Raw genomic sequence first — 72,089 nt, forward strand, 5'->3', positions numbered from 1 at the left:
GAAAGAAGTGTCAAGGTATAAGCAGAAGTCACATGGTTCAGGTCAAAAGGGAAAAGGTGGATAATAACTTTATTGAGCACTTATCATGTTTCTCCTTGACACTAAGACTTTATGTCCCACAATACCTTCCAGTAGGGCACATTGTGGCTGTACGCTATAGTAGCCAGGTTTCAAGACCACCTTCAAAGGTTCTATATTCCTTACATTCACACTTTGTCTAGTCTGTCCCACATGAATAGAGTTGACCTGTGAAGTTAATAAGATATTGTGGACATGATGGTGTGTGACTTCTGTAGCTGAGACATAAGACATATGGAGGTTTCCACCTTACTCATTCTTGGATCCCTCACTCTGGGGAAAGCCAGCTGCCGTGTTGTAAGGAAACTCAAGTGGCCACATTGTTACAGGCTCTTAACATCAGCCCTGATATCAGTTCCCCCACATTGAACCCAGGGTATATGGGGTTAAAACTAAAACCCACCACCACTTTCCTGCTTCTCTAGCTCCACTCATATGTAAATACCTGTTTCTTTAAACTTGGACTGCTTGAGCTTTACAACTAAATGGGAGTTACAAATTGTTAAAAGCCCAGGTGGCCTGGAGTTGGAGGCGCACTAAAGTTTAGCTAATCATGTGTCCTTGAGTTTGCCAGGAAAGCCCCTGTCTCAAGAATATCAAGGAGCGAGGCTTCCCAGACCTCAACTCCTCACTCCTGGTGCTCGAACCCGCCTCAAACAGAAAGAGGAGACAATAGACAATGGGAAGGACCCCCACCTGCCATCCTCCTATCTCACCCTCCCCCCTGCCTTGCTGCAAGCAGCCTCTCAAGGCCAAATGCAGGCTGGTGGGAAAAGGCCAGCCTGCACAGCTACATGCGCCCCCTCCCCTACCCAAAACCCCAAATAAAAATCCCTACCCCTTCCTCATTGGGGAGCTAGCAATTTTTGAGGCATGAGCCCTTGCTTTGCTCCCTGTGCCTGGCCTAGTAAAAACCTTTCCTCTTCCACTCAAGACTCTGTTCTCATTATTTGGATTGGCGTCGGGTTCAGAGACCGAACTTTTGGTTACAACGTGGCAAGGAACTGAGATCTCTTGCCACGATTAGTCCTGATGTACCAGTCACGTGAGTGAGTTACCTTTGAAATAAGTTATCTAGCCTAGTCCACCTTTCAAATGACAGCAGTTCCTGCCAAGAGCTTGGCTGCAACCTCTTAAGAGACTCTGAGCTGGGATTACTCAACTAAGCCACTTATGAATTCCTCACCTACAGAATCTGAGATAATAAAATTATTGTTTTATGCCAGTAAGTTTTAAGGTAGTTTATTACAGAGAAAAGAAAACGATAACTAATACAGAGACAGAGGAGCTGAGATATCGTCTTGGATGGCTGAAGCAGAGAACTCTGAAGACTGTTGAGGGGCATGACTGTCAGCTGGACTTGTTTGTAAGGGAGGGAGTTAGTGTTAGTGGTGTATGTGTGTGTGTGTATACAAGGAAGTGTGTACAAACATGTGAAGAAGCAGAGTTCCAGCAATTGTTCTGATGGGAGGATAAACATTATTGCTGACAATAGGGTGCATTAGTTCAGAAGGCAGTCTTTCTCTGGATTCATTAGCCAGCTCCGTCACTTAAAAGCTAGGGGATCTAGTTATTTAACCTTGGTGAGCCTCAGTTTCCTCTTCTGTGAAGCAGCAATGTCAACAACAACTATTGGATGGAGTTATTGGGGAGATTAAGAACATTAATACAGATAAGATTCTGAGAATGATACCAGGCATGTGGTCAACCGCAAACAGTTTTGGCCATTCTTATTAAGATTCATATCTGTGAGCTGCAGAAATGATAGAAACAGCCCAATTTGCAACAGATAAGTTTACTGGACAATCAGATTACTGAATGACTAATTCACTGGGTTTCTGAGAATACTTTCTGACATTTGAGTTCTTTGTCCACCCCAACTTCTGTGATGCTACACTGTGAGGTGAGGAAGTGAGTTTCCTATTAAGACACTTTACTATTACTTTTCTGGACTTATATCCTGACATCTGCCCCATCCTTGGCTTTGTCCATTTCTTAGGTACACTCTGCTACTCCATTTTATGGGCACACTGAATGCACTTGTGTACTTTCCCTCAAACTCACTTTACTGTTTTCTCCATTTTTGTGGGCTTATGTCTCTTTTTTCTGACAGAGAAATTGCAGTGATGAAATATCCTAGTTCTTAATGTCTTAAAGTTTTGTCAGCATACTTATCTTGAATTGATTTCAGCTGATGTGCCAGAAGCAGGCACTGGCTTTAAAGCCAGCTGCTATAGTTGTCAGTCGTTCCATGGCCCTAGTCACATTTGCCCAAAGCTTGACCATCCCTGTACCAGTGATTTGCAAGTGGCTTACATCTTTGAACTCGTGACCCTTGTATTACACCATGAGAATTGTACTAATGGCTAATTAATTGGTCTCTTTACAGAGTGGTGTGACCTGTGCACTCTCCATCTTACTAAAATTTGAAGGTAGTTGTGTAAAATGAAGATGATTCCTTCATTCAGGCATTCATTCAAAATCACCATCCAATGATAGCACTCTTAGGCCCCAGGAATATAGAAATGAATAAATTGATGTTCCTACCCAGGAGGATCTCATAATTTAATTGGAGAGACAGAAACATAATTATTGTAGAGTCAGTGTGCCCCCAGACACACTTGCTCTGGCCTATGACAGGAGAAGTGATCTGTATTAATTTTCTAGGCCTGCCATACCAGAGCCTAACAGACTTTGTGGCCTAATCAACAGAAATTTATTGTCTAACAATTCTGGAGGCTGAAAGTCCAAAATCAAAGTACCTTCTGGGGGCTCTTTCCTTGGCTAGTAGATGGTTGGCTTCTCCCTGAGTTTTCACATAGTCTTCCCTCTGTACTTGTGTGTGTCCTAATCTCCTCTTTTTATAGGGACTCAGGTCAAATTAGATTAGGACCAACACATATAACCTCATTTAACCTTAATTACCTGTTTTAAAATATTTTACTTTCTGCATTTCAGTAATAGTCACACAACAAATATTTATGATTACTTTTACTACAGTTAATAAAATAGTTTATACTGGACACTTAATACCCTAAACAGCAGTTATCTAAGATAAATGGAAGACTAATTTGCTCCTTTTCTTCATAGCCACATCCACAGGTTAAGTCCACAACAGAGTCATATGCACATTTCATGATTTTAAAACTATCGAAAAAGGAAGAACGTGGAAATTCCATCCCCAAATATTCAATGACACATTGGAAATGTTTTAATGCACATAAGTGCATATGCTTTTCTTTTGTTTTTTTGGATTCTCTTAGAAAGGTCATTTTTAAAAATTTACTAAGGTAACGGGTTTATAACATTATACATATTTCAGATGTACGTCCTTATATTTCAACTTCTGTATAGAATGCATGGTGATCATCACCAAAAGTCTAGTTGCTATCTGTCACCGTACACATGTGTGCCTTTACCCTTTCACTCTCCCCTTTTCCCCTATAGTAACCACAAATCTGTTCCCAATATCTATTTGTTTGCTTATCTTCCACATACAAGTAAAATTATACAGTACTTGTCTCTCTACATCTGACTTAATTCACTTGGTCTAATAGTCTGAAGGCCCATATATGTTGCTGCAGATGGTAAGATTTCATTTTTTATGGCTGAGTAGTATTTCACTTTGTATACCATATCTTCTTTATCCATTCATCCCTTGGTGGGCACTTAGATTGCTTCCAAGTCATGGTTATTGTGAATAATGCTGCACTGAACCCAGTGGTGCCTATATCTTCAAATTAGTGTTTTTGTGTTATTTGGATAAATACCACAAAGTGGAATACCTGGATCATATGGCATTTCAATTGTTAATTGTTTGAGGAATCTCCATACTGTTTTCCATAGCTGCTGTACCAATTTACATTTCAACCAGCAGTGTATGAGGGTCCCTTTTTCTCCACACCTCTCTAACACTTGTTATTTCCTGTCTTTTTAACAACAACCATTCTGACAGTTATGGGGTTATAGCTCATTTTAGTTTTGACTTGCATTTCCCTAATTAATGATGATGAACATCTTTTTATATGTCTGTAAGCCATCTTTATATCTTCTTTGGAAAAATGTCTGTTCAGATCCTCTGCCCATTTCTTGATTGGGCAATTTCTTGATTGTATGTGATTTTATTTTCTATAATGATAAATGAAGCTGGAGTTTAGAATGCTGGAGCTCAAACTTCAAACCCAACATTGGCCTCCTGAGGACTGAAGATAATATGTCTATGAAAATAATAACTGACATTTATTAAGTGCTAATTGCCTGTGCCATGATCTGTGTCCTAAACACTGCACAGACGTCATCTGATTTAATTCTCACTTGAGACAGGGGCTGGCATTATCTCACTAATTTGCAGATGGGGCTTCTGAAGCACTAAGTGTGAAATACAAAGGTATTAAGCAACTTCTTCATGGTCCCACTTATAAGTGTCTGTGTTGGAGGAAGATATCAGATTCCTCTCACTGGGTTGTGCACTCATCTGCTAGTTTCTAGTAGTAGTGTCTGTTTATTAACTCACAGCTGCTCCATTCTCTGGAGAATCACTTTTGATCAAACAAAGACACTCTACCTGGGAGTTTGTACTCCTGAGGGTGGGAGGGCCAGTCAATGATTGATGGGCCAAGCTATGCAAAGAGGGTGCCTTGTCTTCATTGTCCCAAAGCCACTAATTTGTCTACACTCAGCCCTGGACCAAGTTTGGGTTCAAACCTCTGGAGCTCCAGCTTCAGACTCCGTATCTCTCAATCACTGTAGGATGTGGCCTCGTATATTAAAATAATACAGGTAGGAGTGATGTCAGCAACAGGGCAGACTGAGCAGTTTTCTTTGTCTCCCCCTTTGAATTATAACTAATTGGACAATTCACCATCAACAAAGGATATCCACACCACTTCTCAGGACACCTGAGAGACCCACAGTGCTATACATCGGAAGGTGGACGGACTTCCCCCTGGGAGGAGGTGGAAATAGGTGAACGCTCTCTGATCCGCTGACAGCCTAGTACCTGCAAGTGACTTTCTACCAGATGACATGCTCATAGCATCACCACGGCACCAAGGGTGGGTGTGCATGTGCATTGGCAGTGCAACGGTGCAAACAGGTGACTGCAGCACTGCCTAAGCCCCCTACAATTGCTCCTTAGCCCAGTGGGAAAATCCACGGTCCCACAGCAGCAACAGGGAAAGCCTCTACTCAGCATTAGCAGAGGCCCCACTCAGCATTCAGAATGCTGGGAAGCCCTGGGGCAAAAGGATCCTGGCCGGCACAGCAACCTGCCATCCACCTCTAACACACAAAGTCTTTCTGTGGACCCGAGAGGGCAAGGGAGACCCAGAGGGATTGTGTGAGTGGGCAGTGGCAAGTTGGATCCCCAGCGAGACTGCTCCATGTTCCAGGGGGAAAATCCATGGTCCCACAGCAGCCACAGGGAAAGCCTCTGTGCAGTGTTAGTGGAGAGACCCTGCCTGGCAATCACCAGTCTGGAAGTCCCTGGGGCAGAAGTAGCACAGCTGGGTGAGCTGGGTGAGCTAACCACAGACTGCAGTAGATACCCATAGCTCTGCTGCAGCCCATAGTGGACTAGTGAGATCTTGTGGGCCGTGACAATGGCAGAGCTGCAAGTCTAGGTGAACCTGCTCCCGGCCACAGTGAAAGCCCACAACACTGCTGCAGACCCTAAGGAGGGAGCGTGTCTAGGCAGTCTGTGACAGTAGGCACCAGCAACTTGAGGGCCCCTTGTGATTGTCCCCACAGCTGATGAGAGACCCCACAGGGCCACTGTGATCAAGAGGAAGGGCCCAGATCCAGTCAGCAACAGCTGACAGGGATGCTGGTTGGTGCAGATTACACAGCTGTCCCCCCTCCAGTTGAAGCAAGTGGAAGCAGTAACTAAACTCTATCTCTATGTAGAGGCACAAGTCCATGCCATCAAGCAGGATGAAAAAAATATATTAAATCTCCAGAACAGAAAGAAAATGCCAACTACCCAGAAAACAATCCCAAAGACACTGACATCTATAACCTAAATGACAATGAATTCAAAATAGCCATCATTAAAAAACTCAATGAGTTAAAAGAGAATACAGATAGACAACTCAATGAGTTCAGGAGCTATGCCACAAAAGAGCTTGATACTATAAAGAAGAACCAATCAGAAATGTTGGAGATTAAGAACACAAAGGAGGAGATTAAGAAAAATCTGGACTCTCTGGACAGTTTGGTCAATAATACAGACGACAGAATTAGCAATTTGGAGGATAGGAATATAGAAATTCTGCAGATAGAGGAGAAGAGAAAATTAAGAATAAAAATAAATGAAGAATTTCTCTGAGAAATATCCGACTCAAGTAGGAAATGCTACACAAGGATTACAGGTATCCCAGCATGAGAAGAGAAGGAGAAGGGGCCAGAAAGCCTGTTCAAAGAAATAATGGCTGAGAATGCCCAAACCTGGGGAGAGAGATGGAACTCCATGTGATAGAAGCTAATAGATCTCCAAACTTCATCAATGTAAGAAGACCAACCACAAGGAATATAGTAGTGAAGCTTGCAAAAGTCAATGACAAAGAGAAAATACTAAGGGCAGCAAGGCAGAAGAAAATAACCCACAAAAGAACCCCCATAAGGCTGTTACCAGATTTCTCAGCAGATACCCTACAGGCTAGAAGAGAGTGGAATGATATTTTCAAAACTCTGAAAGACGAAAACTTGCAGCCAAGAATACTCTATCCAGTGAAAATATACTTCAAATATGATGGAGAAATAAAAACTTTCCCAGATAAACAAAAGTTAAGGGAGTTCATCACCACAAAACGTCCCCTACAAGAAATGCTCAGGAAGACCCTCATGCCTGAAAAAACAAAAAAAAAGGAAAGGGGTTACAAAACCCAGAGCAAAGGAGATAAGTAGAAAGACAAAATCAGAAAGTTGCAGCTCTCCATCAGAACAGGTTAGCATAGGCTAAGTATAACATTAAAGATAAAAGGAAGGGAAACACTAAGAAGAAATATAATCTTGTTATTTTAACCACAAACTCACAACACAAGAAGGAAGAAAAAAAGAAAAAGAAAATCTGACAATAACAACCTAGAAGGGGAAAAGGAAAGGGATGTAACGGCTTAATCTAAGAAAATAAGAATCTATCAGAAAATGGACTATCTCATCTATGAGATGTTTTATACAAACCACGTGGTAACCACTAAACAAATAACAAGAATAAAGACACAAATTAAAAATAAGAAGAAAGCCAATATAGAAAACAACCTACCTGAATTGGTATTCCAAAAATCATGGGACGAGAAACAAAGGTAAGGCAAGAGAACCAGAAAACAAGCAATAAAATGGCAGCATTAGGCCCTCACATTTCAATAATCACTCTAAATGGAAATGGATTGAACTCTCCAATCAAAAAGACATAGAGTTGCAGGATGGATTAAAGAACAAGACCCAACAATATGCTGCCTGCAGGAAACACACCTCAGCCCCAAAGACAAACACAGACTCAGAGTGAAGGGATGGAAGATGATACTCCAAGCTAATAATGAACATAAGAAAGTACGTGCCGCCATACTTATATCAGACAAAGTAGAATTCAAAGCAAAACAGATAAAGAGGGGCAGTTTATAATGATAAAAGGGACACTCCACCAAGAAGACATAACACTTGTAAATATATACACACCCAACACAGGAGCACCAAAGTATGTAAAGCAACTATATATATATATATATATATATATATATATATATATGTACACACACACACACACACACACACACACACAATGGAATACTACTCAGCCATAAAAAAGGATAAAATTGTCCCATTCACCACAACATGGATGGTCCTTGAGAGTATTATGTTAAGTGAAATAAGCCAGATAGTGAAAGACGAACTCTGCATGACTCCACTCATAGGTGGAAGTTAAACATGTAGACAAAGAGAACTGATTGGTGGTTACCAGGGGAAAGGGGGTTGGGGGATGGGCACAAAGGGTGAAGTGGTGCACCTACAACATGACTGACAATAGTGTACAACTGAAATTTCACAAGATTGTAAACTATCATAATCTTAATAAAAAGTAAAAAAACAAAAAATAAAAATAATACAAGTAAGACAATGATGAGAGAGAGGGAGAGCCATATAAGCCAGAAGGTAACTCTGTTGCCCTTCCTGTTCTGCAAATACTCACAAACTTAAAGAAGAGTCTTCAAAGAACTACTTTCCTGAACCATCCAAGAATAAATTGCAGACCCAATATTTCATAAACCCCTGTGTTTCCTATAAATGAGGACACCCTCCTACATTACCTGGATAAGACCTCAAAATTCAGGAAGGTAACACAGCTACATTACTGCCACCTAACCCTCAGATGACACTGAGTCCCCTCAATTTTCCCAACAATGTCCTTTGGAGCAGAAGGACCCAAACCACGTGTTGTGTTTAGATGTCACCTCTCTTTAGTCTCCTTCAGTCTGGAAGACTTCCTCAGGATTGAGCTTTAATGACCTTGACGTTTTTGAAGATTGCATGCCATTTACAGACTAAGAGTTGAATATTCCTCAGTTTAGATCTGTCTGATTTTTTAGTAATTCTTTCAGGTTTACCTACTAGGCGGGACCATCACAGAGGTGACACCGAGTTCTTCTCACTGCATCCCTTCAGGGATGCTGGATCAGCTCATCCAAATCCTGGTGATATTCTTTATAATCATTTGATTAAAGGGGTGTCCAGCAGGGTTCCCCACTGTAAAGCTACTCTTCCCCTTGTAGTTAATGGTAATTTTGAACAACAAAACTTTTAAACTGTGTAGATATCCTCATCAAATTGCAATTTATCCATTGACTTATATCTATCTGTATGAATTCATGTTCTCCTATTTTATTAAATGGGTTATAATATCCTACTATTGTTCTTTATTATGATGCTCAAATTGTCCCTCATTTGGTCAGTGGAAGCCCCTCAGGATGACTTCTGTGTCCTTTGACATGTCCCCATTGATGTTTAGCATCCTCTTGCTTTCTAGCACAATAAGACGTTCCAGGTTCATCTTCTACTTTCCAAGTCCCAGCCCTGGAATCAGACATTTCTCTGAGGAGCCCTGGTTCTTGTCAGTAGAAAATGATGATTATAAGTCATGATCTGTGCACCATGTGTGCTCATTGATATTAGGGTGCTGCTGATTAAAAACCTTTTCAGTGAAGGGAAGTAAACATGTGTTTTTACATCTACACACACACACACACTTTTCTGCCTATCAAAATCTCTGTCTATCTATCTGCCTATCTAACTATATAAAATACATAAATTTATACCAATACATTTAATTCAAATCTTACCCCACAAGGTTCATTGGTTTTCTCTCTTTCTGAATCAGTGACTCCCTTCTCCAACAGTGAGAAACCTGGCTTCTGTCGCCCTTAATATATTTACTTATTTGATCAATTCCCCTTTATGTGGCAAATCCCCACTCCATCCCTTTCTACTCACAGATACTCTCTTCACCCTACTTGACTTCTCCACACCCAATTTAGGCTCTAGGTGCTATTGTCATGCCACTCCTCCATGTGGATCCCCGCTCATCGCTTGGTCTCCCAAACCCATGACAGGCAGCTTCTTCATGTGGACACCCTCCCCAATCTACCACATCTCTGACTTGTAGACACTGTGACTGCCTTCTCTGCCCCCACACATCACTGTGTGAACACCCACCTTGCTTTGCCCAACATCCTGGCTTTAGGACTGAATTATCCAAGAAGGAAAAAGGAGGGAAGTGAAGAAGAGGAAAGGGAAGTGGAGAGAAGGGGCAGAAAATGAAAAGGAAGAACGTGTGCATCTTCTGACAGCAACTGAATCTGGTGAATAATTTTAGCCTTTCTCTCCAATCAATTGATCTATCAATCACTTTTTACTTGATTTCCATTGTGTTAACACAGTTGGGAGTTGAAAATAGAGTAGAAAGAATTATAAGAAAACATGTTTTGTGCCTTTCAGAAATATCAGGGAGATAAGATGAAAACATTGAATCAAAGCTAATAATATAATACTAAATGCTCAGCTGAGTGGTACAAAAATATTTGTTCCCCAAAAGGAACAAGTAAAATATGAATATACTTTTTAAGCAACACTCAAACTCACAGTGGATTAACTTTCAGCTATCTTAATATATCTACTGGGAGCTCTGAAATATTCCAACCCAACCTGTGATTGTGATGGTGAAAAACTTTTAAGTCACTGGCTCTCACTGATTCACTTCTATAGATTCCCCCTAACGTACATGAAGCCATCAAATAATACTTTTGTGAAGAGATGTTTAATGACATGCTCAGTATAATAGTTTATAGAGGATACAAAACGAACACATAAATGTCTCTACTGCAGTTAGCACAATAATTCTCATTTTCATTAAAGTTTGTTAAAATAGTGGAGAAACTTTTATTCCTGATCAGTGCTCAGGGAAAGTATGTGGTACTAACTAGGGCTGGGTGTAGATCATCCTGTGAGAACCAGATAAGGTGAGTTCACATATATGGCAATTACTCAGCCTCTTCATTTATATCACACAACAAATAACACTCTACTTAGACACCGAGGAAGCTCAATGAGTGTAAGGATACCCAGGCATCCATCAAGGGCAGTAGTAAGCCCATCTTTATACTGGGGTTTATTCACAAAGTAAATTGAGGTCTCTGGTGTTCTGGGACACAGCTTCCTTGAAGAACAAAATGGAAGTCCTTAGGAAAATCAGGGGCCACTCACGGTTCTGTCTCTGAATTCAACCTTTAGAACAATGGGTTTTTGTGGTTCCATTAGCCCTTGATTGCATAATTTCAGGGGGATCTGCAACAGTTAAACAAGCATATGAGAACCTATTATTGAAGCTCCATCAATGACAGAAACAAAGCAGACAAGATACATTAAGGGCAATAATGATTTACATACATACAAAAAGGAGTGTAGCATTATATAACTTTGATTCTTTTTCTTTTTTTAATACCAATTCAATGTCTTTAATAAATATAGGGAGAGTCAAGTTATCTATTCTTTTCTTTGCGCGCATTTTAACCCCCTGCATCTTTCAAGGAATTACTCTCTTTTATTTTGTTCTTAATTATATAAGCATAAAGTTGTTTCCAGTATTCCCTTATTTTACTTTTTAAATAAAAAATGACAGTATGTTGTATATTTCCAGTAAATATTTGAGACAAAATTGACATATCACAGTGTGTAAGTTTAAGCTGTACAGCATAATAATTTGACTTATATATATCATAAAATTATCATAATAAGTTTAGTTAACATTCCTCCCACATATAGATTAAAAAAAATAAAGAGAAAAAATATTTCTCCATCATGATGAGAACCCTTAGGGTATACTCTCTTAACAAAATTCATATACACCATACAGCAGTGTTACTCACAGTTAGCATGCTAGATATTACATCCCCAGTAGTTATTTGTCTTACACCTGGAAGTTTGACCTTCTTGACCATCTTTATCTATTTTCCCTTCCCTCTTCTGATTCCTTGTATTTATTCTATAAGCTGTGTCAACACTGGATAGTGAAAGCATTCGTTCACCCATTAATTGAATACAATATCTATTGAGCACTTATTCTCCACCAGGAAGGAGACAAAGTCACGTTGGGTTGTCTTCCTTGTAGATTTAAATTTTTGGTAAAACATATGAGGTTTTAAAATTTAAACCAAGTTTTTAGACATTATGGCAAACTATTTCAAACAGCTATATATAGTTAATTTTGTCTGTTGAAAATTGCAAGATAATCCTGAGTGGGTATTATACATTTTAATTGTATGAATCATCCTTGACTTCTAGTGTTCAGTCACGACTCCCAGTGGAAGCCATCCAGTTTCACGAAGGGAAGAGGTTTTTGTGAAGCATTATGTTTGTTTTCTACCATATCCTTGCTCCTACATGTAGTTCATATGGTGACCTTCTGAAGACATGTAGTGATTTGACTGATATTTTTAGCCCCATTCTCCCTAGCCACTCATTCTGTGTTGAGGGAGTGAGCAGCAGATTAACCTTCTAGACTCAGTTGACTGATGGACAAGCAAGTTGTGATGGAAGGTGAGAGGCGCCAGCCGGTGGATGACTGGGAGCTTTCAGGGAGAGTCTGTGGATCCCAGGAGTGCCAGAGACCTGCTTTCTCTCAGGGTTGAGTCCCCTGTTTGTACACTAACGGAACTCCCACACAACTTCCCCAAAGCCACAAATAAGATAAAAGCCATCGCTGTCCTCTTCTCCCCTGTGCAGAGCCTGCTAAAGGGGAGTAGCTGCATATTAAATGCATGAGTTCTAGAAATAAGTCTATTATGGGGCCTGGCTTAATATGAATCAATGGCTACTCTTCTTTAGGTTCTTCAGAGGAGAGAGTCCAGGTCTTCCTATAAATGCAAAATCTTATTTCATAATTTCAAGTGACATGCATATATATATGTATATATACATCCCCTGCAGACACACACACACACACATGCACACACACACGATATTAATATACACAAATGTCATTTGCTAAATTATTAAAGTTAAATTTTTTACAATTTGTATCCACAAGCTCTAAATCAAATGCAAATCACTCCATACGCACTTATTGGATGACTGAAAGACACTATTGAGAGTTTAGGAAAGGAATAAATGAGGTGCTAGCATTAAAGACAATCGTAGATACAAAGAAAATGTAGAGAACCAAACTGGATGGTATAACAAGAAAGTATTATTAGGTGGTCTGACAAATTATACCAGCCTACAGTAACCAATAAGAGAGCAGAGGAGAGAATGGTTTCTAGACTATGTGGGGAAGGCTCCATGGAGGGGCTTGGGGACAGAATGAAGGACTTGAAGGATGAGAACAGGAAGAGGATAGCGGAAAGAATATTCATAGATGAATTATTAGGATGTAAAGGGAGCTAAGCTTGACTAAGCAAGTGAAATCAAACAAGCAGGATGGCCCTAGACTGTGGAGTGCTTCACATCTGGCAGAAATGCTTGAATCAGTGATTCTCAAACTTGGCTGCACATGAGAATAAAAGCGGTGCAGTTTTAAAGCTATACTCTCGGTAAATTATTTTGGAATCTCTAAGAAGTCCCAGGCATGAGGATTTTTTAAAGCTTCTTGGTGTTTTTATTATACTGAGAATGGTTGAGAACCACTGTCCTGAAGCTCAGTAATTTCTGGTGAAGAAGAGCATCCTTCAAATGTCATGACGTGGTAGTCACTGAACTTCACAACTGTGCACACTTGACCTTCCTTCGAGGACTTAAAACCAAACTTAAAACTTTGCTCAACTTCACAGGACTGGGCATAACTACCACACACTAACTGCATTGACTCTAGATGACCCTTACACTTGGGTCTTTATAAAGCCACAGACTTAGCAGTCCAGACCAAAGGACCCTTAAAGCTCACAATTGCCTCTAAATACATTCTCTGGGCTTTAGAACAAACTATACTTTTTTTTTTTTTTTGAGGAAGATTAGCCCTGAGCTAAGTATTGTCAGTCCTCCTCTTTTTGCTGAGGAAGCCTGGCCCTGAGCTAACATCCGTGCCCATCTTCCTCTACTTTATATGTGGGATGCCTCCCACAGCATGGTGTGCCAAGCGGTGCCATGTCTGCACCTGGGATCCGAACCGGCGAACCCCGGGCCACTGAGAAGCGGAATGTGCGCACTTAACCGCTGCACCACTGGGCTGGCCCCCAAACTATTATTTTATAAAATATATTTTATTCTATATTCTATGTATATAGATGCCTCAGATTTAAAAAAAAAAAACTCCCAATAAAATATTATTTATGCAAAAAGTTAACTGTCTGACCTGTGTTTCTTCACAAGGTTTGAAGGAGAAGTTCTGCAGCAACTTGACAACAGCAAGTTTCATGTTCATGATAGCGAATCTCATGGCAATGCAGTTTCTGGGTCCAGTTCCAAAGGGCAAGTATACATAAGGATTTATTCTGTCCTTGTTCTTCTTACTGAACCTGGATCCACAGCAGTAGATGAAAACAAGTTAATGAAACATAAATCCACAAGAGTTACAGTTTTGGGGTTCTCATTGAGACTCCTCAACCGGTAGTACATAGTCATTGAAATCCTGAAATGAGTATTTAGCTGTGAGAATTGTCAGCTACAGATACTTTCCATTATCCTTATCTTCAGGAGCTTTCAGTCTTGTTGGAGACGAGATAGATCTGATTTAAAGAATATATATCTTTAAGCAGGAAAACTGTATTTAGGGTGGTGAGCTGTTCACACTCTGCAAGGCAAGTAAGAAACGAGAGTGATTGAAGGAAAAGTAGGTTCCTGATGACACTCATACTTACGTTGGTCATGTGCTCATGGAGGAAGGAAGCAGGAGAAAGGCCTGCCATTATTTAAATTCTTATTTTGCTTTCTTTTCCCTTCCATTCCCTTTCCTTTGCTCCCCAATCATCTTCTCTCTCTCTCTCCTTCCCTCACACAGAATACCTTATGCAAGATAATTTACATGGGCATATGATGCTACTCCACCATAATCAGGGATTTCCTTGTCTATCTGTTCCTCTAGGCTAAACATTCCTTGAAGATTTGACGTATATTTTATTCACATTTGATTTCTCAATATTTGATTACATAAAAGAAAAAAAACGTAGATTTCAGGAAAGTGATAATATTGCGATTAAGCGTTTTGTTGGGTCCTTATATTTTGGAGAACGTTCTGGAGATTTCCAAATGATATGCCTTAACATAGTATATGAATCAAGAGGAGAGAAGAAGTGTGTGAGATTGGGACAGATGATATGGACTGATGGTTGTTGGACAAGTGATGGACAGGTAGAGACGCATGAAAAGTATTTCATAGACATGTGTCTGTGGAATATGCTTGCGTATATGGAGATACATAGACACTTGCATATATATCAAACATTGTCCATAATATGCATTTTTTAACATTTGTATTTCTCACTACCTGGTTCACTCCCTGATACATGGTAAGAACCTACTCTCTGTTTGATGACTGAGTGAATCAAAGAGAAATTCGGTGAATGGTCTCTTGTTTTATGTTTATGAAGCTACAGGAGAGGGAACTGCTGAGCTTGGAGGAACCACAGAGGTCCTCTGGTCCACAAACAGAAGACTGGGTCAACTCTGACCTCTTCTTTCAACAAGTACTATTTGTAAATGTTATGTCAGCACTAGGAACACCATGGCTGACAAGAAAAGGCCCTACCATCAGAGAGCTTATAGTCAGGGGCTAGTAAAAGTCTAGATCCCAGCTACTGTTCGAAAAATGTTATTGCAAATTATGCTCACCAATATAATAAACGAGAAAGCATCAACTCTTTCCAGAGTTCAAGTTGGACAGAAAGCCAGACTTTTACTCTGAAATCCCAGAAAAGCCTACTCGAGACCCTCCAAAGACATGTCTCAAATATCTAGAGAGCAGATGACTTCGCTTTGGAAAGGTCATCCAATACTGAGTGTACAAGGGAGCTGGCACAGGATTGCAGCCACAGAGAGCGCTGGAGGACCTGTGTTCACTTCCAACCTCAATGAGGCTGCTTAAAACATCAGAGTGGAGGACCTTTCAGGTCATAACCTGCACTCTCACAATAATGCTAGAGGAAACAACAATTTTGAAAACAATGGAATGTGGGAACATTGGTGGTAAATTCAGAGAGGTGAAGAGAACAGCACAAGACAACGTAAAGGAAACAAAAGCCTATATCCCTAAAAAAAATAGTAGCTCAGTAAATTATGGCTAATGCAACAGTCACACACACACACACACACACACACATATAGTATCTTAGGTTGTTGTTTATAGTTTACTGTCAAAAAACTGACGCAGTTCAAAATGAAACAAAATATAATACCACTATTGTTTTTAAAAATATATGTATGCATAAAAAAATGTCCATAAAGATGTACATTACTTTGTCAATGAGGCCCATCTTAAGGTATTTGGGCTGTGGAGAAATATACTTTTCTTTTTTAGAGTATACAGTTCATAAAATTTTAGCAAGAAACAGCGATCATTCTTTTACTAAGAAAAACTTCTCAAAATAAAAAGATGTGTAAACGATTGTACAATCACACGTTTGCCATCTATAATAAGAGACATCAGAATATGCTACAACCAGTCTGATTCAGGGTGGGTTCTCTTTCCCAGGAGCCCTGTACCTTTCAGGATGGAACTCCTCAGGCTCTGGCCAGAACTCCGGGTCTCGGTGAAGGAGAAAGTTTGGCACCATCACCACTGTCCCTTTGGGAATGAACACCCCATTGATCTTCACATTTTTCTTACAGACTCTCTCAAGTCTAACAGCAATTGGGAATAATCTGAGATTTTCATTCAACACCATGTCAAGATAATCCATCTGTAACAGGGCATCATAGGTGGGAGGTGCCTGGAAAGAAACAGATTTTGAAAAATTGAGATTTGGGATCAACTTTCCACTCAGTCCCTGCAGTACTATTGAAGTGTTAGGAGTACAAAAGAATAATTTATTTTGTTAAAAGAACTTAGCATTTTTAGACGTTTTAATGCCTTCCATGACCTTTGACATGGTGAAAGGTACATTGAGATGTGTGGAGTAGTTATGACTATGGGAGACTGTTGGGACTACCCCTTAAACAGATCCTGAAACCTCTCTCATTACCATGTAGTGTTTTTTTCTTTCTCATGTAGATAACTCTGACTTGTAAACTATGACCATTACTCTTAAATGAAACATGCTGAAGCCATCTGTACCAAGGAAAGAGAATGTGCAAAGGAGCAAAGCCATATCGGAAAAGAAGAAGTGAAACTGTCACTCTTTGCAGAAGACATGATTTTATGTATATAAAACCCTAAATAATCCACTAAAACACTTTTGGAAATAATAAATGAATACAGTCAAGTCGCAGGACACAAAATCAACATACAAAAATTGGTTGCGTTTCCATACACTAACAATGAAGTAGCAGCAAGAGAAATTAAGAATAGAATCCCATTTACAATTGTAACGAGAAGAATAAAATATTTAGGAATAAACTTAACCAAAGAGGTGAAAGATCTGTACACTGAAAACTCTAATACATTGTTGACAGAAATCGAAGAAGACACAAAGAAATGGAAAGATATTCCGTGCTCTTGGATTGGAAGAATTAACAGAGTTAAAATGTCTATACTTCCTAAAGCAAGCTATAGATTCAATGCAATCCCTATCAAAGTTCTAAAAATAGTTTTCACAAAAATAGAGCAAAGAATCTTAAAATTTATATGGGACAACAAAAGACCTCAAATAGCCAAAGGATTCCAGAGAAAAAAGAACAAAGCTGGAGGTACCACACTCCTTGATTTCAAAATATACTACAAAGCTATAGTAACCAAAACAGCATGGTACTGGCACAAAAACAGAAACACAGATCAATGGAACAGAATTGAGAGCGCAGAAATAAACCCACACATTTATGGACAGCTAATATTGGACTAAGGGAGCCAAGAGCATGTGATGGAGAAAGGAGAGTCTCTTCAATAAATGGTGTTGGGAAAACTGGACAGCCACATGCAAAAGAATGAAAGTAGACCATTATCTTACACCATGCACAAAACTCAATTCAAAATGGGTTAAAAACTTGAATGTAAAACCCGAAACCATGAAACTTCTAGAAGAAAACATATGCAGTATGCTCTTTGACATCGGTCTGAGCAGCATATTTTCAAGTACCATGTCTGACCAGGCAAGGGAAAGAAAAGAAAAAGTGAACAAATGGCACCACATCAAACTGAAAAGCATCTTCTCAACAAAGGAAACTATCAACAAAACGAAAAGACAGCCTAACAATTGGAAGAAGATATTTGTAAACCATATATCAGATAAGGGGTTAATATCCAAAATATACAAAGAACTCATACATCTCAAAAATAAAAAAACAACAGCCCAATTAAAAAATGAGCAAAAAAGCTGAACAGAGATTTCTCCAACAGGCATATGAAAAGATGTTCAACATCATTAGCTATCAGGGAAATGCAAATCAAATCTACAATAAGGTGTCACCTCACCCTGGTCAGAATGGCTATGATTAACAAGACAGGAAACAACAAATGTTGGAGAGGATGTGGAGAGTAGGGAACCCTTGTTCACTGCTGGTGGGAGTGCAAACTGGTGCAGCCAATATGGAAAGTGGTATGGAGTATCCTCAGAAAATTAAGAATAGATCTAACATATGATCCAGCTATTCCACTGCTGGGTATTTATCCAAAGAACCTGAAAACCCAAATGCATAAAGATGCATGCACCTCTATTTTCATTGCAGCATTATTCACAATAGACAAGACTTAGAAGCAACTTAGGTGGCCCTCAAGGGACGAATGGATAAAGAAGATGTGGTATATATACATAATGGAATACTACAAAGCCATAAGAAATGCTGAAATCCAGCCATTTGAGACAACATGGATGAACATTGAGGGTATTATGCTAAGTGAAATAAGTCAGAGGGAGAAAGTCAAATACTGATGATCTCACTCATAAGTAGAAGATAAAAACAACAAACACATAGCAGAGGAGATTGGATTGGTGGTTACCATAGGGGAAAGGAGCAGGGGGAGGGCAAAAGGGGTGATTAGGCTCACATGTGTAGGGATGGACCATAATTAGTTTTTGGGTGGTGAACATGATGTAATCTACACGGAATTCAAAATATATTACGATGTACATCTGAAAGCTATATAATGTTATAATCCAATGTTACTGCAATGCAAAATAATTAATTAACTAATTAATTAATTTTTAAAAAGAGCAAACCCCCTATTTGGCATAAACTTGTTTATATGAAAAATTCTGCTTGCTAACCCTTTTGATTCCATGTATAAAATTTGCACAAAAACATTATATTATAGAACAACTATATGAATAATTTGGGGAGAAACTAGTTTCATACTAATCCAAATATGGAAAAAAAAAAAAAGGTAAATTTGGATGCTACAAGGGCACACAATTTCAGTTCTAGGGAGAGTTATGAAGATGATCGGAACTCCACTCTCTTGCTGGAGCAGTCTCCTAGTTGTTACTTCAGGATTTGTCTCTAAGCTCTGAGAATCTAAAGAAGTCACTCCAGCCCCAGAGGCCAGTTCTCTACACACCAGGAAAAATTCCACCTTCGGCAGAAATTGGAAAACAGTGTGAACAATATGTATATGGCTATCACTTGGTGTTATATTGAAGAAGCAACACTGTAGGGGTTAAGAATTTGGTTCAGGAGCCAGACACCCAGCTATATGACTAGTCACATGGCTAGTGTATGTAAGTTACTACATTTTGCTGTAGCTCAGTTTTCTGTTATGTTACATGGAGATCATTAGAGTTGATACTTCACAGGGTTGTGTGGCAAATATGTTCACTGCTCACTCAACAGCCATGTACTCTCCTACATTTCCAAGCCCACTTGAATTTAGGGAAAACCAGCTTTCCCAATGGATTGTGAATGAAGGTCATGTATATCAGTTTGGGGACAAAATATTTAAAAAGCCAGTGACCAACACTCTAGTTCTTTATTCCTCAGACAACAGGAAAGCTTCGTGTTCCAGATAACTCATCTGCAAGAAGGTGGAGCCTCATAGGCTGCAACCCCAAGTAATCTTTTGGAGCAAAGACTATCAATCCCATCCTCCACTAACATCCATGTTGGAGATGTGAATGTGAGTTAGAAGTAAACCTATCCTCTTTAAGCCACTGAGATTTGAGGGCTAATCTGTTACTGAGGGATCACATAGCCAATCCTGATTTATAAAGAATTCTATGAAAAGTAAATTCATTGATAAATAGAAAGCATTTAGAACAGACCTATAAAGTAAGGCACAAATGTTAGCTACCAATGGTGGTGTTGTCATTGTAATTACTTTTTATAAAAGTGGAATAACACAATGCTTCAGGTATCTGTCTCTTAGTGATCTTTGCATTTTATTGCAATCAAAATAATCCCAGTATGGCTGTACCAGAGAAGACAGATAATCTCTGATTTAGGTAGACACTAAACTCTCTTCTTATCTTATATCTTAAGGACCTATGACTCAGAAGGTCATAGGACTTGCCCAAACTACTGTTAGAAACAAAGTCATTCATCCATTTCTTGCCATATGCTCTTCTCCTAGCCTGCAAAATTTACCCAGAGTGGTAGATTGCAGTAATGATTCTAATTTTCCACCCCTTCCTGCTTCCATGCCCTTTGCCGTTTAACTTTGTAGTGCCCTCCCATTCTGACTGTAGGGTTCACCATGTAGCTTGTTTCAACCAATGGAATTTTGGCTATGTGTGATGATAGCAGAATTTTGAAAGGCAACATATTATGGGCTTATTGCTCTAGCCTTCTGTCATAGCCCTGAGAAGAGCAAACCCAGGCTAGATTTCTGGACAATGAGAGAAGTGTGAAGCATATGTGGAGCAGAGTCAGCCCATTCAGCTCCAAGGCCAGCCTAGATCAGCCAACAGTAAGACCAAAGCAAGTCCAGCCAATATCAAGAGAGATAACTACCCAGACAGTAGAGCAATAAATTCTTATTGCTAGATGCCACTGAGGTTTTGTAAATTTCATGTGGCAATATTGTGGTAAAAAATAACAGATATGCCAGTACCAGCACTTTTCCAAAGATATTATATTTATATGAGCAGCATAAACTGCCTTTGTTTTTGTCTTTTTAGATCTATCTTAAATAGAGTAGATCAAAGAATTGAAGCTTATGCTTTTTGCAAAAATTCTCGTAGGCAGTGGTGAGGAAATATTCTTGCAAAGACTTCTTCTACCTCCCACTCCAGGTATCATCCACTCACCTTATTGGGGAAAGCCAAATCAATCTCCTCCTGCAGTTTCTCCTGGACTTCAGGGTGAGTGGCCAAGGCATACGTAAGGAAGGAAAGAGAACTGCTAGTAGTCTCATAGCCAGCAAAAATAAAGCTAATAGATTGGACCACCAGCTCCAGATCAGACAGAGCTAAAAGGAGAGGAAAGACATTTTAAGTAAAGCAGGTAAATGTAAAACAGCAAAGTTCAGAGGATGAAAAATCCAAATGAAATTCCCAAATATAGGGAAAAAAATGGAAGGGCAATTCAGTCAAACTGGGGTGGTTTGTACTCTGATTACTTTTCAGAGCCAGGTAAAGGCAAAGGTTGTCTTAATCCAGTTTTTCCAAAGGTCTATACTATTCTTGGCTAAAGTTCCTGGTTATGCCACCCTCCACATCAACATAGTTCACTAATTTCAAGAGATAGCATTTTTGTCTAATATATACAATGTTTTCAGAATGTAACTTGAAGAATACTAAAAGTACGTTAGCTGTACGTAATGGTGGGTAGCATTTTCCCCCACAAAAAGCTAAAATTATCCTAGATAAAAAGCTTAAATTTTTTGGAAGAGTTTTCAATATAAAGGTTTATGTAGGGAAATTTAAAAAGATGTTCCATGTAAAAGTGCCATCAAGAACTTCGAATACTATTGGACTGCAGATAATCCCTTGCTACTCAAAGTGTGGTCCACGGACCAGCAGCATTAGGAGCATCTGAGAGCTCATTATAAATGCAGAATCTCAAGCCCCACCATGGAACTATCTAATCACCTCAGAACATTCATGAGATATAGTGGTTTTTGTGCACAACCTAGCTTGAGACGCATGTATTGTACCTTGAGACGCATCAGGTAATGGAAGACCTGGGGCACAAGTCTTCAAATGAATGATCTCAGATATGTGCAGAAACTACAGAGACAGACAAAATGCTAGAAGAGTGGTGATTGGCCCTAGTCTACCTAACGGCATTAAAATAGGAGAATAAAGAATGTGTCAATAGAGGGCATTGGTCAGCAAGAAATAAAGGAAAATAGGATCCAGTGATTGGAACAGCAGTGCTCATTCAATCATGTCTGAATGTCATTGTTTTCAGCACATGCCTCCTCTCTTTGCTCTACTTTATGCTGAGCAACCTACTCTTGTGATTATAAGTTGGCATCTCATTTGATTTTCTCTTCAAAGAAACTGAGCATGCTCAGGCTATAATCTATAGGACTGAGACTAGATTAGGACATTTAGATTCTTAGAATACTGAAATAAATATGGCATCTGCCTCAATCATGTAATACACAACTAAAACCCACACAAAATGAGTGCAAGAAGGGTCTAGGGAGTTTTGATTTCACAATGATGATTTCTGTGATGCTGTTGTGGGTAAATTCAACTATAAATTATTTTCCATTGTTAGCATGATTCCCAAGATACTCAAAACTTAGAGCTATGTTGTCAGATATGGTAGCCATTAGCAACATGTGACTATTTAATTAATGAAAATTAAATACAATGTAAGATTTAGTTTTTCAATGGTGCTGGCCACATGCCAAGTGTTTCATAGCTATGTGTGCCTAGTGGTTACTTTATTAAACACGACATGTGTAAAGTATTTCTTTCATCAGAAAATACTGTATCAGACCACACAGATAGAGAGATACATAGATAGATAGATGATTGACAGATAGATAGATAGATAGAAGTGTAGACATAGATATAGATATATTTAGAGTTGTATGCTGAAGTCAACTCATTCTTACTCACTAGAATCAAGTGTTAAATACTCAGGAATTACATAAGATGGTTGTTAAACCATTGATATCTTCAAATTAATCTTGGTGGGAGTATTTATGCCTTGGAAATAAACTATAAATCAGTGTCTTTTGTTGTTATTGTTAGAGAGAGAGGACATGTTCACATCACTGATTTGGGTAGATACAGAAATATTTGTGTTTATCTGTCCTGTGTAAATGTATTTTATATTTTTATATTTATTCTTTGAGAAAATCTGGAAGCAAAGGCACTCTAGTAGAAATGAGCACTCAGATCTCCGATTTTTCTTTCTAAATACCATTTATCACTAAAAGGAACCAGAGCTCCCTGGAGATATGGCTGATTCTAGGGCTGGTCAGGAGAAATAGAAGGGAAACTTGGAATGTTTCACATAAGAAAGCAAGAAAGTGTTAAGAAAATGATAAGTGAAAAGCATTCAGGACACTTTGTATACAAAATGGTGGATATGTATCATTACATACTTATCAAAACCCAAAGAATGTATCACAACAAGAGTGAACTCTAATGTACACTGTGGACTTTGGCTGATAATGTGTCAGTACAGGCTCATTAATTGTGACAAGTGTACCACTCTGGCAGGGATTTTGACAGTGGGGAAGGCTGTGTATAGGTAGGGGCATAGGAGTATATGGACATCTCTGTAATGTCTGCTCAATGTTGCAGTGAACATAAAATGGTCTAAAAAATAAAATCCATTACCATAATAAAATTTTAAAAAGGAAAGAAAAAAGGACACAGGAACCCACTTGAACAGGCTTTCAGTGAACAAACCAGAGAGACTGTGAGCATCAAAATAAAGAATGATGTAAGAGAGTGAATTAGTAATCTGTGAGATCATATTGCTATACATACATAAACTAATAAAAGGATGGTAAAACTAGCAGGTGGAATTTGAATAAAACAAGATTGTTTACCTAATCTCAAAGGCTTCCCCCATGCAAGTTACCTAATAATCACAAGAGAAAAATAAAACACAAGTAGGTTAAGCTGGTGAACACAACTTTAACCAAGTGTCCGAGTGAAGGTCACTAACACTGGGCAATGTGTCTCCTGATGTGATGAAGCCTTGATGCAATTTTCCAGGTGGAGGTTCTGATTTGGTAGGTCTGGATGAGGTCTGAGAATCGATATTGTAAACAAGCTCCCCAGAGTTTCTGAGGTGGGCGATCCACAGACCATTGACTGACTTCCGGGCAGTAAATACTTGTTTATGGTTGTCATTCAGGCCTTGAACAATGTTGTGCATTCATGCTTCTAAAAAGTATTTCTGGATACAATTTACATTTGAACATTCAGCTTTCTTCAATTTGGCAGAAATTCTTATTTGCCTGGGAAAATTCCTGCATGTGTTCAGAACCACCCCTTCCCTCTGAGCCTCCCTATCTGTGGTCCTCTGAAGAACTACTTGGTTACCTTTATATCTGCTCATTTCTTTGGAATTCTGGGAGTTAATCATCAATTGAAGAAAATCCACTTGTTGCTGGAAATAGAAAGAGACATTTCAATGACAGAAAGTCAAGTGTGAAGTCAGAAATAAATCAGGAATGCAGTATTTAACATCTTTCCTGAGAATATGGCCTCTTTAAGTCTAGGAGTCTGGCTAGTGTTGTCTGAGTCATCAGTGAAAAGAACACATTTAACTACGAATCTTGGAGAGCAGGATGATTTCCTGAGAAAAATCCAGCCATCATGTCCATCTGCTTTTTGATCCTCATTCTCTCTGATCCTTGGCTTCTCTGCTTTTGGACACAGCTCCTGGCCAAGGACTAGCCTGTTGCTTCTCTTTCATGATTGCCTACTCAGGAGGAAGTTTTTGATTTCTATCCATTTCTTTCTACAGGCTTAATTCTTAATGAATCGCCACATAGATTAATCTCCTGACATTTTTGGAGTTCTTCAGCAGCTTTTGCATAAGCATTCTCAAATGTCCCACCTTCCCCAAACGCTCCATATTCTTCAGTGACATCCTAGGGTACACAGCCCTGTCCCCCTGCCCTATAGACATTTGTGTGCTGGCTTCCAGACCTCAGAAGGTCTTCATGCAGGCAGAGCTTGGCTAGCCAGCTTGCAGCCTCAATACCCAAGAAGACTCCTGCCCACTCCAGACTATCAGAGGGCTCAAATTTAACATAGACTATGTTAAAGCTACCCAACCAGGCAGCTTGATGGGGCCTACTACTGAGGAATGTGTAAAATAAGGGGCTTGGAATTGAAATGATTCTTTACTACTCTAAGATCTGGGGAAATTATAATGCCAGTAAAATAATTTGACAGAGTAATTTTTACCCTTTGATAATTTTTTGAAGAAAATAGGTAAATTTTCGTCTCAACAGTAGTAAAGCAGTGACATACTAATTGTCATGCCTATGATTAAACTTAAACATTCCTCTTTGACTTATTTTGTTATCTCCTTGCTCTATCTCTACTTTCTTCATTCTACCCAAAATGTTAGAAGTCTCCTGCTCTAAACCCTAGACTTCTCTACCACCTGAAAAAGAAAAACACAGTAAAGCATATAAATCGTATGTATACACCACAATAAATTATCAAAAGTGAACACCTTCATGTAACCATCACCAAATTTTACCTTTTGTTTATCTTTGAGGCGACTTTCTTTTATTGTTTTTATAGATTTTGTGAAAAATTTAATAGCACTTACTGGAAACACAAGTATATTCAATACCTCCAAAACTGGGCTAAGGAATGGCAAGAGTGCTGTTAGGAAAAAGAAAAAGGAAAGAACAATGAACATACTAACTTTCCTGGAGCAAATATAATTTGCTCTACTAATCAAAAAAGTAAAAGACATGGGAGGGGTTCCCATTCAGGAGCCAATCCCTCTGTGATCTTTGCTCAGACTTCCAAGCCACTGGCTGTGCAAGGGTGAGTCCACACATAGGGGGCATCACTGTAGCAGTTAGATCTGTGGTCCTTTCCACATGTTTGAGGTGACCAAAAACAGGATTAAATTACTTGACTTTTTAGGTTTTAGTCTATTGAACTAGTGTCACTTTGAATGAACTAGACCATAGTTTGCTTTAATTATCCATGCTGCTCAAGAAATAGTAGCTGAGACAAATAATACAGTATATGCCCTTTGATCACAATGGAATAAAATTAGAAATCAAAGAGACTGAAAATTGGGAAACTCAAAAATACTTGGATACTGAAAAATACACTCTTAAATAACCAATGGGTCCAAGAAGAAATAAAAAGAGCAATTGAAAATTACATTGTGATGAAAAAAAATGAAGACACAATATACAAAAAATAATTGGATATAGCAAAAGCAGTGTTTAGAGAGAAATTTATGGCCATAAGTATCTACATATAAAATGGACAAAAATATCAAATCAAAAACCTAGGTTTCTACTTTAACACTGAACAAGAAAGCAAACTAAAGTTAAGGAAAGTAGAAGAAAGGAAAGAATAAAGATGAGGGTAGAAATTAATGAAACAGTGAATAAAAATAGAGAAAAATAAATAAAATTAAAATCTGATTATTTGAACAAGCTAAAGCTAGATTGACCAAGACAAAAAAGGGAGAAGGTTCAAATTGCAGGCTGTAGAAATGGAAGAGGAGACACTACTACTGAAATTAAAGAAAAAGATAAATAAAAAGGATTATAAATGCATACTATGAAGAATTGTATTCCAACAAATTAGAGAACTTAGATTAAATGGACAAATTCCTATAAAGACCCAAACTATAGAAACTGGTCCAAAAAGAAATAGACAATCTGAATAGACCTATAATAAATAAAAAGCCTGAATTTGTAATTTAGAAACTACCCAAACAGAAAAGCTTAAGTCCAGATTGTTTCAATGATAAATTCTACCAAATATTTAAAGAAGAATGGACTCATGTTTTTCACAAACTCTTCCAAAAAATAGAAGGTGAGGGAACACTTTCAAAGTCATTCTACAAGGCCAGTATTGTCATGATACTAAAATCAGAGAAATATGTCACAGGAAAAGAAAACTACAAGCCATCAATATCTTATGAACATGGATGCATAAGTCCTCAACAAAACACTAATGGCACCTAGGAACACATAAAGTAAGTACAATTGACCTTTGGTACGCACAGGTTATACATCTGCAGATTCAACTAACACAGATGGAACTGCTTACAATGGTTGCATCTGTACTAAACTTGTACAGACTTTTTTCTCCTGTCATTATCCCCTGAGCAATGCAGTATCACAGCTATTTACATAGCATTTATATGGTAGTAGGTATTTTAAGTAATATAGATATGATTTGAAGTATATGGGAGGATGTGTGTAGATTATGTACACATAAGATGCCTTTTTTATATGAGGGTCTTGATAATCTGCGATTTGGTAACTATGATGGTCCTGGAACAAATTCCCTATGAATATTGAGGGATGACAGCATACACCCTAAGCAAGTGGTGTTTATTCCAGGAATGCAAAACTGTACAATACACCATATCAATAGAATTAAAAACTAACCCACATGATTATCTTAATAGATGCACAAAAAGCATTTGAAAACATTCGACATTCTTTTGTGATGAAAATACATATCAAAACAGGAATAGAAGGGAATTTCCCCAACCCGATAGAAGGTGTCTGCCAAAAGCTAATAATTAACAGCGTACTTATTATTGAAAATTGGATACTTTCTCCTAAGATTGAGAACAAGACAAAGATGACTCTCATCACTTTCATTCAACATTGTATTGGAGGTTTTAGCCAGACGAGTCAGACAAGAAAAGGGAATAAAAGTTATCCATTTAGGAAATGAAGGAGTAAAACTACCTCTATTATCAGATAACATGAGCTAGTACATACAATATCCTAAGTAGCCCATTAAAGATCTGTTAGTAGTAGTACACCATTTAAGCAACATTACAGGATACAGGATCAATGTACAAAAATCAATTGTAGTTCTATACACTGCAATAAACAATCCATAAGTAGAATTAAGAAAAGAACTCCATTTACAATAACATCGAAAATAGAGAACACTTAGGAATAAGTTCAACAAAAGAAGTGCAAAATTTATACTCTGAAAACTACAAAACACTGTTGAGATTATTTAAAGATCTAAGATTTACTTTTCCATTTAAGAAAAACCTCTATGTTCATGGATCACAAAACTTAATACTGTTAAGATGGTAATAACCCCCAAATTTATTTACAGATTTCACACGTTCCCTATCATAATCCTAGCTGGCTTTTTTGTAGATATTGACAATAAAATTTAAAAATTGATATCAAACTGCAAGGGATCCAGAAAAGTTAAAAACATCTTGATAAAAAAGTAGGAGCTCTCATACTTCTCAATTACAAAACTTATCACAAAGCTATAAGAATCAAGACAATGTGGTACTGGCATAAGACTAGACATACAGGTCAATGGAATCAAATTTAGAGTCTAGAAACAAACACATGTGTCTATGGTAAACTGAATTTTAAGAAAAATTTAAGGATCATTTAATGGGGAAAAATAGTCTTTTCAACAAATAGTGCTGGGACAATTGGATAACCATATGCCAAGAAGTGAAATTGGATTCTTACATCACACCATATAAAAAAATGCACTCAAAATGGATCAGAGACCTAAACAAAAGAGCAAAAACTATATAACTCTTAGAAGAAAACCAAAGGGTAAATCTTCATGATCTTAGACTTGGCAATGGATTCTTAGATATGACACCAAAAAGCAAAAGCAATAAGAGAAAAACACATAACTTGCACATAATCAAAATTAAAAGTTTTGTGCTTCAAAAGACACTAGCATGAGAGTAAAAAGAAACTTCCAGAAGGAGAGAAAAAAATTGCAAATCAAATATCTGATAAGGGATTCTTCTGCAGAATATATTAAAAAAAAAACTCTTACAACTCAACAACAAAAAGACAAACAATCCAACTATAAATACGCAAAAGATTGAAGACATTTATCTAAAGATATAAAAAGGGCCAACAAGTGGGCCCAGCCTGGTGGCAGAGTGGTTAAGTTTGTACGTTCCACTTCAGTGGCCCAGAGTTTGCTGGTTCAGATGCCTGGTATGGACATGGCACTGCTTGTCAAGCCATGCTGTGGCAGGAACCCCACATATAAAGTAGAGGAAGATGGGCACAGATGTTACCTCAGGGCCAGTCTTCGTCAGCAAAAAGAAGAGGATTGGCAGCAGATGTTAGCTCAGGGTTAATCTTCCTCAAAAATACCAAATGGCCAAGGAGCATATAAAAAGTTGTTGAACATCATTAGCCATTAGGAAAATGCAAATCAAAACCACAACAAGGTATAACATTTGACACTCACTAGGATGACCATAATTAAGAAAATAGATAAGTGTTGACCAAGTGTTGGCAAAGATGTGGAGAAACTGGAACCTTCACCCATTGCTGGTGGGAATGTAAAATGGTGTGGCTATAGTGGAAAACAGTTTGGCAGTTCCTTAATAAGTTAAACACAGAGTTACTACATAACTCAGCAATTCCACCTCTGAGTACATACCCAAAATATTTGAAAACACATATTCAATGGATAAACAAAAGGTAGTATATCCATGCAATGAAATATTATCTGACCATAAAAAGAAATGAAGTACTGATACATGCTACTGCAATAATGAACCTTGAAAACATATGTTAAATGAAAGAAGCCAACTATAAAATACCACGTATTATATGATTCTATTTATATGAACTGTCCAGAATAGGCAAATATGTAAGCGACCAAAAGTAGATTAGTGGTTGCATAGGAGTAAGGGGAGAGGGAGGTGATTGTTAACAGCACAGGGTATTTGTGTTGAGAAAAATGTTCTACAATTGACTATCGTGGCGCTTGCACATATCTTTGAGTGCACTAAAATTTTTTCTTCAGTTTTCTTGAGATATATTTGACATATAACACTGTATAAGTTTAAGGTGTACAGAATAATAACTTGAAATACATATGTTGAAAAATGATTACAACAATAACTTTAGTTAACATCATCACCTAATATATTTACATTATTTTTCCTTTGTTATAAGAACTTTTAGGATTCTCTTTTAAAAATTTACAATTATACCATACAGAAGTGTTAGCTATAGTTATCATGTTGTATTTTATATCCCCAGTACTTATTTATCTCACAACTGAAAATTTGTACCTTTTGACTGCTTTCTTCCAGTTACCCCATCCCTCAACTCCCACCTCTGCAAATCAGAAATTTGAACTTGTTTCTATGAGATTTTTTTATCTTAAATTCCACACATAAGTGGAATACAGTTTTGATCTTTCTCTGTCTGACATTTCACTCATAATGCCCTCCAGGTATATCTATGTTGTAGCAAATAGCAGGATTTCTCTCTTTTTTACAACTGAATGCTATTCCACTATATATTTATACCTTGTTTTCTTTATCCATTCATCTGTTGATGGACATATAATTTGTAAAAAACATTGAAGTGTACATTTTAAATGGGTGAATTATGTGGTATATGAATTAACCATTAATAAAACTGTGAAAGAAAAAAAGAAGGAATGCAAGAAAGAAATGAAGGAAGGAAGGATCAAAAGAAAGAAGGAATAAAGGCAAGAAGGAAGGAAGCAAGGAAAAAAAGGAAAGTAGCAGTCCACATACATAATAAGATAGTGAGTGGATCGAAGAAATGAAATTTTAAGATGTTCTTGCAGTTTTCCACAAAGCGATGTTGTGGGTTGTTGAGGGAATCAATGTTCACTCCAAATGATATGCCAGTAATCACATCCATGCTGTAGGCCCCAAAGAACCTGTGTGGAGAAAGAAGCATAGAAAATTAAAATCAGCACCTCTTTAATATTTAATCCAACATATGATGTGAGAAGTGGATATAAATTCATATGTCCAGGCAAGAAAGAAAAAGAGTTACACACTTCAGAACGTTTGGCTGGATGATCTGAAGAGTCTGTGCTACCACCACACTCATTCATGAGGTGTTTATCAGGTTCCAATCATTCAGCTGGCCCCCTGTGATCGGGACACTAGTGCAAGTTAGACCAACCTCTGAGCTCAGGAGTTCAGACATAGCTGGATAGGTGCCCATAAACTGACAAATTACAGTAGAGTGCTTTGAGTATGGGCAAAAGTAGGTATATACACACTCTGAGCAGGACAGAGGGTAGAATAATTAACTCTTCCTAGAGAAGTCAAGAAAGGTGACATTAATCTGGGGCTTGACTCACCAGAGTGTCTATGCTCAGACCCGATTCCTCTTTAGCACATTACAGAACAGCAGCATCCTGTTCTGAGTTGCCAGGAACATCATCCCTCCTTCTCTACACCCCTGATAAGACTTTTGAAGGATTCGCTCTACCTTAACACCAGTGATCTCAGGTTGCCCCAATTGCAGACTCATTTCCGTAAAATGTAAGAACTGAGGATGCTCCTAGTTTATAGAATATAACGTATCACTTCACAATTGATTTGGCAGATCCCATGGTTAAGTGATCATATGTCCCCAGTCTTCTCACTGCAATCTCAGATTACAACTGTTTCTGCATAATTAAAAAAAATCCCAGTATAGACAATAAATGATATGGTAACGCTACCCATACTCTGTACAGGACTTTCTCTCTTTTGAAACTGAAGGAAGAAGAAGTGGCAGTAAGATTTATTATTTAGTGCTTTCCTGGGATCCTCAGTAAACCTGTGAAGAGGTTTAACTTGTTCCAAGTTCCACATTGGAATTTTCCTGCCCACCGATATGCACCAAGTGCCTGTCCTTCCCACCATTCCTTACCCTCTACACATAAAACATTGGTGTGATTATGTTTCTTCTTTCTAAACTTTGTATTTTTGTCTTCCAGAATATCCAAGGGGATAATTAAGCAGATAAAGTAATCCTGGCTCATGTACACAGGTGAGAAGACCCTTTCTATCCTGGCTGCCCTGCCTTCTTGAGTGAGCCACCTATTCTTGGGTAGCTCATTGAAGTTTTAACATTACACACTTACTTCTGTTTGGTCACTAAATTACCTCAAAAGTGGTAATTTGGGCTGAATGGCAGGCTGCTGGAGGGTCTCATGACAGAGCTCAGAATCCCAGCAGGTGCACTCCTACTTACTCTTTTAAGGTGATGGGCATGCCTTTCTCTGCTTCCTTCCTCAGGTTCCTCACCAACACATCTCCATACTGACTAATGGTGGGGAACATCTAGACAGAAAAGACAGCATCACCTGAGGTTAAATGTGGATACTCAAGTCCTAAAAAGAAGTGGCTTTCACGAGCATGGAGCAGTAAGTGACACTGTGTCATGAATCTTAGAATGTCTCTTCCGAGACATAATAATAAAAGACCATTTTTAGGAAGCTCAAATTTATCAGACTACTCGTCAAAAAGAGGCTCATAAGTAAGGTATTATTTCCTATCTGTCCTCCTATTAATTCTTTAAGAGTCTAATTAAAAGTACTCTTATTTTCTTACCTCCTTGAGCTTTCCACTGGTGAAAGTTGGAGACAGCAACGTTCGCATTCTTTTCCATTGTTCATCCTCAGATAAAGTGATGCTACTTTTCAAAATTCCCACTGGACCAACAGGCTAGAGTTGAAAGTAAAAACATTCTTCCTCAAATAAGTTTTGGTTGTCTCAACAGTTGTAGAAAATCTGTTAAACGGGTGTCTATTACTCAACAATTTTAGTGACTGTCTACTTAGTATCAGACCCTATACTAGATATTCAATAAATATTTATCCCAAATGCCTAAGTTCCTATGAGGATGGAGGAGACATCCAGACACTGATGTGGTTTCGAATCTCTATATTCCAGTCTCTTTTTAAATGCAAGTGACCCATGTGGTAGGGAAAATGTTTTTCCAGGGCCGTAAACAAGAATTAGAGCTACTACATCCTCCAGGACTGTGCAGGGATCAAAGGAATTGGTGACAGATAGTCTTGTCAAAATGTGTGTGGCCTCAGACCAATGCTGTCTTTACCTACCTAGTTCTGAAGAACTAATGAACAGCATGGTGACTATAGTTTTTAACTCTGTATTACATAATTGAAATTTTCCACAAGAGTTCATCTTAAGTGTTCTTACCACAAACACAAAAAAGTAACTATGAGAAGTGATGGATATATTAATTTGTTTGTAGTAATCATTTCACAATGCATACATATTTCAAAACATCACGTATTATGCCTTAAAAATATACTATTTGTTGGAAGTAAATAAATAAAAATTTTAAAATGGTGAGAGATTGAATGTTTCCTCCTAAGATTAGAAAGAGGGCAAAAATTCCGCTTTTGCCACTCTTATTTAAAATCATTGTGGAAGTCCTAGTCATTGTAGTAAGTGAAGAAAAAGAAATAAAAGGCATAGACAGCGGAAAGGGAAAAATATGTGTCCACATTTTGAGGTGGCATAATTGTCAATGTAGAATATCTCAAGGAATGTAAAAAGAAAACCTCTAGAAATAATAAATGAGCTCAACAAGGCTGTGGAATACAGGATCAACACACAAAAATGAACCACAAATCTATATGATAATTAAAATGTGAAAACACAATACCTTTTACAATCACTCCAAAGAAAATGAAATACTTCAGGTGTAAATTTAACAAAACATATACAGGATTTCTCTGCCAAGAACTACAAAATGTTGGTGAAATTAATCAAAGAAATCCTAAATATATGGAGACATACTGTGTTTATAGATTGAAAGCCTTCACCTAGTAAAAATATAGATTTTTTTTCTCCAAATCGATCCATAGGTTTAAATAAATTGTTATCAAAATCTAAACTTTTTTTTGGTAAATATAGATAAGCTTATTGTAAATTAGTATGGAATGACAGAGGACTTAGAATAGCTAAAAAAATTCTGAAGAAAAAGTGGAAGGAATCATTCTAAACATTAAGACTCACTATGTAGCTACAGTAATCAAGATTGTGTGGTACTGGTGTAAAGATAGAAACATAGATCAAGGAACAGAATAGAGAATAAGAAATAGACAAACACAAATAGGCCAAACTGATCTTTTTTCTATTTTATTTTTACTGAGGTTATGATAGTTTACAACCTTGTGAAATTTCTGTCGTACATTATTCTTTGTCAGTCCTATTATAGGTGCACCACTTCACCCTTTGTCCCCACTCCCATGACCCGTTTTGCCTGGTAACAACTAATCTGTTCTCTTTGCCCACATGTTCGTTATCTTCCACATATGAGTGGAGTCATACAGAGATTGCCTTTCTCTATCCCGCTTATTTCACTTAACATAATACCCTCAAGGTCCATCCATGTTGTTGTGAATGGGATGATTTCATATTTTTTATGGCTGAATGGTATTCCGTTGTATATGTATACCACATCTTCTTCATCCAATCATCAGTCGATGGGCACTTGGGTTGCTTCCATGTCTTGGCTACTATGAGTAATGCTGCAATGAACATCGGGGTGCATGGTTCTCTTTGAATTGCTGATTTCAAGTTCTTTGGATAGATACCCAGTAGTGGGATGGCTGGGTCATATGGTATTTCTATTTTTAATTTTATGAGAAATCTCCATACTGTTTTCCATAGTGGCTGCACCAGTTTGCATTCCCACCAGCAGTGTATGAGTGTTCCTTTTTCTCCACAACCTCTGCAACATTTGTTATTTTTTGTTTTGGTCATTTCAGCCATTATAATGGGTGTGAGGTCATATCTTAATACACTTTTGGTTTGCATTTCCTTGATGATCAGTGATGATTAGTGTCTTTTCATGTGCCTATTGGCCATCCACATATATTCTTTGGAGAAATGTCTGTTCACTTCCTCTGCCCGTTTTTTTGATTGGGTTGTTTGAATTTTTGTTGTTGAGTTGTGTGAATTCTTTATATATTATGGAGATTAACCCCTTGTCCGATATATGATTTGCAAATATGTTTTCGCAGTTGATGAGTTGTGTTTTTGTTTCAATTCTGTTTTCCTTTGCCGTGTAGAAGCTCTTTAGTCTGATGAAGTCCCATTTGTTTACTCTTTCTATTGTTTCCTTTATCTGAGAAGATACTGTGTCTGAAAAGACCCTTGTAAGACTGAAGTCAAAGAGTGTACTTAGGACAAACTGATTTTTGATAATGGTTCAAAAGCTATTCAGTGGTGGAAAGACAGTCTTTTCACAAATTGTGCTGGTGCAATTAGACATGTATAGGCGGAAAAAAAAACTGGACTTTGACCTAAACCTCACATATTATACAAAAATTAACACAAGACGGATCAAAGAATTAAATGTAAAACATAAAATAGGCGAAAGTCTTTGGGACTGAAGGCTAGGTGAAGAATGTTGAGACTTGACAACAAACGCATAGCCCATAAAAGGAAAAACTGATAAACTGCCTTCATCAAAATAAAATAAAGGTTGCTCTGTAAAGTTCCTGATAAGAAGAAAAGACAAGCTAAGTATTGTGACTTTAAAAGAATAGTAAGGGGGAGTCTTATGGTGATGGAACAATTAGGTATGTTGAGTGTGGTAGTCTTTACATATCTACATATATAATAAATTTTCATAGAGCAACATACACAGATGAGTGCACATAAAAATGATGAAATCTGATAAAAGTCTGTGGATAGTACCAATGTCAACTTCCTGCTTTCATATTATACTATAGTTATGCATGTTATTACCACTGGGGTAAACAGGATGAAGGGTAAATGTCATGGAACTGCCCTGTACTTCTTTTTGGGACAACTCCCTGTGAATCCATAATCAATTCAAAAAAAAAAAACAATTAATAAATAAATTAACTTTTAAAATAAGTATAAAATGGATGCCTACCCGCCGGTTTGTGAAGAGGGAATAACATTCTTTCACTAATACTGTTTTGATCATCTCTGGATCCGTGATGGCCAACACAGGCTGTCGACCATCGTAAAACCTGTGTTGGGGAAACAGAGCTGATTAAATTTAACACGCTGGTTCCTGCAGCTGAGCTAGGCCTGGAAGTTCAGACTTTCATCCTGAAGTTACATAACCCAAATTCCTAGAGATCATGATTAGAAAAACATTAGAACACTTAAGTGTAGGTAGTGTGTGCATGGGTGTTTTCTATACCACTCTTCATAGATTTCTGTATGTTTGAAGTATTTTATCATCAAAAAGGAATTTAGGTCAGTAAAAATTGAAGGCAAATAAATTATCCAAGAATAAAAAAATAATTAATTAAAGAAAATCCATCCACACAGTCATTCAAAATTATAAGTTTGAGGATACATGAAATACATAAAAAATGCACATGTATGTTAGATGAAAATTGTAGACATACTGATCACATATATGTAAAAATGTTTCTTCAAATGAAAAAGACTTGGAATACTCAAAAAGTGATAGTAGGAGTATGAATTACTTCTTTGCTCTATTTTCTAAAATTTGCTTACCATTTTACAATTTTTTAAAGGAAATATTATTTTTACCTTCAAGGGAGGACCTTGGTAGTATCATGGTTACAAAAATTTGAAAGAAAAGGACAAAGAGAATTTAAAAAAAACCAAAGAGCATGTATAATTCATTTTAAGCATATTTTCTTTTCGTTACTTTATGTTTATCCTAATATGTGGTTTTCAAGTCAGCCTTGGGCTCCATGTAGGTGACATCCCTTAGAAGCAGGGCAAGCCCACTTTGACACATGTACCACACAAACCTGACTTTTTATATGTGATCCATCCCAATTTGGCCAGACCCCCTGACTGTCAGAATACCCATCATGGGAATGGGCCGCCAGCAAGAGGTTTACTATAAGTTTAATTACAGTGTCCTCTGGCATTTATCTTTCCACTATAAATCATTCACATTTTCTGGAACAAAATGGAAGATTGTGCACAAGTCTCGCCTATTCTTTCTTTGACTTCACAGAAGAATTTCAAATGGTTTTGTGATCACATGTAAAAATGGATGAGAAACACTGCATTTAATGCTGCCCATTTCTGAAACATAGTCTTTAACTTTCAGAAGGTTTAAGTGGACACTGAGTATATCTAGTGTTGAAGCAGGGATATAAGTTATTGACTTGAAACTTAGGTCTCCTCTTCCATCAGATTGGTCATATTTCCTGGATGATTTCTCTCTCCCCATTGTATTTTTTCATAAACACCTGGGTGAAGGGCCAGTGGTGAAGTTTTGACAATAATACTGAAAAATTGCTCCCAGCACCTCCTATACCATTTTCCTCTTTGGATTGCTGTGACCCGTCCCTTTATATTCATGATCCCATAACAGCTTTAGTATTCCTTTAACAATGAGTTAGAATTCAGATTCTTGCACCTCACCCCAGATTCTCCAGACTCCATACTGCAGGGGGATGGGCCCCCAAATCTCCATTTTTAACAAGCTCTCCCAGGTGGTTCATATCTACACCCAAGCATGACAAGCATTTCCTAAACAGAGAGAGGTCCACAAGGGAAAAACCACTCCATCCAGAGCTCACAAGTACTAAGAAGTGGAAGGGGAGTTGGAGCTGAGCCAGTGGAGATCGAGCACTGTGTGTTCTTTCCACTCAATCAAGTTGCCTTTCTGGGCCATGCAAAATCAGCAAGGCCCATGGTTTCTGAGGACTTGATGAGAGAAGATGAAGAGATATGAAGAGGCAAAGTCTTCTCCCAATTGCTTTTAGCATACAAACATGACATGTTATGTCTCGCAGAGCTCTCACCAAACCTCCAGCAGCTCTGAAAGGAAACAGTTGCTAAAATAGGCCAAGGACACTCTACAAAATCATCAAATCCATCAGCCCCCTGGGAAACATTACAGTTTAGAACCCTTGTGCATCTGTTCAAGGTGAATAGTCTGGAGTAGATATAGAAGTACTTGTATACATGTCTATTGAAAAGTAAATCTTTGCTAAATTTAAAACAAACTAATGACTCCACAGCTACAGAGAAAGTTAAAAAAGCTGATCATAAATGGGCTCCCATCTTTTTCCCTAAGTCAACCAGCCCTTCTTTCAAAAGGCCATCTTTTTTTTTTATTCTAGTTGTAAGTTCTTCTGGCTCTGTTATGTGGGATGCCACCTGAGAATGGCTTCATGAGCGGTGCTAGGTTCACGCCCAGGATGCAAACCAGCGAAACCCTGGAGTGCCAAAGCTGAGAGTGGGAACTTAACCACTCAGCCATGGGGCCGGCCCCCAAAACAACATCTTAAATTCAAATATTAATAAATAACTTTTGGCTTTTAGTTACAATTAAATCATGTTGGAAAAGAGTAATAACATGCATTTAAAAGCACATATTAGAACAATTTGAGACAATGTACTTTTATGCGATGAAAGGTGTCTTAAAGAATAAAAAATGGAGGTGAATGGGGTAGTGAGATCTTGGACAGAAAGTGATGCTAGCTATCCCTGTGCCATCAAAGTCTTGAGAAAAGCAATAACCTGCAACTTTCCAGCCTGATTCAGAATGTAGACTTTGACCCCTGGGGACATATGGGATCCCTGGGAGGACAAGGCTCCAAAAAGCTTGACAATGATGGCATCATCCCAAGAGGCTCTGGACTAAGATTTCCTTCTAAACCACAGGGCTTCATCATAAAAACAAGTCTATGCAATGGAAATTCCAAGACTACTCACCCCCATATTTTTCCATACTTTTTAAAACATGTCTTGTCAAAATCCCAAAAACCCTGCAAGGAAAAACAAAATTAGATTATTACTCAAAATGTATTGAACCCTATCTCAAATTGGGATCAACGTGACTCGAGTCCCATGAAATCAGGCTTACTATCTTTCATTGGCAGTTAAGAGAGAAGCTCTTACTCAGAGACCTCTTAGGGCAAAGAAGAGAAAATAGAGGAGCTGTTTGAAATGGGAAATTTAAAGGCACTCAAATGTTCTCCAAGTATCATAGATACTAAATGCTTACCCTTGTCTATGAACACTCAGTAACTTCTTGCCTTACTGAAGTGTGTTTGCTCCTGCATATGTCTCTAAAATCTCAGAAACCTCTCAATGATTACCTGCATGGTCACTTGAGAAAACTGAAACTGAGGGAATATGTGAGTGGCCTGCACACTCTTTGATCTCCTAGTAAGCATCCTTTTTCATTTATATCATGAGCCCTCTCTAGAGACGTAGGGGAATTAGGAAGTTAAAGACAACAGTGACCTCTTTTAGTCTAGGAGATTTGAATAAGTCTAAGGCTTGTTTGTTGAGTGAGAAAGTGAGTGAATGAATGACAAAGTGAGCCCGCCTTCTAGTTTTCTAGCTCAACACAGAAAGGACCAGGAGATGCCACCACTCTACAAAAGACTAAACAAATTAAAACAGTTGTTTTGAGTTTTCACTCCTATAACTTAGAAAATATCTCCCCATTGCTAACTTTCAGCTGTAATATTTGATGATCTAAATATGCAAACCAGGATCCTAGAAATGTTTGTCTTGGTGTGCATCTTCTAAAGAACTGATTCAGGAAAGATAGAAAGGAAGTTATTGCTTTTTCAGAGGAAACAAAGTACAGGAATTTCTTAGGTGGTAATCAGGCACTGAAGGCCTCAGTTAAAAGAATCAAGATCTGAGAAACAAGCCTCAGGCCAGTGCAAAAGGGAATACGAGGCAGAGAGGAGCATGTTTGTGAGGCTCTGACTGCTTGCAATCTGGATGTGTGCTCAAAACTCTCCCCAGGGGCAAGGCTCTGGGTAAGGCATCAAAGGTAGATTAACCACTAAGACTTAGCCAAAATTCACAGTCCAGGTGTCACCTATTACATTCCATTTAGTTAAATTAAATTTTTAATAATTTTATCAAATATTCTCCTTTCTAGTGATTAAGTGTAAGTGGGTCTGTCTTTGTTTAAAAATAAAACACAACTCATCTAGAGGTTAAACATTTGAAGTTGATAAACAACTATCCTCCTGTCTTAGTTATACACACTCCCACTTCAGACTCACTATAGATTGCTTCCTTTAGACACATATAAGTAAATTAAAAAGCTTTTGTTCCATCTCTCAAATCTCAAAAGACATCATGAAGAGCAAAAGTTGAAGTAGAGCCATGGAAATAACTGTGAGGAGTTAGAAGTTCTTGAGAGAATTTCAGTGTGTGCAAATTACTCAGTGGTGAATACTAGGACTGCCTGATAAACTGAAGTTTCAAAGCCTTCCAAGAGGAATAAAAAAAGAAAGGCTGCCCAGAACTTACGCTATGTACAGAAAAGTCTGACTCAATTTTACACAGATGAATGAGCCACTATGGGGCGCTCATCTCATTCTTTTCTCTTAATGCTAAGTGTGATAATACCTTCCTGGCAATCTGCACCTGGCAGAAAGAGAATCTTCATAAAGCTCACAAGTTGGAACATCAAATCCTGTGCTGAATCAGCCAGCCAGAGGGCTGCTCTGTCCAACTGAGGCAAAACCTGAGGCTCATAACAGCTGAAACTAGTATCCTGGGATAAACGTTGCCATGTACTAGGTGGGGCATATAACACCATTCTGGAAAGTGTGAAGCCTCATAACTACCTCCTGAGGAGGAGCATTTTTACTATGAAACTCAGCTGAGACTGAAAGCATAAGAAGGAAAATAGGGAGGACAAATGATACTCACCTTACGATAGCTGAGGACATTTCCCAAAAAAGGCAGAGGTGTTGGCCCAGGAATTCCTAGTTTTTTAAAAAGCCCATGTGTATAGGTCCCATATCTGTAAAGTGAAAGAGGAAGCGGAATCACGGGTATTGTGGAATAGATGCTGGGGCTGGCCAGTCACTGACTCAGAACTGGAACAGTCAAGTGAGGAGGTAACATGTAGGCGATGAATAATAACGGCAGCTCCAACAGCAGTAGTCACACTCACTTATCATCTTCTTTCCTACCGCCACTGTGAGACCCACAAAAAGTAACAATGACTAGCTAAAAGCAGCTGAATTCTCCATGGTCCCAATCCTAGAATGAATATGCATTAAATGTTCCCAAATTTGAATGCTCATGAGAGGTTCAAGCTGGAATTCTTCCAGGGAATTCGCTCATGTCTATTTACTGTGCTGCCTTTTCCATGATTTGGAGATGCTAATTGTATGTAGAAAGAGGAAATTTTTTTTCTGCTCCAATAATCAGATCTGTGTAACTGCATCCACTCAATAACATAGAGTTACTGAGAAACTGCCTTGACATTGTTCCTACACTTTGCTCAGCTTCTTTCATGCTTTTCTTTCCCTCTATGCCAAGGCTCCATTTTAGGATCTGGTTCTTCTTAAATCGATCTTCACTGAGAGGCCTTGGAGTAGCCACAGTGTTCTTATTTCTATGCAGTGAAAACTCTCTTCAAGATTCAATTTGGCCTTGTAGAAATGTAAGTTTCTTTCAGCTTCACCCAAGTCTCTGTTGTCAGGCAATTTGGTTGACTTGAGCTAAAGAAAAGGGTGATTGACCCATATGCTCCCTGAATGATACTGTATAAAGGAACCAATGACGAAAGAATCCATTTCTAGACCATTATTCCCCTCGTACCATCTGGTCATTCAACCTGTGATACTTAATTGCTAAGTACAGTGCCAGGAACACTCATTTTTCAAGACAGTCAGTCACAAAGCAGCTAGTTTTCTCTCTCTGTGCATGAATTATCTCGAAAACCCCTTAAGGTTGGTGTGCTCTCTGTCAGGCCTGTCTGCAATTCATCTTTCACGTGTCATGTGTGAAATCCCTCAACTTGGGCTTCTGGATCTTGCAAGACTTCCCACTCCAGTGTTATTCAGAGGCGGCCGAATGGAGGAAGAAAGACACTTACAGAAGAGGCTGCTTGCAAAAGTTTTAAGCAAGAAGTTCCTAGGCCTACACGGCTAACTCTATAGAGGCAAATTAGGAAAGTATGGCTGAAAAGTATGCTATGTAGAAATGATTCAACATGCCCTACAAGTGCTGTCAGCTGAAAGACAGGGGACCTTATAAACTTCAGGTACCTTCCAGTTGAAAGCAAAAGATGTATAATACAACATAATTAGTAGCCATAAAATCTTCCGGAGAGTCAAATGAAGAGCTTGTCGCTTCTTCTTTGGATGTTAGCCTTTAAAAGAGTATAGGCTCCAAATATTCTGTATAAATCAAGCAAACCCTAGAATATGTGATGAAATAAACTGGAAAAATTGCATGAAACTACATGTGTTCAAAGGACCCAGCAGAGGCACCTTGGTCACTCCCAGCAGGGCACTTGGATCCTTCCTCCAGAACAGTTGACAGAAGCATGTGCACTGACTGGCAAAAATGGGGGTGGCCTTGGTTAGTCCCACCCCAGTTGCTTCCCATGCCATTGTAACCATGGCAAATCAATTAAACCAATTTTTAATTCTGAACCTTCAATGTGTTTCTTAAACTCTCAATTGAGGCCAAGGAATTGACTGAAGGTGTCAGCAACATTAGTCCACAAGGTCTTGTGTCTGAGCTCACATGGTTCCATATCAAGGCAGAGGGTGGGCTTGGCGAATTCTTCAGTTTCTTTCCAGCACCCTCTTTTTGGTAGAGTAATGCTGCTTTTGGTACAAATGAAGGGCCTACAATAAAGTCAGTTATTTTAATTGTGTGGTCACAAGGAGAGCACTGTCTACAGCTACTAACTCTTGCCTTCACCAGTGTCTTCTATGGCTACAAGGCTGTTTTCTCAGTGGTGACACTGTGTAGTGACAGTCCTGCTGTCAGACAGACTACACACAGTGACTTATATGGCATCCCTGTTTCCAGGCTTCAAGCAGATGAGATGCTATCCCTGCTGCCCTGTGAGGGACTCCTGTGGCCCTGTGGGACCAAGACTGAGGAGTGTCTCTGGGTCATCTTCTCCTAGGGATGAGGAATATTATTCCACTCCACCCTGACTCTTACCTGGATGTCTTTCATAACACCACTGACTCACAGTCTTGCTTACTCACCTGAACTGAGAGAATAAAACAAAGTGCTGGGCAGGTATATTTAAAAACACATATACTATCTATATCATGTAAGTATATATTTGTACAGTAGTCTTATACTCCTGGAATTATTCTAGAAGGGTGAGGTTATTTATACACCTTTGTAGTCAAAAATAATGAAACAATAGCTCTCTTTTACCCTATAGAAAGAACATGCTGGAAAGAATCTTCTCTCAGTAAAAAGTCTGCAATTAAATAGAAGGAATTATATTGTAACAATTAATTTTAAACTGTCATTAGAAACTACAGTACCACTGTACACAAACTTCCTAATTTTTCTTTCAAAGAATTAAAACCAGATGTATATTTCCTATATTCATATCTGTGTTCAGGATTTCCTACTCTCAAAAAGCGAAATTGAGATAGACGTCAAATGTAACATGGAGGGGGTCACATCTAAAATAACTGGTCTCTCAACCTACTCCATAATGCCAGGAATCCCACCATAAAAGAAATTACTCTGCTGGATGCTTTTGATTCATCCTCCTGTACTATAACATAAAGGGCAAAAATATTTAAAATCCAAATTGGCTTTTGGGGTTCGTGCCTTGGCAGGTGGCTAACAGATATCATACCAGAGGGAAAATAGATCTGTATACTAATGCTAACCCTCCCAGAAACTGGAAGGAAAAGGTGAGAGAAAATAATGCAATTTCAAGATTTCTACCAGGTTTCCTCCACTCTAAAGATTCTTCTTTTAAGGGTAAACAGTTCTGCGTATTCCAGGATGGGCTAATGGAGTGTAAGGAGGTGATTTCCAGGGGAAGGGCACAGCAAAGAAGGAAGGCAATCTGATGAAAAAGGCAGAACAATCTCCAACCCTCAGTGAACACTGAGGTTCACTCTGGTGCCTTGTGGATAGGGCGCTGGGTGGTGCAAGGCAGAGGAGAGGGAACCACCCAAATAACACAAGGGTCAGTCCTTCTGTATGTACCTTGCAGTAGATGCAGCACCTGGAAGGTGAAGATAATGAGACAATAACCCAAGCCACTTCCTCCTGCCTCTGGGATTCCAGGATCTCGAGAAGGGGTTGAAGAACCCACTGTGCTAGGGCCAGTTGTTTTTAATCTTCATCTGTTGAACTTTGGCTCTACGTCCAAAGCGGTAGTCAATCAGATCATTACCAGGAGCAAATAATGTCACAAAATGATCCTACCTACAGAAATTGGGAGTGGTGGTGGTTTACTCCTTCAACGGTTCCAGGTTAGATCAATAATAACCTCTTGCGTGTTTGTAGCTCCCAAAGCTTAAGCAACTTCCCCTCTCTTAACTCTTTTCATCTTCAAAGCACACAAGGGAAAGGGGAGCCAGATTATCTCTCCAAGATGAATGTAACAGGGGACATGAGCCTGGACAGTTACTCACAGATAGAGGAGCCCCAGGATAGTAGCCAGCAGAACCCAGGTGTCTGTGGAGAAGCTTGGAATCAGGTTCATAGTCACTCTCCTTCTGAGATTCTCTCCTATGAATTTTCCTTTCAGCAGTCTGTGCTACTTTTTGCAGGTCTGTAGGTACAGAACTTCCCTTTTAGACCAGTGTAGATTCACTGAGGCTGGAATATTTATGTGCTGGGAGAGGGGGCGGGGCTGAAAATGCAGCCAGTAGAAGGGCCACCTGTGCTTCACCTGCAGGTGTCCTCTCCACCTTGACAGTCAGCAAAACATCACAGACACTCCAAATTTGACCTCCTTTAAGTTCATATCCAGTGGGAAATTAATAAAAAACTCAATCAGTATGACTGGAAAGCCTAAACATTAGATAAACTCACGTAAAGCCACTGGCCTTAAATCTCCTCTAACCTTCCCTTGTCTCCATGACTGCCCACACTCCAAAATACTTGAAATCCTTCAAACAATCTAGGTTACAAATCTTTACCAATGAAGTTTCCTCTGCCTAGAAATGCCCTGTGACCCCTAGAAGGCTCTTACTGATACTTCAAAATCCATCTCAGACAGAACCCCTCCCTTTGAGTCATCAACCATTAGATATAACCATATCCTCCTCTAGGCAACTTCTATCCCTCCAAATTCTATTATTTTCCTCTCTACCCTCCAGCGCTATTGCTTGTTTCCTCCACTTGTTCTCTTATCAGACAGGAAGCTTCTCAAGGTCACAGTGGGGGTATTAATCACCATTAGGTCCCTACTACCTAGAAGAGGCCATCAAGAAGTGTCGATGGAGTTGAGTTGGTAAAGGCGAGATTGCTTGGCCCCTGCCTGTGCTTTTTCTGTGGCTCTTTGGTGATCACAGTATCTTCCTGAATTGTTAATACAAGAGGGCCTGGCTGTACCTTGGCCACCATCAGTGCACATTCAGCCTTATCCACATGGGTTCTGTTGACAAGAGGGCCCCTGAAAGAAAGGCTGGTGGTAGATGAGATATTGATGGCTGCAGCAAAGTGTATCAATACACGCTTCTTCCTGCCCAGTGCCTCAGAGGGTCCTTCAATAGACAGCTAGTTAGACAGACCCTTGACTATAGAATGGTCCTCTCTCTCTGTGAAGACCAATGTCTAAGAACAATAGGTATAAAGGGAGCAGAGGAGAACAACAGCTTGGATTGCCAATGAACTCTGTCCGTCCTAATCACAAATTACATGTCAGATGTCAGTGTGGGAAGAACACAGCACCCCGGTTCCAAGAAAATGACACGAGCTTTTTCTCTGGGGCAAAGGAGATTAGATTCACCCACTTGTCCTGCTTTTTGACACGTGGGTGGATTTTTCACGTGCAATGAGAGGATGGTAAAGAAGAGACTTATAATATCAGCTGGTGTCACCTGCCACTGGAAAGTGTAATGCATGAACACAACTGTTCTTGTAAGCATTGATTCAAAGCCAAATAAGTGAATGTTATGTGTTTGTATCATGCAGTCTATGGGCTAGAAGACATACCATCCCCTTCTCAAATGCCGACTCCCAGTGGAAGGAGAGACACATAACCGTGCTCAGAACATGTTCTACCTCTGGAATCTCTGGGATAATGGAGCCCTACATACAGGCAATTAATAAAGAAATGTCTGCAAGCTTGAATACCAACAAATGCAGACAGGGGAAGCTTGAAAATGATCCCCAGAAAAAGTGAGATAGAAAGTCCCAGGAGTATCAATAAGTTTCTGTCCCCTTTGGGTGCCTTCCCTGGGCAGTGTTAAAAAAGGTCATGCTATATCCCCAGTTTACAGATGTAGAAACCGAGTCTCAGTGACGGCAAATGGCTTCCCAAAAGCTATTGATCAAAAGAACATATTATAAGTAAGCTAATAGGAGGGGAGACTGAAAAGTTGGCTGCTGCCTTGAAATGCCAATATTCAAAATTTGCCATCTTCTCGAAAGGGCCAATATGAGAACTAGTGAGACCTAAGGCTGCAACAGCAAACTGGCTAAAAATTTGGCTCCTCTCTCCACGGCCACCCCCACATAAGGTCCCCAACGTGTCTTCCAGAACAAAGGACTCAACCTCATATCAGCAGGAACGAAGACAGATGCAAGTCAAGAAGATACCAAGTGTATTGTTAGCTAGGATCTCTCTTTAATGCTCCCAACCAGAGGATACACAGAAAATATCCTAACAAGAAAAGTCAAGAATGTCATCTGGTAAGTATTGACAACTTAATTTTCTAACGAAACCCAAAGCCTTCCTTATTCTTCTTGGTAACAATCCCCACTGGAAAGTAAGGTACTGTCATCCAAAATGCATACTCAGCTACGATGACTCCTACCTAAGCCAAATATGGCCATCCCCTGCCCTAGTCACCTCAGGGTCCGTCCAGCTTGTTGGACTCTATCCCAAGGGTGATATGATAATCACTGATTGGGACTAAATTTAGCCAGTACACTGTCCTAACAAATGCAATGGCTTTGTTCTGCAGGGGGGAGTAATATAAGGCTTGATCTTTGTTCCCCTTCGTTCCATAGATGGGAACACCTAACATGAAGAGACTTTCATCCTGAAAGTTGTGCTGAACGTGTGAAGGAAGACTCTGTGCATCAGAAGAACATCTCATACATACCGTGTCTCTCATATTCTCATTTATGTACTAATGAGTTCATCACGTACTTTCAAAGGTCTGTTCTAAAGGCTTAAGGTACAAATATGATTAAGACCCAGATATTATTCAGGTTGAAGATAGAGAGAGATACTTAAAGTACAGACAAGTAAAAGTATACAGGTATGATAAATAGTTTCCTTATCAACAGGGAATGACTTATCTGCTTTCTCAGGCTCCTTAGCATGTCAGTCAAAGATGAATCTCAAATAACATTCAGAGAAGCACTGGACTCAGTTTCAGTGTAAATGGACAGGTGATCAGGGACTCAGTGATGCAGGGAGTACCATCAGTTTGACATGCATGTCCTTTTGTATTGTTAGCCCAAGCAGCACCTGGCTGAGAGAATTACTCCTGGTATGGGGAGGAAGTGTTGCTCTGGAATTATTTGTGCATGAGATTCAATTCTCACAGGTCACAACCTGCAGTGTGGAACAAATGAAAGCATTATGTGTTTCTAACTCAGCTCTCAAGCTCCCACTCTTCTCAGTAGGGAAAAATTTGATCTTGCAAATTCAGGGTAACCAAGTAGTATCTGAATTTGGTGGCTGAGGAAGGGTACTAATCAACTCATCTGGGCCTCATTGTTTCACGGGTGGGGAGAGAGTGGCAGGACATTCTCTCTTGGTATTGGAGGAGGGGTCACTTCACTCCAATATCATTGTATATTGATTGGGGTCTATGACTGCTGTGTTCAGGCCACGTGCCAAGCACTAAATATAAAAAAGTCAAAATCCTTATCCTCATGCAGCGTACCCCACAGGGAGAGAGGCATTAAACAAATAACTATGCAAATCAATATTGAGTTGTAAATTGGGACACATGCTATGGAGTAAAAGAATCCCTTTCTTTAAGCTCCCATAGCATTTGATACAGTTGGCCTGTCTTTCTCTCCTTCTTTGAAAGATATGAAGATATCAGAATCAACAGGACTTGACGCATTGGAAGTGTGTAATCTTGAGCATACCTGCACCTATTTCCTCATCTGTCTGTGAGAGAAATTGACTAGAACTGACCTAGGAAGATTTAACCCAACTGCATGGCACCTTCAGGACTGCCTGCCTCTCTCAACCACTGTGTCCTTTGAGGATTTTCTTTTTCTTTTGCTGAGGAAGATTAGCCCCAAGCTAACATCTGTGCCAATCTTCCCCTATTTTATACGTGGGTCACTATCCCAGCATGGTTGACAGGTAGTGTACATCCATGCCCAGGATCCAAACCTGCGAACCTGGGACGCTGAAATGGAGCACGCCAAACTTAACTAATAAACCATGGTGCCAGCTCCCTTTGAGGATTTTCTAAACCCTTCCCGTTCTTTCAATATCCTTCTTGTCATTTGGGGTCCTACAGATCCATCACCATATCAGGAACAAGGAGTTCCTGAGTATAACATGGAGAAGTGAAGATGAAATAGTATGGGTCTGGGAGAAGAAAACCACGCATTTAGGCCCTGAACTCAAAAATCTGGAGATGATTTTCAACTGGACTGCAGAAAAATGGGCACACAAAATACCACACAAACACACCACGCATGCACAACCTACCAACAGACACACATACACACACACACACACACACACACGACATTAACACACACAACAAGACCTAACATAAGTCAATGAGAGCTAATATTTATTTTTCTGAGTAGTTGGCCTGCGTAAACTGGTTCATTCCACCCCCAAATCCTAAAAGATAGGTATTGTTATGATCCCTATTTTACCAATGATCAAACTCGGGTATCTGTACACCAGGTTCTCATCACTAATTACTAGTAGAATCGAGATTCAGATTTAGATCTTTATCATTGGAGACCAACCTCTTGATTTAACCAGGCTCAACCATGCCCAAGGCTACACAGAATTAGTGGGAGGACTAGTACTAGCGCCCAGGGCTTCTGCGAGGTCAGTGATCAGTGCTGTGCCCCAACATAGAGCCAAGGTGAAGCCCTCTAGGAAGCCTGGTTATGAGGTCTGGAGTGAGTTGGGGAGATGTCCTTTACAACCCACACATTGCACAATGCAGAAAGCCCCCTTGCCCTAATGTAAAATCACTTCTGTGGCCTTTACAGCAGAGAGATAGAGAAGTACTTTCTCATGGTTGCTCACATTCTACTCCATCCAGAGTGTCACTTTCCTGATAAAATAATCGCTAACACCTCTACTGCAATTTAGAGCTTATAAAGTTATTTCACGTCTCTCCTAATTGATCCTCTCAACAAACCTGTCAGGTAAGTTGGGTTGGGAATTATTGTAATGCACTCTTTACAGGGGTGAAAATAGAAGCTCAGGGTGAGGAAGAGTCTTGCCCAAGCAATTATACATGAATCCAGGGCATGGAGCAGATCTTGCGATGCCAAATTGTGCTGGTGGCTGGCTTACTTGGATTTCAAGGGGCCTCCTGAAATAATTTGGCAGGTTGTGTCAGCCTCACTTTGGATACACATTTCCTTCCACACCTGCCAGCACACTTACACTGTGGTTGCAAAAATGCTACAAATTTGGTTGTAATTGCAAAAACGAAATAAACATCCTTCTACCCATTACGAAAATTATGTATTTGCTGAATTTGTGGTGTCAGGAGATAGGCGATGTTGAAAATATTTCTGACATGTTACAATCAGAATCAGTTGGGCTTTTAGGAAATCAGATGGTAAAAGGTGATGAAACCAGGTGATGAGTGAAAGAGGAATCAGAGAATGGCAGGCAAATTTCAGAAAACCACATGCAAGGTAACTAATGAAAAACCTGATGTAAGATGAAGGAAGAGATAAGGATTCAGGTGTATGTTGCTAAAGAGGATCGAAGAGTTGGCAGTCTCTCCTAATTGTTGCAGTAAGCTTCTAAGATGTCTGGCCTGATCTGACCTCAACTGACCACACCCAGGGCATCTCCTACTTGGTCACTAGACACAACGTGGCAAACACAAATCTTGCAACATTCCTCCATTTCTCAAATCCCTGCAACCCTTCCCATCATTGTCAGGATAAAATCTAAATGTCTCAGGTTAGCAATGCAAGTCCACTTACCTTATGTACACATTTTTTAAGCAAATAATATGATTTACCATTCTGCAAGCTTCCCAAATGAGACATGCTTATGGCTCCATGTGTCTGTACACGTTGTTCCTCTGCCTGAAATGGGCCTAAACTTTTTTCATCTGGTGACTTCCTGGACATCCTCCAGGAGTCACCCAGGACAGCACATCCCCATGGAGGTTCATCCACTGCTCAGCAGGTAGGTGGTAAGTAAATTCTCAATTCTTCACACAAACAATTTCTACGAAGGAACACATAGTGACTTTCAGTCCTGGGTACTTATTGTAATCCACGTCCATGGAGAACTTTAAAAAATATAGATGTGTTGGTGCACAGAATATCTGAAAGAAGGAGAAAAGGATAAATATTAAAAAATAAAAGAACCACAAAAAAATTGAAAACTTTCTCCTCCAACAACAGTAACATGCAACCAGAGATAAGACTCAATGATAAGGATCAGTTACACATTGGGTGGATTCTCTTCTTGAGGGTAAGAAGTCTGTCTTGCCAAGCACATTGCTTGGCATTTCAAAGGAATTTAATAAATATTTGCTCAGTAAATGAAAGACTGACTGAATAAATAAAATAGATGAAGTTTATGAGAGTCAAGAGAATAGCAAGAAATAGCCTGGAAATCCCAAACATAAGAAACCATAGCAAGACCCACATTGTGTATCTCTTAAGTTGCTAACTGGTTAGTAAACTAGTAGCCAGGGAAATGAATTTATAAAACAGTCAAGTATTGAGAACAATGACCAAGAAGGATCTGACTGATCACGTGAAGCAGCCAACCAAGTTATAGCAAAATAAATGTAAACACTGCTTAGGAAAGATTGCTTATTTAAGAAGGTTGTTTGTTCAAGAGCTAGGAAAACAAAGCAGTTTGCAATGTAAAATAAACATCATCACTGAAATCTGACAGTCTCTGGACGTGTCTGTTGGCACTGCTCCCCACTGGACCAGACTCAAAGCCTTGTAGAGAAGGTGGAGGGCATAGCTTGTTCCAATCCTGGCCACACAGGGGAAGAAAAAAAGCAGTTATCAAGCCTCATCAAAAGGCAACTGCCTCTAGAAGTCGTGAGTCTATTTCTATGAAATACTGGTATTTTTAATTCTATTGTACCAATTACGGCATATATTACTAAATAAAATGTATAACTATTATGTATGACTTTGAATATAAAATTACATCCACAAGTACATATGTCCATGAGGAAAACAGCATAATTGGCTGTTTCTCAGTGGTTCAATTAATCTTCATTTACTGCTTGTGCATTCAATTTATCAAATGTGAGCACCTACTAGCAGTAAACTAGTAGTACATACTGGTGATTTTTTTACACTTGTGGGATGAAGACGTAAATTTAAGAAAATCTTACCAATTACCTTAATTTTTGCTAAGAATTGTGAAACGCATTAGTTTAAATATTACAAGCAATAGGCTAGGTCTCAGGAAAACATAATTGACAAAAACCAACGCAAGAATAAAAAGGAAGATAAATAGTCCAAAAACTCCCCAAAATATTAAACACAAGTCAAAATCTTCCGGCAAAGGAAGCGTTATGTCCAGAGTACGTTACAGTAAACTTCAAGGAACAAATATGGCTTAGCTTGGTTTCTCAAGTAAGGCAAGCCTGAGAAACACAGTTTTGTGCTACCATCCTTTAAATACAATCCCAAGTGAGAAAGGTTGAAGGAACACAGGAATGAAGCATGGAAGGAAGGAAAACTTACATCTTTCAACCTCACCAACATTTGATATCAAATGTAACCATTGTTTGATCAATAGAGACCATCAAGGATAGCCCATCCAGGGGAAGGAAGGAGGAAGAAAATATCTACTGGTTTCCTTCTCCCACTAGTAAAATGTTCTGCCCTTGGGACATTAACTCTCCAAAATTTCTGTATTACAGATGATTTGGAGATTGGGAGGCACCGTCAGGCTATCCCTACAAATTAAGTTGAAATCAATGCAAATGTGGACCCTGCGATGGTGGCTGGAACCAAACAAGTGGCCAAAGACCTGGATAGGTAAATTAGTTATTACTACTGCCTAACAAATTATCCCAAATGTTAACAGAGATAACAGCTTAAAACAACAAACAGTTATGATGTCACAGTTTCATGGGTTAAGAGTCAAGTGTGGTTTAGTTGGGTACCTCTGGCTCAAGCTCTCTCATGAGGTTACAGTCCTGCTGTCAGCCTAGGCTGCAGTCTCATCCAAAGTCATGACTGAGAGAGGATCCACTTTCAAGTCCACTTTTAGTTGATCGGTGGCAGGTTTCTCACATGGTCATGGACTAGGCTTCTCATTGGCTGTTGGTCAGAGGTACCCCTCAGTTCCTTGCCCCATAAGCCTCTCCATAAGGCAGGTCACAAGATGGCAACTAGCTTCCCTCAGGGTGATTGAGTGAGAGAGGGCATACAAATTGGAAACCACAGTCTTTTTATAACCTAATATCAGATGTGGAATCCCATCTTTTTGCCATAGTCTATTCATTCTAAGCACCTGATCCAGCCCACACCAAGGAGAAGGGATTACACAGAAGCAAAACTACTAGAAGGAAAGGAACCTTGATGGCTGTCTTAGAAGTTGTGACTACAGATATGAAGCCAAGAGAATCTGAAGTGTCACAGAAAATCAATATAGAGAATTGAAATGAACTTTACTCCTCTGTTTTCTTCTACAAGTTTAATGGTTCCAAGTCTTAAATTTAGGTATTCAATCCATTTTGAGTTAATTTTTGTGAGTGCTGCAAGATATGAGTTCTGTTTCATTCTTTTACATGTGAATATCCAAGTATTCCAGTACCATAAATAAACTTTTCGAGGAACTGCTGAACTGTTTTCCACAGTGGCTTCACCATTTTACATTTCTACCAGAAACATCCATGGGTTCCAATTTCTCCACATCCTCACTAAACACTTGTCATTTTTCTTTTTCTATAGTCATCCTAAGGGTTGTGAATTAGTAAATTTCCGGGATTAGGACTTTGTGAAACCATTTGGTTAAGAATTTGTCAGAAAATGCCAGAGGTAAAGAAGGACAAGTAAAAGGTGTGGTTGGGAAGTGGCACCTGAGCTCTGTATGGACTCCAGGGACATCTATGCTTTCTGCTGAGTGGACAGTTGGCTAGTAAAGATCCACAGAATTTGACTGATATGCAAACCCTGTGTGAGTTATATAAACAGTCTCCGGCTCAGCTGCCTAATTTATAAAATGAACATTAATAATCATTTCTTTCCTTCCAAAAGAGCCCAGAACAGACTGTTCTTATCCTATGACCTGCAGGGGCTTGGGGCCTTAATCTGCAAGTCTGGTTCCTAGTGGTTTTGACTAAAGAGAACATGTGACATTGTCCAGCAAGATGCCTGACCCTCAGCAGGCTAACTAGAAATGCTAACCCAATAAAAACTCACAAACAGTTCAACTAGTTGCTGAGAGGAAACAAGTTATAGAGTAACCACAAATCGTGCAATGTCTTTTTTTTTAGCACGAAGAGCAGATATGAGTTCGAGTTTTAGTGGAAAAATAATTAAAAGATTGAGAGTTTTCTGAGTGTGGACTGTTTACTTTTTTCCTTCTTACTAATGGTGTTTACATGGTCTTTTTTATCACCTGCTGTGTAGTAGTCACTGAGGTCACAAATGTGTAGACACTTAATTTCGTGGATCCTAATTGTGGCTATCAGTGTACCAGTGCCTGTCCAACTGTGTGAGCAGAGGGAACAGAACAGGACCGTGGTACTCCCACTTGCCCCACCCTTGTAGGATCTTAAAGCTCACCCATGGTTGTAATCCATCTCACTCTCTTGCTCTTAGACAGGGGAAGAATTTGTTTTCAATAGTTTCCAAATTTCAGTGCCTTAGAGGCAGCGAAAAGGCAAATTTCAAAGGAGCCATAGAGAGGAGTGGGGAGAGCTCATTCCCTCCTTAATGACATGATGTATTTATAAAATTCAGTCAGGACTTTCAGGTAAAGCCAAGACTAGGGTGAGGAGAGAGAGGCATTCAACTTGAGTGCCCAAAATCTCAGTAAACAGGGTGAATTATACGCTTATGCAATATTTTTAAAAGAATCAATGTTAATTAAAAAAATGAGGGACACAATGTCAATATTTTAAATGAAGACAGGATGAATATGTTACCTTTATTTACATAACAAGGTTCATCTAGTTAATGACACATACTACAGTGTTTGGGGGCAAAGTGTTCTTCTTTTGTAACTTACACTGAAATAAATGTAAAAGTGGAATAGGTCAACGGATGGATAGAGAGGTAGATAGATTGGTGATAAAGGACATAAGTTGAATCTAGGGGGTGGGTACATAGGTGTTTACTATATAAATTTTTCTACCTTCCTGTTGAAATTTTCTGTATTTGAATGGTGACATATAAAAATTTTGGAAGAGAGAACTACCTCTTGACTAACCTCCTTTCAGAGGACGACCTTTGCACATCTAACTAGAGGACTCTTGAATATGACCTCTCTCACACTTGGGCGCTGCTTGTTCTTTCTCCAGGTGACAGGTGATCATGTCTGGCTGGGTTCCCTATGTCCCTCATCAGACCTCGTGCTGCTTCAGACTGGAGTCTTTGCAGGTCCCTGCACGCCCAGTGCTACTTCACAACTCTCCACCTTTGCTCATACTAACCCACCTGTTTGATTCTCTTCCAACACAGCCTCATATTTAGTGAAACTCAAACACAGTGGGTTGAACACATGCAGTTACATCAAGCCTCCTAAAGCCCAAGTAAAATGCACTAAAGAATTTTATTAAAAGAGATAAATCCACAGGAAAAAAAACACCAGAGAGGCAACAAGAGTCAAATATTTGAACCTACCAGTAGACGCAGCTGAGAGTCATCATAAGCTCTTCATGCCAGATAACTTTCTAAACACTGTCCTTAGTCTTCAGAACAACCATATGCCATAGGTTTCCTTATTTTCACTCCATATTTCAAATGAGCAAATTGAGGCACAGAGAGGTAAAGTCACTTAAGGAAGATCACACTGTCACAGAGACAGGATGTAAACAAAGGTAGTCTGGCCCCAGAGTCTATGTCTGTGACTACTGTATGTTTGCCATGAAAAATCACTCAGTTGGAAGAGCAGAGAAGCTGAGGCTGAAGCCTGGAGTGCTGCAGAAACCAGAATCAACCAGAACCAGGCTTCTGGAGCCCCGGAAGACACAGAAATGGAATGCACCAGGGACCTATGAAATCAGGAGTAGTGAGACTTAAAACAGAGGATTGTTGAAAGATCTCTGTAATAAAGAGCTAGACTTAAGAATCCCTCCTGTACTGAGTTGAATAGTGTTCGCCCAAAGTCCCTGTCCACAGGTAAACTCAGAATGTGACTCTACTTAGAAATAGAGTTTTTGTAGGTGTAATTAGTTAAGGTGCAGTCATACTGGAGTTGCCGGCCCTATTTCAATGACTGGTGTCCTTATAAGAAGAGACACAGAAACACACACGGAAGGAAGGCAGCTATGTGACGGTGGAGGCAGAGACTGGAGTGACACAGCCACCAGCCAAAGGAACACTAAGGATTGCTGACAACCACCAGAAACTTGGAAGAGACATCTAGAAGATTCTCCCTCAGAGTGTTTATTAGGAACTCATCCTATGACACCTTGATCTCAGACTTGTGGCCTCCAGATCAGTGAGAGAATAAATTTCCGTTGTTTTAAGCAAAATCGTTTTGGCATTTCTTAGGCCACTTCTACTACTCTATAAAAGGGGTCTCTTCTCTGCACACATTTAACTGGACATACTGTAGACTTGGGCACCCTTGGCAGAGAGGAGGGTGGGGATACTGCAGTGAAAGATGGAGGAAACATGAGATTTCCATCACCCTCTGCCTCCTGGGCAGAAGTCCAGAGACTTTCTCCATGGTAAGGTGAGCAGCCCAAAGGATTTAAGGGTCCTGATATTTAAGGGTCCTCCAACCTGATGTCTCTACACTGAAGCCCAACATTAACAAATCCAACATATTCTCAAAAGTAAGAAAACAGGTAAGGACTAGCCAACATTCAAGGGAAAGACCAAAACAATCAGAGAAATGAGCTCAAGGGAGCAGAGACAATGTGGGAGGAGGAAGGGAGCTTTGAAAAGAGTCACAGCATGCTGACAGCTGTTCCATGTGAAATTGGAAACATATATATATATATATATATATATATATATAACATTCTGTAGAAAGTTAGGAAGGTGAAGTTACTTACTCCAAAAGGAAAAATAAAAGATAGAAAAATAAAATATGGAAAAAATAAAGATGGAAAATGGTAGAGATAAACTAAGAAAATTAGTGAATCCTCCCAATAGTTCCATCATCTGTCCAATGGGGGTTTCAAAACAGAACAGAAAAAACTTTAAAAGTAATTTATGAAAATTTCCCAGAACAGGAGGACAATACACTGTGTTGTTCAATACAGAAACTGCTAGACATATGTGGCTATATAAATGTAAATATGAATTTATTGAAATTAAGTAAAATCAGAAAAGCAATTTCTTGGTCACAGCAGCCACCTCCCAAGTGCTCCATAGCTTCATGTGGCTGGAGGTCACCATACTGAACAAGACAGATATAAAGCATTTGCATCATAACAGAAAAGTCTATTGGATACCTCTGGCCTAGAATAATGGATGAAAGCAGATCCACAAAGGCACATCGCCATGAAATTTCAGAACACCAGGGACAACAAGAAGATCCCAAAAGCTTCCAGAAAGGGTGAAGGGAACAAGAAATAGGTCACATACAAAGGATCAGAAACCAGAAGGGAATTAATGTTCTCAACAAAAGTACTAAAAGCAAGTCACCAGAAGGGAATTAATGTTCTCAACAAAAGTACTAAAAGCAAGTCACTGTGTCCTCAAATTCAGAAAGAAAATACTGGCCTGCCTAGAATTCTGTGCCCAAACTACCAATCAAGCATGAAGGAAAAACAGAAATATATTAACATATGAAAATTCTTAAAAAGAAGAAAAAATGAAAAATACTCCAATGCATCATCTCTCAGAAGGGTATTAAAAGATGACCCTTACCAAAAAGAGGGAGAAAGCCAAGAAAGAGAGAACTCTGGGATCCGGGAACAGGTAATTCAGTCAGCAGAAAAGACAGGGCAATACTTGAACCTGTGACCCAGCAGAAGGCAGCAGGAATAAGCAGCCTGGATTAGAGCAAAGAGAAAGCCTCTGAGGGCTTGAATGTGCTAAGTAGGGAATTAAGCTTCTGGCATAAAATGGATGATAGTGACAGAGAAACTCATAAAATTGAAAAAAAAAAAGGTACTATGATTTTCACAAAACAAAGTTGTCAAGAACAGAAGTGGAATATAGATGTGCACGTGGCTAAAATGTAAATAATATCTACGTAAGTCATACTGATGCAAACACTGAATGGGAATCCAATTGCTATCTCTGTTTTGGGAAGGCAGGAAGTAGGTGTAAGGCAAGGAGGATATCAGAAACATAAACTCTCATCTTCCAGAGTAATCACGAAACAGTTGTTTGAGAGAGTGTCATTTAATGACATGTCAGTAAACACCAGAAGAAACTACTAAACAGGTTGAAAGTGGATTCTGAAGGGACAAAACGGGGTGGAGATCAGGTAGAGTAAGGCCACCCTAGTTTTGTTTTATTTTTTATTTTATTTTATTTTTTTAAAGATTGGCACCTGGGCTAACAACTGTTGCCAATCTTTTTTTTTTCTGCTTTATCTCCCCCTGTATATGGTTGTATATCTTAGTTGCATGTCCTTCTACTTGTGGGATGTGGGACACCACCTCAACATGGCCTGACAAGCAGTGCCATGTCCACACGCAGTATCCAAACCCTGGGCCACCGCAGCTGAGCGCAAGAACTTAACCACTTGGCCACGGAGCCAGCCCCTCCTAGTTTTGTTTTAATTCTTGTAGGACAGTTTGACTTTCTCAAGTATTTATATCGACAAATTTTATTTTTAAAAATCCCTCAGATCAAGTGTCAGTTCCTCCCAACCCTCCTTGGGGACAAGTGCTCCTTCTCTGTGTTCCCAGTACACTGAGGATGACCTCCTGCCATATTGAATGGGTCTTTTCATGGGTCTGACTTTTCTCCACCAAATTGGCTGTGTCTCATTATTGACCCAGAATGGTTCCCAGGAAATGTTAGTCAATCTATATAGAAGCCCAAGCAAGAATATTCCTCCTGAACTCTCAGATATGTTTGCAGTTCACATGAACTTCCTGGTAGCAGGTGTTGGGAAATCCCCAAATGCCATAGGATGAGTGGTGCCACTGAGAGTCCATGTGGTGTTTCCAATAAAAATCCCATAAACAGCCATGAGATGTTTTTACTGAAGGCCTACTATGTACTTGGCAGCATGCTAGGCCCTGAGAGGACACCAGTGGGGCAAACACTAGCCTCAAGTCATCTCTGGCCTTTGGGCCCTCCTGAGCTGCATCCCAGCAGTGGGACCAGTGACACTTTTTGGAAACAGCACAACATAATGTTTAAAGCTACAAGTTCGGAAGGCTCAGCCTTTTCAGGCTATCTCATCTTGGACATGTCATTACCTTCTCTGTGCCTCAAACTCCTCAGGTGGCTATTAGGTGGATTAAATGAGAAATCTGTAAAACTAAAGCCTAGGACTTGAACACTGAGGCTCCTTCCACCTCTCTTATTCTTTTATTTCGTCTTTGTTCATCATTCAATCATGGTTTAGTACCAGTTTCAGAAATGAGAGATATAGCACTTTGAAAACATACAAAAATGCTCAAAGAAAATGTAGCTTTCAAAATTTTCTGCTGGACTCGAGATTCATTCTCTTTGTGTTTTGAGCTTTTCAGGCTACATTTTGGACTTTTAAAAGTTTTGTTTTATTTTTATCAAAGTTCTGCCTAAAGGTTTTTGTCCTTTTAGAGAGTACTCATTAGCCTCATTCTTGACTCTTTTGCAATCAGGCCATTGCTGTTGGAACTGTGCCATTTAGTCTTTGGCCTGATTCTTTTCATATCAGATTGCTGAAAATGTACTGGCATTTGGGGTGACGTGTTTGGAGTCAAGCTGTTCCCATTGGAAGGGAGTTACATTAGCCTTTGTCCTGACTCTTTTGGAATTGAGCTGTTCTGTTAGATCTGTGTTGCTGTTTGGGCTGCAAGCTGTTTAGGAATTTTTCTTTTACTGTAGAGAAAATCTCTAAAATGGGATCCCAGTCATCTAAATGCTCTGAGGTCACCACTCCTTCAAGGAGCCCCAATTGGCTTTATGTTCAAAAACTGTCATTCTTCATGTGCACTCTTAACTATATAGACCAACTTAGCCAAAGATAAGATAGCACCTCCAAGACCGTTATAGGGAACTTTCAGTCTGCCCAAACTTGTTTTTCTCAGAACCAGATTGTAAAACCATAGCTCAAAAATTAAACAAACAATTTGGAGAAAAAAGAGAAAAGTTAAAATGGCTTCTGAGGCCTTTTTTTCTCTTCCTGTATTTTCCTTGTCTTGTACTCAAGGCCCACCTCTGGTGCCATCTTCCGCCTTCCTTTCTGCACTACCTCCATCTCCTCTATGTCCTCAGTTTACCCATTCTAATTGTCTTGTTGAACTTACAGGTCTCCAAGAGAGAAACAACTCTCCAGAGTGGGAATGAAACCCCACTGCTATAATACTGCCCTGCCTTGGTGTACTAAAATGGATCAAATCACGCAAATCTCTAATAAACCTAAAATGGCTTGTGCCTTTGAAACTGTCCAGTTTTGTTTATGCCTTTTGAGAGATACCCATTCTTTTCTCCTGAATTCCTTTACTCTATTCATTTATTAGACTGAAATTTTTAGAAAAGAGTCATCTTGGAATTTCTTTCTCCCAAAAAGGGGGAAATACTTTTAGAATTTGACACTAGTTATAAAAATAGTCAACCAGGTGAATTAAATGACTGCTTGATGTATTGTTTTTTTTTATTTATTTATTTGCTCCATCTCTTACAGTGCAATACTGATTCTGGGAACACTGATCATTTGTCCCTATTACTACTCTCCTTATGGGCAAAGTCGTCAACTGATATTGCCAGAATCCACAGTGCAGCTCCTATTTAGATTCAAATAGGTGCCTCAAAACCTCTCCACAGAATTAATCAATACCCTATAAATAAGGAAGCCTTTCAAGGTGAATCTTTTACCTCTTGTGTAAAGAGTTTCCTGGGAGATACTGTAGGCATTTGGTAGGGCACACGACTTGGTCAATGTAGCTCAATCTTGTTCCAAATCAACAAATTCTAAGGGTTATATTAAATTCTGAGAAAATATTTTGCTTTTCTGTGAACATATTGAATTTTCATTAGAAACCTCATTTTCAGAACATTTACATTTGTTGCTTATGACATCAGTACTTGAATTCTGATTACTGCTTGACACATTATTCCCAATTGCTACTATTTTCAGTGTTTCAACATTCTTTGATACAATCAATACATAGATAATAGTCTTCTCTACTCCTTTTTGCAAACTTCTTCACAGGACAAAAGGACTCCAAAAACAGCTCTAAAAGAATCCTTACAGAATGAAAAAAAAATTAAAATTCTGACGCTCTAAGCAGGTAAACGTAGTCTATCTGCTAAAAATACAATTTGGTTGCAATAATTCCTTTGAGTCTTGTAACAGAAACATCACTGAATTTTACTAAATTCATCAGGTGTCTCTGTATGTCTATAAGTTATTTATGTCTAGGCACGCATTTGGTATTTTCCTACCTCCTGTGGGTATTGCCAAATTAGCTTGTAAAAGAACTCTAATTGGCTTAAGAAAAGTTAAGTGCTTGTACAAATCATTTTCTTAAAATGTCCTAGAAATAAAGTTAACTAAAATTATTTTTAATTTCATATGATCCAGAAAAGTATTCAAAATTAAAGCTAATTTAAGTTTGTTGATTCAATGAAACAGGTATGTCTTTAGAGTTATCAACAATAAATATAGTACTTTTATTATACATGGATCTATTGGTCAAATAAATTCATATTGTCTCTGCTGCAGAATTTGCCAGTAAGAAAGTTTGCGTGAGATGATGGCTGACTTTGTCTAACGTCTCATGAAGTTTTATGTGGCTGATTTGATCATAATTGATGGGAACAAAGGATTTAGAAGGATGAAAATGAGATAAAAGTTTTTAGATGAAATAGTTATGTTTTATGGAATGTGCCATTAAGAATATCTTCTGCAAATCTTTTTGAATAACTAAAAACTTTAAGTTTCGTTAAGTTAAATTAAATGATGGAATTTCATTGAATAATTCTTTGAAAATTTCCCAGAATTGAAGGACAATGCACTGCATTGTTCAAAATAGTAGCCCCTAGACATTTGTGGCTAGTTAAATTTAAAATATGAATTTATTAAAAATAGATAAAATCTGAAATGCAGTTCCTCGGTCACACCAGTCACTTTTCAGTGCTCAATAGCCTCATGTGGCTGCTGGTCACCACACTGAGCAATATGGATATAAAGCATTTGTATCATTACAGACAGCTCTATCAGATAGCTCTGGCATAGAATAACGGATGAAAGCAGATCCACAAGGACACATCATCATGAAACTTCAGAACAACAGGGGCAGTGAGAAGCTCCCAAGAGATTCCAGAAAGGGTGAGGGTGACAAGAAAGAGATCACACGCAAAGCATTGGAAATCAGAAGGGCATCAGTCTTCTCAACAACAATACTAAAAGCCACACTCTTTGTCTTCAAATCCAGACAGTAAATTCTGCCTCGAATTCTCTGCCCATATTTTCAATCATGTATTAGGGTCAGACACAGGTATATTTACACATGCAGTCTCTTAAAAAAAAAAAAAAAGATACTTCTATGTATCATACCTCAGAATGTTATAAGAAGATGCCTCTGACCAAAAGGAAAGAGAAAACCAAGAAAGAGAGAACCATGGGTTTTTGGCACAAGTAATTCATCCAGCAGAGAGATGAGAGAAATGCCCAGAACTAAGGCCCTGCACAAGCTGCCAGGAGCAAGCAGCCTGGACTGAAACAAGGAGAACCAGAGGAGGACTTGAACATGTTGAGAAGGGAGTTATGCTTCTGGCAGAAAATGGAAGATAATGACACAGAAAACTTTAAAAAATTGCAAAAAGAAACTATTGATTCAAAGAAAAATTGTCAAGAACAGAAATGGATGCATAGACATGTATATGGCAACTATTAATAACATCTACTAAGTCATATTAATGCAAACATTAAATGGGAATCCAATTTGCATCCCTGTTTTGGGAAAGTAGGATGTGGGTGTGAGGCAAGGAAGATATCAGAAACCTAAATTCTCATCTTCCAGAAAGAAGAGAGTGTATTCTGAACGGAAAGACTGGAGTGGAGATTAGGTAGAGAAAGGCACCCATAGTTTTGTTATAAACATTGTAGGACAGTTTGGCTTTTTAAATCATGTACATGTGTAAATTATATTTTTGAAAACACCTTTTTAAAGGCCTCAAATCAGATGTCACTTTCCCCCAACCCACCTCTGGGACAAATGCTCCTCCTCTGTGCTCCCAAAACACCAAGGCTGATATCCTGCCATATTGAATTGGTCTGTTCACAAGTCTGACATTTTCCCATCAAAGTGGTTGCGTCTCATGCCTGACCCAGAGTGGCGCTCAAGAAATGTTTGTGAATCTAAATAGAAGCCCAAACAAGATTTTCCTGATGACCTCTCAGATGTGTTTGCAGTTCAGATGAACCTCCTCATAGCAGCTGTTGGGAAATGCCCAAATGACATAAAGATGACTTGTGTCAGTGGGAGTCCCGTGTTGTTTCCAATAAACATCCCACAAACAGCCATGGGATGTTTCAGTGAGGGCCTACTGTGTACTTGACAGCATTCTAGGACATCAGAATTTGCCAACGGGGCCAATCTTAGCCTCAAAGCTATCTCTTTCCTTTGTGGGCCCTCCTGAGCTGCATCCCAGCACTGAGACTAATGAGGTTTCTGGAAACAGCACAGGAGAGAAGTTAAAGACATAGGTCTGGAGTGGTTAGCCTATTCAAGCTCTCTCATCTTGGTCAAGGCGTCCCTGTGCCTCAGTTTCCTCAGATGTCTGATGAGAGGATTAAATGGAAAATCCACAAAATTAAAGTCTTGGACTCAGACACTGACTCTCCTTCCTCTCCTTCTTCCAATTCATCTTTTTTCATCAATCTACTGTGTTATGGTACCAATTGCAGAAATGAGAGATATAGCACTTTGAAAATATACACAGAGGCTAAAGGAAATGAGGGTTTTACACTTTCATGAATGAGATTGACACTATGACACCTGTGAAAATCAGTAAAGGGAAACTACATTTAAAATGGAATTGAGGAATGACATCAGCATCACCGTGGAGTGAGTTGTTCCCTTTGTCTCTCCCCTCTATGTTACAAACAGATGGAAATCCATTGATCAACAAAGAACTCCCTGCACTGTGTGCCAGAACACTGGAGAGATCCATGCATCTATACATTTGAAAGTGGGTGAATTGGACCTCTGGGAGACAGTCAAACTGGGGAGCAGCTTCGTCCCCTGGAAACCACAATCTAAAACACGAATCCTCACACTGGCATTGTGTGCCAAAGAACAGAGGCTGCAAGGAAAGAGACAGCACTCACAGCTTAGCTCTTGTCCCCCCCCCCCACAGTGGTGGCATCTGGTGTACAGGTCCTGATTAGTCAGGACACAGAGCTGAGCTTGTGACTCAGCCTACTACCCTGCCACTGGCAGTGGTACCAGTCTTTCTAGCAATGGGAATAGTATCCAAAATATGAATTTTCCCACCTGGGGAGGGGTGCCCTCACCTGAAGTTTCAAAGCAAACTGGCATGTGCCAATGATTAGAGGGTACATGAACAGAAACTCTCATCCCAGCAGTGGTGGGTGGCATCTGTGACTTGAGGTTTCAGAGACCACAGGACAACCTGTGACCCAGCTCCCAGTGGCAGTACCTCCAACACTGGATCTACAAGCAGTGGGTTCTGCATACAAGACCACAGGACTCTATTAGTGCCAGCAAAATGTGCTGTAAACACAGAGCCCCAGGCATCAGCGCTTACCAGCACCACAGACAAACCAGGAGCAGGAGTATAGGTAGTGTACGGAGTAACAGCACCCAAGTCTGTGGAGAGCCTGGGATGAGCCAGTGGGGGAACATGAGACCCAGCCAAACCTGGATGCAGTAGAAGTGGATGCAGTAGAAATGCATGCAGCCTCGTGTCCTCAATGGTGACAGCAGCAACATCATAAGTCGCAAAGCATCAGCACTCTGGAGGCACGAACAGCACAAGGAGGGCACTGACAATACTTCTGGCAGAGGCAATGGAGGGTAAAAAATGCAGGCTCTGAAATACAGCCAAAAGAAGCTCAGAATCAAACTAACTGAAGTATTTCTCAAATAAAAAAGGTGTTTACTACCACAAATAAAAGGCAAAAGATCAACTTATCAAGCTCCATGAAGAACTACAGTAATATGGTAGAAAAGGACAATTCTCCAGAAACAAAACTTGAAGTCACAGAAGATTGCAAATTAACTGATAGAGAATTAAAAATAGCTGTCATGAAAAAATTCAACAAATTACAAGAAAACTAATAAAGACGCTTCAGTGAAACATTGAACACATTGAAACACAACCAAGAGGAAAAAAATTAATGAGTAGCAGGAGTAAATCACCAAAGAGATTGAAGCTCTAAAAAGAAAATAAGAAAAGAAACAGAAATTCTGCAGATGAACAAAATTAATAGCATGAAAAATAAACTAGAAAACTGAACATAGACCTGACCCTATGGAGGAAAGAATTAGTGAAATCTAAAAATGATTCATGTGGAAGAGGAGAGAGAACTAAAATTTCAAAAAAAGGGGCTGGCCCCATGGCCGAGTGGTTAAGTTTGCGCATTCTGCTGCAGGCAGCCCAGTGTTTCATTGGTTCGAATCCTGGGCGCGGACATGGCACTGCTCATCAGGCCACGCTGAGGCAGCATCCCCCATGCCACAACTAGAAGGACCCACAACGAAGAATATACAACTATGCACCAGGGGGCTTTGGGGAGAAAAAGGAAAAAATAAAATCTTTAAAAGTAAATAAATAAAATTTCAAAAAGAAGTGAAGAAATTCTGTGAGAAATATCAAACTCTAATTAGGAAATGGAACATGAGGATAATATGTATCCAAGAAGGAGAAAAGAAGAAGAAAGGAGCAGAAAGCTTACTCAAAGAAATAATTGCTGAGCCATCCCTGAAGGCTTAGTGGTTAAAGTTCAGTGTGCTGTGCTTCAGTGGCCCAGGTTCAGTTCTCAGGTGCAGAACCATACCACTTCTCTATCAGAAGCCCTACTGTGGCAGTGGCTCAGGTAGAAGAGCTAGACAGACTTACCACCAGAATATACAACTATGCACTGGGGCTTGCAGAGGAACAACAACAAAAAAGGAAGATTGGCAACAGATGTTAGCTCAGGGAAAATATTCCTCAGCAAAAATTAAAAAAAAAAATCACAGTGATGCTGTTATAATTGGACAGTTTTTCAAGAGCCACACACAAGCCTCATGATATTCAAAAAAAGACAAAAACAAAAAAATAAATAATAGCTGAGAACTTCCCAAACCTGCGAAAGGACCTGGATATACAAACACACAAAGCTAATAAAACTATTAACTATCTCAATGAAAAAGTCTTTCTCTAAGGCATACTGTGTTAAAACTGTCAAAAGTCAATGACAAATAAAAAATATTACAGGTGGTCAGAGAGAAGAAAACAACTTACAAAAGAACTCTCATCAGGTGTCAGCAGATTTCTCAGCAGAATCTCTACAGGCCTGGAGAAAGTAGAATGATATATTCAAAATATTGAAAGAGAAAAACTATCAGCCAAGAATGGTCTATCCAGCAAAGTTATCCTTCAGATATGAAGGAGAAATAAAAGTTGAAGGAGTTCACCTTCACTAGGCGTGCCTTACAAGAGATGTTTAAAGAAAACATGAAACATAAAGACAAAAGTTTACAAACATTTGTGCAGGGTGATAAATAGTCAAACATAATAAGAAAATTGCAACTCTATATCAGACTAGATTAGTAAAATATTAATTATAACCAGCAATATGCTGCTTCAAGAAGACTCAGCTCTAAAGACAAAGATAGGCTTAGAGTGAAAAGATGGAAGATTATACCCCAAGCTAATGGCAACCAAAAGAAAGAGAATATAGCTCTGCTTTTACCCTTCAAAATAGACTTCAAGCCATAAAAAATAACAAGAGACAAAGATGGACATTATATAATGATAAAAAGAAGATTCCAACATGAAGACATAACATTTTGGCCAGCCCTGTGACCTTGTGATTAAGTTCAGCATGCTCCTCTTCAGCAGCCTGTGTTCAGTTCCTGAGCATGAGCCTACACCACTTGTCTGTCAGTGGCCGTGCTTTGGCAGTAGCTCAGCTCACATACAAAAAAAAGGATGATTGGAAACACATGTTAGCTCGGGGGAATCTTCCTCAGTGAAAAAAGAAAGAAAACATAATATTTAATATATACACACAACATGGGAGCACAAAAGTATATAAAGTGACAATTAACAGATCTAAAGGGAGAAATTGACAGCAACACAATAGTAGTAGGAGATTTAACACCACACATACATCAATGGATAGACCACAGAAACAGAAAGTAAACAAGGAAACATTGGCCTTAAATGAAACACTAGTCCAGATGCACTTCACATATATAGATAGAAGATTCCATCCCAAAGCAGCAGAATACACATTCTTCTCAAGTGCACATGGAACATTCTTAAATATAGACCATAAGTATGGAAACAAAATAAGCCTCAATACACTTAAATAGACTAAAATCATATCAAACAGCTTTTCTGACCACAAACGTCTGACCTAGAAATCAATTACAAGAATAAAGCTGGAAAAGTCACAAATATGTGTAGTCTAAACAATATGCTACTAACTATGAGTCAATGAAAAAATCAAAGGTGATATAAAAAAGATAACTGGATGCAAGTGAAAATGAGAACACAGCAGACCAAAACTTATGGGATAAAGCAACAGCACTACTTAGAGAGATGATTGCAGTAATAAAGGTCTAGAGAAGGAACAAGAAAAATCTCAAATAGACAATCTAGCACTAGACCTAAAAGAATTAGCAAAATAAGAACAAACAAAACAAAGCCCAAAGTTAGTAGAAGACAGGAAAAAATAAAAAGCAGAACACAAATAAGTGAAATGGAGACCAAAAACACAATATAAAGGATCAAAGAAACTAAGAGCTAGTTCTTTGAGAAAATAAGCAAAATGTAAATGTGGCTACATAGACAAACACTTAGAAAGGCACACTAAAAAAAGTAGAGAGAAGCCTCAGATAAGTAAAATCAGAAATGAAAGAGAAGAGATTACAATGGACATCACAGAAATACAACTGGTTGTAAGAGAATAGCATGAAAATCTATATTACAACAAATTTTATAACCTATAAGAAATGAATGAATTCAACATTCTCCCAGAACTGAATCAAAATAAATAGAGGATCTGAATAGACCAATCACAAGTAAAGTGATTGAAATAGTAATCAAAAACTCCCCAAAAACAGAGTGATGTCAGCATCACAGCAGAGTGAGTCCTCTGGTTATCTCTCTCCTCTACCATAAAATGAAAAAGACATTCATACTCCAGCAGAGGACTTCTACACAATACAAAAGATGTCTGAGAGACCCACACAGCCATACGATGGAAGGCGGAGAGCCTGGAGCCCCCCTTGGAGGTGAAACATGGTAAGAGAAAACTTTGCTCTCTCCGCAAAAGACTGTGAGCCAGTACTGGGCCTGGCCTCCAAGAGGGAAGGAAGAGGGGAAGTGACACCTGTTCATGGGAACATCAAGGATCACTGAGGTGCCTGCAGCCTCCTCCTGAAAGCTAACTGAGGTGAAAGCTAACCTTGGGGTGACCTCATCAAGACAACACACCAGGAGAGCAGATAGTCAAGACAGAGTGAGAAAACCCCAAGAGCATGAAGAAGAAAGAGCCCCTTCCCCCATCAACCCCCCGCCCCCCCCCCACCACCTTCCCAGCACCAGCTGCAGTGCCTGGGATCCTTGCAGAACTCAGAGAGCTCAGAATATGTGGCTCTTGACAGCCACCCAGTGGTGGCAGGTGGTAACTGAGACCCAATAATACCAGGATGAAAAAGAACAAAGCCATGCCCTATAGCAGTATCAAAAAATATATTAAATATCCAGAAGAGAGAGAAAATGACAAGTACCCAGAAATCAGCCCTGAAGAAACAGAAATACGTAATCTAAATGACAGAAAATCCAAAATAGCTATGATCAAAAAACTCAATGAGTTAAAAGAGAATGTAGAGAAACAATTCAACAAGTTCAGGAGCTACTTCACAAAAGAAAATGAAACTATCAAGAAAAGTCCATCAGAAATACTGTGGATGAAAGACACAATTGATTAGATAAAACAAAATATGGATTCCTTGAAAGCTCAAACAGACACCATAGAGGAGCAAATCAGCATATTCAAAATGCTCCAGATAGAGGAGGAGAGAGAAGTAAGATTAAAAAGAAATGAAGAAAGTCTCCAAGAAATATCCAACTCAAATAGGAAATGCAACACAACAATTATATGTATTCCAGAGGAAGAAGACAAGGATAATGGAGGATAAATCTTGTCCAATGAAATAATGACAAAGAACTTACCAACCATGGGAAGGAGATGGAAATCCGTGTGGAAGAAGCTATCAGATATCCTAAATATGTCAATGTAAAAAGACCTATTACAAGGTATATAGTAGTGAAACTGGCAAATGTTAATGACAAAGAAAAAGTACTAAGGGCAGCAAGGCAGAAGAAAGTAACTTACAAAGGAACCCCTATCAGGCTTTCAGGGGATTTCTCTGCAGAAACCTTATAGTCTAGGAGAGACTGGAATGACATATTTGAATCTCTGAATGACAAAAACTTTCAGGGAAAAATACATTATCCAGCAAAAATATCCTTCAGATACGACAGGGAAATAAAAATTTTCCCAGATAAACAAAAGCTAAGGGAGTTCATAACCACAAGACTCCTCCTACAAGACATCCTCAGGAAGGCCCTGATGCCATAAAAAAAAAAACAACAACAAAAAAAAACAGAGGAGAAAGGGATTACAAAGAATGGAGTAAGGAGACAAATAGGTAGACAAAATCAGAAAATTGTACCTATACATCAGAACAGGTTAGCAAATACTCAAGTATAAGATTAAAGATAAAGCAAAGGAAAGCAATAAAAACAAAGATAATCCTGTCATTTTAACCAAAAACTCACAACACAAGACGGAATAAGATGTGAGAGAAACAATTTAGGAGGAGAAGAGGAAAGGTACTGAATTGGTTTAGTCTAAGGAAAGAAGAGGCCAACAGAAAATGGACTATCTCTGGGTTTTGAAAACAAACCTCATGGTAACAACTGAACAAAAATGCAGATCAGAGACACAAATAATAAATAAGGAGGAAATGAAGAAACACAACATTAAAAAAAACTACAGGGGCTGGCCCCGTGGCCGAGTGGTTAAGTTCGCGCGCTCCACTGCAGGCGGCCCAGTGTTCGTTGGTTCGAATCCTGGGCGCGGACATGGGACTGCTCATCAGACCACACTGAGGCAGCGTCTCACATGCCACAACTAGAAGGACCCACAACGAAGAATATACAACTATGTACCGGGGGGCTTTGGGGAGAAAAAGGAACAAATAAAATCTTTAAAAAAAAAAAAAAACTACATAATTCAATTGGCAGACTGAAACACACAGGACAGGAAACAAAGGAAATGGAGAACTGGAAAACGAGTGATAAAATGGCAGCACTACGTCTTCATATATTGATAATCACCCTAAATGTATATGGATTGATTTCTCCAATAAAAAGACACAGAATGCCGAGATGGATTAAAGAATAAGACCCCAAAATTTGCTTCCTCCAGGAAACACAACTCAGCTCCTACGATAGACACAGGCTCAGAGTGAAGGGATGGAAGATGATGCTCCAAGCTAAGGGCAAACAAAAGAAACCACGTGTCTCAATACTTATATCAAAGTAGACTTCAAGATAAGACAGGAAAAGAGAGAAAAGAAGGGGCAGTATATAATGATCAAAGAGACACACCAACAAGAAGACATAACACTTGTAAACATCTATGCACCCAACACAGGAGCACCAAAGGACATAAAACAACTATTAACAAACCTAAAAGGTGATATTAATAACACAATAATAGTAGGGGACCTCAACACTCCATGCATATCAATGGATAGATCATCCAGAGAGAAAATCAACAAGGAAACAGTGGAATTAAGTGAAAGGCTGGATGTGTTGGATTTAATAGACATATACAGAACACCCATCCAAAAACAGCCGAATACACATTCTTCTCAAGTGGGCACGGAACATTCTCCAGGATAGTCCATATGTTCTGAAAGAAGACAAGCCTCAATAAATTTAAGAAGAATGGAATAACAGCAAGCATCTTTTCCAATCACAATGCTATAAAGCTGGAAATTAATTATAAGAAAACAGCTGAGAAAGGGACAAACGTGGAGAATAAACAACATGCCACTGAACAACCAATGGATCACTGAATAAATTAAAGAAGAAACAAAAAAATACCTGGAGACAAATGAAAATGAAAACATACTGTACCAACTCATATGGGATGCAGTAAAAGTGGTACTAAGAGGGAAATTCAAGGCAATTCAGGCTCAACTTAACAAACAAGAAAAATCCCAAATAAGCAATCTCAAACTACACCTAACTGAATTAGAAAAAGAAGAACAAACAAAGCCCAAAGTCAGCAGAAGGAGAGGAATAATAAAAACCAGAGCAGAAATATATACAATTGAAAGAAAAAAGGCAGTAGAACGAATCAATGAAAGAGACCTGTTTCTTTGAGAAGATTAAAAAAAAAAAACTGACAAACCCCTCGCCAGACTTACAAAGAAAAAAAGAGAGAAGGCTCAGATAAATACAATTTAAAATGAAAGAGGAGAAATAACAACAGATACCACAGAAATACAAAGGATTTATGAGAATGCTACGGAAAGCTATATGCCAACAAAATGGACAATCTAGAAGAAATGGATAAATTCTTAGACTCTTACAACCTCCCAAATCTGAATCAAGAAGAAATAGATAATCTGAGCAGATCAATCACAAGTAAAGAGATTGAAACAGTAATCAAAAGCATCCCAAAAAATAAAAGGGCCAGACAGCTTCCCTGGAGAATTCTACCAAACTTTTAGAGAGGTTTTAACACCTATCCTTCTCAAGCTATTACAAAAAATCAGGGAAGATGTACCACTTCCTAACACATTCTACAAGGCCAACATCACTCTGATACTAAAGTCTGACAAGGACAATACAAAAAAGGAATGTTACAGGCCAACATTGCTCATGAACATAGAAAAGTTCTCAACAAAATATTGGCAACCCAAATACAGCAATACATCAAAAAGATCATACATCATGATCAGGTGGAATTTATACCAGGGAAACGGGGATGGTCTGACATCTGCAAATCAATCAATGTGATACATCATATTAACAAAAGGAGGAATAAACCACATGATCCTCACAATAGACAAAGAAAAAGCATTTGACAAGATCCAACATCCATTCATGATAAAAACTCTCAATAAAATGGGTTTAGAAGGAAAGTACCTCAACATGATAAAGGCCATATATGACAAACCCACAGCCAGCATCATACTCAGTGGGGAAAAATTGAATGCCATCCCTCTGAGAACAAGAACAAGACAAGGATGCCCACTATTACTACTCTTATTCAACATAGTACCAGAAGTTTTGGCCAGAGCAATTAGGCAAGAGAAAGGAATAAAAGGAATCCAAATATGGAGCAAAGGAGTGAAACTCTCGCTGTTTGCAGAAGACATGATCTTATACATATAATATCCTAAAGAATCCATTGGAAAGCTATTAGAAATAATTAATTACTACAGTAAAGTTGCAGAAAAATTACATAAATCAGTTGCATTTCTATACTCTAATAACTAATTTACAGACATAGAACTCAAGAATACAATTCGACTTACAATCCCAACAAAAAGAATAAAATAGCTAGGAATAAATTTATCCAAGGAGGTAAAGGACTTATGCAATGAAAACTCTAAGACATAATTGAAAGAAATAGATGATGACATAAAGAGATGAAAAGAGATTCCATGCACATGTATCAGAAGAATAAACGTAGTTAAAATGTTCATACTACCCAGAGCAGTCTACAGATTCAATGTAATCCCAATCAGAATCCCAATGATATTCTTCATGGAAATAGAACAAAGAATCATAAAATTCATATGGGGCAACCAAAGACAGTGAATTATTAAGGCAATCCTGAGACAAAAGAAGAAAGCTGAGGCATCACAATCCCTGACTTCAAAATGTACTACAAATCCATAGTAATCAAA

The 72,089-nt window shown here is 38.9% G+C and overlaps 1 protein-coding gene across 7 annotated transcripts; it reads right to left on the bottom strand.

Annotated features, from left to right (window-relative positions):
- Positions 1-10,365: 10,365 nt before the first annotated feature.
- On the bottom strand, positions 10,366-44,093 carry LOC100068123 (cytochrome P450 3A12). Of its 7 annotated transcripts, none has more exons than XR_011424573.1 (13): positions 43,911-44,093; positions 40,198-40,291; positions 38,227-38,279; positions 35,441-35,540; positions 32,113-32,226; positions 31,754-31,842; positions 30,292-30,440; positions 25,273-25,400; positions 24,099-24,165; positions 20,889-21,049; positions 16,258-16,484; positions 13,913-14,350; positions 10,366-10,911 (listed from the first exon to the last, which is right to left on the bottom strand). XR_011424573.1 is itself a non-coding variant. In XM_001498007.5 (13 exons), the coding sequence occupies exons 1-13, from the start codon at positions 43,979-43,981 to the stop codon at positions 10,816-10,818; spliced, it is 1,512 nt and encodes a 503-aa protein (XP_001498057.2). In that variant the 5' UTR covers positions 43,982-44,093; the 3' UTR covers positions 10,366-10,815. The 7 variants fall into 7 exon arrangements, 6 of the variants coding, with proteins under 6 accessions (XP_001498057.2, XP_014585350.1, XP_070087762.1 ...); XM_001498007.5 differs by having other exon boundaries at positions 13,913-14,075; XM_014729864.3 differs by having other exon boundaries at positions 13,913-14,075; positions 25,345-25,400; positions 43,911-44,084.
- Between the last annotated feature and the right edge of the window lie 27,996 nt (positions 44,094-72,089).

This window comes from Equus caballus, chromosome 13, assembly GCF_041296265.1.
Source record: "Equus caballus isolate H_3958 breed thoroughbred chromosome 13, TB-T2T, whole genome shotgun sequence".
NCBI classification, from domain to species: domain Eukaryota; kingdom Metazoa; phylum Chordata; class Mammalia; order Perissodactyla; family Equidae; genus Equus; species Equus caballus.

Coding starts and splice junctions, on each gene's coding strand:
- LOC100068123 (XM_001498007.5), bottom strand. CDS start 43,981: ATGAACCTGATTCCAAGCTTCTCCACAGACACCTGGGTTCTGCTGGCT. Junction 14,076..16,257: donor GAGGAGTTCCATCCTGAAAG/GTACAGGGCTCC, acceptor CTGTGGATCCAG/GTTCAGTAAGAAGAACAAGG. Junction 10,912..13,912: donor AACCTTGTGAAGAAACACAG/GTCAGACAGTTA, acceptor TAACTGTTGCAG/ATCCCCCTGAAATTATGCAA.